At 40.5% G+C, this 63,356-nt stretch overlaps 3 protein-coding genes across 6 annotated transcripts in view; 1 reads left to right on the plus strand and 2 right to left on the minus strand.

Moving 5' to 3' along the window:
* LOC112103824 (collectrin) overlaps nucleotides 1-10,210 on the minus strand; it is a 21,787-nt gene extending 11,577 nt beyond the window's left edge. The window contains exons 1-3 of the mRNA XM_024195775.1: nucleotides 10,144-10,210; nucleotides 9,686-9,744; nucleotides 2,775-2,860 (exon numbers count right to left, since the gene is read on the minus strand). Of these exons, the coding sequence (XP_024051543.1) occupies nucleotides 2,775-2,860; nucleotides 9,686-9,744; nucleotides 10,144-10,210 (212 nt within the window). The remainder of the gene's footprint in view (nucleotides 1-2,774; nucleotides 2,861-9,685; nucleotides 9,745-10,143) is intronic.
* A 20,975-nt stretch (nucleotides 10,211-31,185) lies between these two features.
* Nucleotides 31,186-58,347, plus strand: LOC112103833 (U2 small nuclear ribonucleoprotein auxiliary factor 35 kDa subunit-related protein 2). Its single transcript, XM_024195790.2, has 12 exons — nucleotides 31,186-31,251; nucleotides 33,017-33,096; nucleotides 33,600-33,675; nucleotides 34,399-34,507; nucleotides 37,397-37,483; nucleotides 40,761-40,799; nucleotides 42,599-42,714; nucleotides 44,129-44,342; nucleotides 48,567-48,622; nucleotides 48,904-49,013; nucleotides 49,956-50,427; nucleotides 57,950-58,347. The coding sequence occupies exons 1-12, from the start codon at nucleotides 31,205-31,207 to the stop codon at nucleotides 57,951-57,953; spliced, it is 1,410 nt and encodes a 469-aa protein (XP_024051558.1). The 5' UTR covers nucleotides 31,186-31,204; the 3' UTR covers nucleotides 57,954-58,347.
* A 3,477-nt stretch (nucleotides 58,348-61,824) lies between these two features.
* Nucleotides 61,825-63,356, minus strand: part of LOC113405015 (AP-1 complex subunit sigma-2) — a 40,665-nt gene continuing 39,133 nt past the window's right edge. For all 4 annotated transcript variants that reach the window (XR_003369656.2, XM_026648642.2, XM_026648634.2 and 1 more), the window contains one exon: nucleotides 61,825-62,260. Coding sequence is in view for 2 of the 4 variants with exons in the window: in XM_026648642.2 (XP_026504427.1) it covers nucleotides 62,213-62,260 (48 nt within the window). In the remaining 2 variants the exon portion in view is untranslated. The remainder of the gene's footprint in view (nucleotides 62,261-63,356) is intronic.

Raw genomic sequence — 63,356 nt, forward strand, 5'->3', positions numbered from 1 at the left:
TCTGGGTCCAGTTCTGTTCAATATCTTCATCAATGATTTAGATAATGGCATAGAGGGTACACTTATAATGTTTGCGGATGATACCAAGCTGGGAGGGGTTGCAAGTGCTTTGGAGGATAGGATTAAATTGCACAATGATCTGAACAAACTGGAGAAATGGTCTGAAGTAAATAGGATGAAATCCAATAAGGACAATGCAAAGTACTCCACTTAGGAAGGAACAATCAGTTGCACACATACAAAATGGGAAACAGCTGCCTAGGAAGGAGTACTGTGGAAAGAGATCTGAGGGTCATATTGGATCACAAGCTAAATATGAGTCAACAGTGTAACACTGTTGCAAAAAAAGAAAACATCATTCTGAGATGTATTAGCAGGAACGTTGTATGCAAAATATAAGAAGTAATTCTTCCACTCTGCTATCCGCTGATTAGGCCTCAACTGGAGTACTGTGCTCAGTTCTGGCTGCCATATTTCAGGAAAGATTTGGACAAATTGGAGAAAGTCCAGAGAAGAGCAACAAAAATGATTAAAAGTCTAGAAAATGTGACCTATGAGGGAAGATTGAAAAAATTGGGTTTGCTTAGTCTGGAAGAAGCCTGAGGGGAGACACGGTAACAGTTTTCAAGTACATAAAAGGCTGTTACAAGGAGGAGGGAGAAAAATTGTTCTTCTTAACCTTTGAGGGTAGGACAAGAAGCAGTGGGCTTAAATTGAAGCAAGGGCAGTTTAGGTTGGACATCAGGAAAAACTTCCTAACTGTCAGGGTGGTTAAGCACTGGAATAAATTGCCTAGGGAGGTTCTGGAATCTCCGTCATTGGAGATTTTTAAGAGCAGGTTAAACAAACATCTCTCAGGGATGGTCAAGACTCCAGATAATACTTAGTGCTGCCTTGAGTACAGAGGACTGGACTAGAAGACCCATCAATGTCACTTCCAGTCCTACACATCTATGATTCTATTTGAGCAGTAGGTTCTGTAAATTCCCAAGGCAGATAAAAACTTAAGCCCATTTGGTATCAGCATCATAATTTTTCTGCTTCCAAGTCAACTTACTATTATTTTTATTGCTATTAGCATGGCATGCAACTAGCAGTGATGTCAGCAGGGGGTGGAGCTTAAATGCCTCTCCCTTGTTTTTTCCCCAGGTGGATGAAATTGCCACATTTGAAGAAAAAAATTATGAAAACAGGGTTTGTATCAAAAATAAGTAAGAAGTGAATCTTCATGGACCATAAGTCTCATAAGCTGGAAAAGCGAACAATCCTGAAAAAGCTTTACAGGTCACTTTTAATGATTTGTTTACTTCAACTCATTTGCTCTGAGTAGCATTCATGTTGTTTGCAATGATGTAAAATAACAGAAGCATGCTGTCACCTGACTTGTTCCTGTGGAACCTGAGGAAAGCAATGGTGGTACATACCAGATATGGCTCTCTAGCTTAAAGGACAGCTTCTTACAAATCAGAATGAAATTGTAATGAACCAACATCTCAATTATGGATGGGAGTTGTTCTATTTAAAACCCAGTACTGTAGCTGCAATCAGATATCATATGACTCAGATTAGCTAATCTCTTTGCAAATATGGAAAACGCTTCATCAGACTCAGTGCCAGCCAGGGCCAGCTTTTCTTAAAAGTAAATCTAAAGCCTGGTCTCAGTAATGTACTAGAACTGCAGACATTTCTGTTTATATTCATAAACAAAAAAAATATAGGATACCAAAATATCTTTATATTGTTTTCATCTCTAAGGAGGAGGTGAGCATATTAAAGACATAGGAACTGCCATACTGACACTGACCAAAGACCTATCTAGTCTAATAGCCTGTCTGATGACAGTAGCCAATACCAGAAATTTGAGAGGAAGTTATAATACTCAATAACATGGGGGAGATTTTCTCCTGACTCCAGCTGGTAATCAGCTTATGCCCTGAAGTGTGAAATCTGAAGCTTTTTCCTGATAGAGTGTAAGGTAATTGGGAAGTTGTACTCTTAGGGACAGATAACCCTCCAAATTCTGATAAGTGTGTCATTGTATATCACTCTTGTCTTCTTTTCTCACAAGCATCTCTGTGTCTTCTTGCATGCTGGCCTTTCTGCCATCTTGTCTATGAGATGCAAAGGGGAGTATAGGTAACCAACGACAAAAAAGGGAACTGAGCCTCTATCATCATGCCTACCTGAGAAATAACACTGCATTTCTCATTGCTGTCACCCTTGTTCTTTCTTTCCCCTTCCTCCAACTCTTGGCTGTTCAGAACCTTCACTTATGGTGTCATGTTACATTTAAGGCCAAATTCTCTGCTGGTTTAATAGGTGCAGCTCCACTGAAGCCAACTAACTAATTTACGGCAACAGAGAATTTGGCCCATAGATTGTACACTGCTTGGGGCAGAGATCATAAACCGCCTAGCACATATTAGAATGGCAAAATAATAATAATAATGGCATTGCAGTATGCTGGTTCTACATAGTGTTTATTTCTATAACTTCTCTATGTCAAAATAGGTTCCATCATAAGCAATATTGTAAACATGTATATTATAGACTCACTCATAGACTTTAAGGTCAGAAGGGACCATTATGATCATCTAGTCTGACCTCCCGCATGATGCAGGCCACAAAAGCTGACCCACCCACTCTTGGAATAATTCTCTCCCTTGACTCAGCTGTTGAAGTCCCCAAATCATGATTTAAAGACTTCAAGTCGCAGAGAATCCTCCAGCAAGCGACCCCTGCCCCATGCTGCGGAGGACTAAGTATGCACTTACTGAGTTGTTTCTTTGTTGGAATATCTTCTCATTGCAAAAGCCACCATTGCCTTGAACAGATATTCTTCACTTGCATCCCAGGCATACTGTAAAGAAAGATAGAAAATTAACAGTTCTAGCACTAGTACCGGCAGGGAGGGGGGTTGCATGGAGCACTGACCCTGAAACAGTCTATCATTCAAAAAGAAATAAACCTTCCTGATAATGTTATGAAAATAACTTCTTGAATACTGTTTGTTGTGCATAAAGGATTTTTATAGGGCTTGTCAGAAAGTACAATACACAGAACTTTATAACTTTTCAAAAATCTGAATGGACTGAATGCTTACGAAAGTTGCCAGGCTGACAGCACTAGAGATCTAATTTTACTCTTTATCAAAGACTAGGAATACCAGTAGAAGCTTCCCCAAGCTCCACCAAGGTGCCTGGAACCTATCCTGGTCAGATCACCTCTATGAACAAAAGTGAAGTCTACACTCCATGCCCATTCTGTCCTTGGCCTGAACAGGCAGAGAGAGTAGACTTCACTGTCATTCCTAGAGGTGGTCTGAACAGTACAGGGCACAGGCACCTTGGTTAAGTTTGGGGAAGAAGTGCTAGTTGTGATGCTGGTTTCTGAGATATGGACATCTGTACATCATGAAAACAACTCATTTCACACAGGCTATTGAACAGTAATCAGACAGTAGCAACTTTCAGTGAAAACAGACCAAGGCTGGATAGTGACATAGAAATGAAGGACCATTGTCTATACCTCTTTTACAATGAATACATTACTATCTGTACATACAGTTTTCCAAATATCAGGATAAGTATATATATGCTCTCATAGGTAGGTATAATTCTAAATTAAGTTGAATGGAGTTGCACCTGCTTACGTAAGGGCTGAGTTTAACCCATTGTCTTGACACCTGACAGAAAACTGCACTTAACATCATTAGTGTTCTAAGAGCTAAAAACTGAAAGCTTCTAAAAAATTCCTATCTCTGAGTGCATATTAAGCAATAATTGTAACAACGTTCATTGAAACTATAGAACGAAGAGGCTTAAAGTGCAGTTAAACTTCGCAAAATGACTTTGTAAAAAAAAATTGTGTGGGTCCATGTTTATTATTCCTAAATAACTTCATATTGTATTTATTCAGTTTGCTAGTACAACGATTTTTTCCTCTAACTGCCCATTTCTGCGTATCTATTCTAAGATCTGAAAGTCAAGCTGTGTTATTTTTATTCACAAAGTATCAACAGGTTATAAAGATTCTGCAACTGGAACGTAGGGCCAGATTCTCAGCTTGTGTAAAGCGGCATACCTCCACTGACTTCCATGGAACTATGCCCAACTTACACCGGCTGTGAATCTGAGCCTTCTTTATTAATTATTGATTGTGTGTCAGACAGAAAAGAATTCAGCTAACCCTTCCATGGATGTATTGGCTAAACAGTGGTAAAGGGTAAAAAGTAGTAAAAATTAACTCTGAGTAAGAAGATGTCATTTTACATAGTCAATTTGCTGATCATAACTGCACTTGGAAAGCAGGGCTGCTCAGAGTATTCAGGGGGCCCGGGGCAAAGCAATTTTCAGGGGCCCCTTCCATAAAAAAAATTGCAATACTATAGAATACTATATTCTCGTGGGGGCCCCTGTGGGGCCCGGGGCAAATTGCCCCACTTGCCCCCCCCCCGGGCGGCCCTGTTGGAAAGGATTGCAGAATTAAAGTTAAAGCAAAGAAAATGTTAGGACAGATTAGGATATTCAGCTAAAGGAAAACATATTTTAACCACTGGGCATGTTATTTTACATTTCAATATAGCCACAAAGTAACCACAAGTACATTTCTAGACAGTGGGTGAAATCCTAGCCCCATTACATTCAATGGCATACCTCCCAGCGTTTCCAATGGTGTTGGACAGGTCTTGCCCCAGGAGGGGGTGTCAGGTGCTGCCCTGGGGAGTGGGAGGCCCTGGCTGGAGGGAGTTGAGTGCTGCCCCCAGTGCGGGGGGGAGGCTTGGGGAGTTGCAGAACAAGTCTACCCTGGACTCACCCCACAGCAGCGGCTCCTGTCCCACAGGTCTGGACCTGGCTCCCTGCACTCTAATGGGGTAGTAGCCATGCCAAATTTGAGTGGCACTGTGACAGGTGCCATGCTGCCCCTCACCAGGGAGGCAGGCAAGCTGAACCTGAACAGCAGTGTGACCCTGTGTGCCAGGACTCAGGTCGCAATGCCTGGAGTGGGGAGCTGGGCCCAGGCAGCCCCTTGGGACAGGAGCCACTGTATCCATGACAGGAGGTTTCGGGGTCAAAGTGGGACAATCCCAGGAAACCTAGGACTGTTGGGAGGTATGTAGTGGGAGGTTTGCTATTTACTTCAATGGGGCCAGGATTTCACAAAGGTTTTCTATATGCAGACAGAGAAATATACTAGCATGACACAACACTTCTATATATTTTCATTCACAACTCCATACAGGATAACAGATCTTCGTAGGAGTAATAGCAGACCAATGTGGTGAACGTAACATCCCTGAAAAGCAGCTTTCAGAATCTGCTCTGGAAATACTGCTTTGCCTTCAGTGTATGATCGGTCAGGAGCTTCCATTACTTAGCAGAGGGATAGCTCAGTGGTTTGAGCATTGGCCTACTAAACCCAGGGTTGTGAGTTCAATCCTTGAGGAGGCCATTAGGGATCTGGGGCAAAAATCTACCTGGGGATTGGTCCTGCTTTGAGCAGAGGGTTGGACTAAGATGACCTCCTGAGGTCCCTTCTAACCCTGACATTCTAATAATGCTTCTCACTGGATGTTTTAGTGGTTGAGGCCAGAACACTGACAAACTTGCATGGACTAGTCACTGAAAAGGTGTTTTGGGTCCTATGGGCATTCATGGCATTTTCTAAAAGGGATATAAGCAGCAACTGAGGGCCAGCAATACCTAGTTGAGAATGGTAAACAAAGAGGCAGGGTCGGAACATGGTTAAGGGCATGTCTGCTAGTATTTTCAAAAGGCCTCACTGGGATTCCATACACTTACACAAGTCCTGCTGGTCTAGACATGCCTTGGGAATGACAATCTTAACACTCACCACACACATCCCTTGGAGTAGGCTGATGCAGCGCACTTGAGACTTTCGCACTGACTATAGCCTGGTTACAAAAAGCATCAAATACACTGCAGATTATTACTGCACATGTCTGATTTTGTAAGCAAGTAGTTTTTAAGTGAAGTGAAACGTGGGGGTATGCAAGACAAATCAGACTCCTGAAAGGGGTACAGTAGTCTGGAAAGGTTGAGAGCCGCTGGTCTAGGAAACAAGAATGGTGTTAACATACTGTGGTGATACGTGCCAATATAGGAACATAGAACGACAAAATGGTAGTCTGAACAAAGGACTCTCTCCCGAGACCTAAACTTTCTTCCTACAGAACTGATGAAGATGTGAGACAGCAACAACAAAAAGACTGAGACATAAAAATAAAAGATATAGTATAAAAGAACACTGAATGTAGATGAGGACCATACACCTATTTTTCATCATTTTAAGGACATCCGTATTCAAACAACACAGCACTGTTTACAGTGCTAAAAGAAAAGATCTTCCTCTCATTTGTTCATGGAATTACTGATTGACTCACCACACACTATTGCATTTTTTCAGGACAGCTTCAAGAGGAAAAAAATCCCTGTTATATTCATCATTATACCTATTTGCCCAGCTCTCAAGACATCCACATGAGATGCCTTGAAAATAGATGACTATGTAAGCTCTATTGCATGCTAATATAGGTAATAGACGCAGTGCAGCATTACCAAATACATTTATCTTTAAATAGCTGAGTACAAATTTGGTTTGTTTACATACTATTTATGCACATATTGCACTGCTTTGTACAAGAGATATTCTGAACACTTCACTTGCAATTCAGAAAGCAATAGCAGACTATCAGTGAAACAAAACTGCAATATTTAAAACTACAGGTTCTGTGCTGATCAGAGAGCTATTACACATACCATCTTCTATATTCTCTAAAGTAGCAGAGTTATACAGACAGATCTAGCATTCAGAAGGCAGTGTGATGCTTTAGCAGTCTGATTCTATGGGTCAAACTGAGCCTAGACATAAGAAAGCACAACAATCATTGACTTTAACACATATTATATTTATTTACACCATGGTCAATATGGTCCTATTAATTTAACTCTACCACTCTAAATATCTATGTGACTGACAGTCATCAAAAGGATTCGAGTACTGCCAGAGTTCTCAGATTATTTCATCATGTTAAAACCATTTTAATGGATTATCTTGCAGATCACCTCCCTTTCACTGTGTGATCACATGGATCACATTCCCTCCATTGGTGATGAAATAACATCTGTGTGTGAGTTACAGCAATTGCTTACATGGAAAAGAAATATTAGTAAAGCATTTATTGTATTTTCAGCTCCCCTTTAGTGTGATTTAGTAGCTAGAAATAAAGAGGATATACAGTACCATGTGATCAGAGGCTCTCGGGATCACCAATGGTCTAGACCAGTGTTTTTCAACCAGAGGTACATGTACCCCTGGGGGTAAAGAGACGTTTTCCAAGGGGGTACAGCAACTCATCTAGATATTTGCCTAGTTTTACAACAGGCTACATAAAAAGCACTACTGAAGTCAGTACAAACTAAAATTTCATACGAGTTGTTTATACTGTTCTATATACTATACACTGAAATGTAAGTACAATATTTATATTCCAATTGATTTATTTTTAATTATATGGCAAAAATGAGAAAGTAATCAATTTTTCAGTAATAGTGTGCTGTGACACTTGTATTTTTATGTCTGATTTTGTAAGCAAGTAGTTTTTAAGTGAGGTGAAACTTGGGGTATGCAAGACAAATCAGACTCCTGAAAGGGGTATAGTAGTCTGGAAAGGTTGAGAGCCACTGGTCCAGACAACACAGTTTAGGAAACTCAGTAGTAACCTATAATGATCTGAACTAAAGAAAGTAAAAGTATTAATACTATCATATGTATATTACAGTAGCACCAACAGGCCAGCCAGGTCCAGGCTCCATTGTGTGAGGTGCTGTATAAAAATAGTAAATGACGTTCCCTGCACCAAAGAATTAAGTCTCATTCTTGAACATGATAAAGAATGGTGTCTGTCTTTGCTACCATTACAAAATACGTGAAAATAATTGATTACATTATTCTCTATTATTTGTTAGCTCTACTGACCTATATGCTAACCCCCTGGATGTATACATCTTTATGGGTGATCCTGCCATCCAAGATTTAAAGTGCCAGTACTGCTTATAGTCTTGTATCACTGTATATTGCACATTCATCTGAAAATGAATAAAAGAGATTTAAGTAGCAGAGCATCTAATCAATGATGCAATAGGAGACTATATATTTTCCATCTGAAACTTATGTGATTGTATTCTCTCTCCTCCATGTTAAAACTGGAAAGATAGCATTGTGCCCCAAATTATTAAGACTGAATTAATTTTAGAGTATATTGATATCTATTTGAATTTAATTTATTTGCAGACGGCATTAGAAGTGCTGTAAAAAGGTAACCATTCATTGTGCACCCAGAGAAGCGATTATTGACCATCTGGTGATACTTTTGTGTGTCAACAAACTATTCTCAGCAGGTTGTTGATGTAAAAATTATCCTAAATTAGATTGTTACAGGTCTTAGCTTTATTCAAACCTCTCATACTGTGTGAAATAAACTAGAGTTTATTCTGCGTAAAACAACTAGAGGAATACTTTATTATAACAAAAGCCAGAATAAGGGGTACCTTTGGGCTACTGCTTCAGGTCTTAGGTGCTTTGTGATGCAGAACTTAGTAAAATAGTAAAGAGTAGAGTAACTGAAAAAAATATTTATTTGACTATAGTCAGAGAGATGTTATTGTTAAGGGAGAAAACGTGAACTGTCACTTTCATTCTTTGCTCAGAATGGAAACAGTTGTAATCAAGGTGAGTATCAGGTACAATTTCATCATATTTTCTGCTGCAGGATTATGTTATTTTAAATATATTTTTAAAACAATCCAACTTAATCTGTTTTTATTAAAGTTTCTTAGCCAAGGAAAGCTGACTTAAATATTGATTTTCAAAGACAAATACTTTAACATATATCCTGAGGATCTATTCCCTATTTGTTCTGACTGTTGCACTTTCTATCACAATCAAGTCCCTGCTCACACAGATTTAAATTATTTGACATTTCAGTTTTATTTGGGAATAGCTTCCTGTGTCATAAAAAGAGCTTGAGTATCTGCAACAAATACCTTTTACAACATATTATTGTGGCAGTTTATTTCCTAGGCTTCTAGCATAACTGGGTTCTTGTCTTCCAATAAAGAAAAAGATCAAGACATTTCATATCTAATTCAATGTTGAACCCTGTAACATACAGGAGATATACTGTAAGTATTCGAAACTGGGAATGAATTGATGGGTTCTGTCCATCGATCTGAAAGTCTGAAATAAAATCAAAACTAAGGAAGATCTAAGTCTTTTCCTTCTTATCTGCCACCACTTGCTTGCCTTTACCTTTTAGCATTCTCAAGCAGAGCAGCTTTAGCCAAAGTAGGAGAGAGAGAATTTGTCTTTACATTGCACTTTTCATATTGAAGGTACAATATCTCTAAGTGCTTTCCAAAATAATGTACATGGAACATTCTCGTTATGAAGAGGTATGCTTTATACTTACTGTTTTAAAGGACACTTGTTTTAGACTAATGCTATCCTAACCTCAAGAAACTAATACCTGAATTATGACTTGATGGCCAGTTTATTACAGTGAGGACGTCAGTGCAAATTGTCCCCACAGAGATTTTACCATATATATTAGCTCTACTTAGTCAGTTATTCAGTCAGAAAGAATACATGAAGATACTTTACTTACTGCATTATCTCCCAAAGCTGTTTTGATACTAAGCCGTACTTTGAAAGCATTCTGTGCATCTGACACAAAGAAAAAGAAAGCAATAAACATAAAAATAATCTTGGAAAATTGGTTTTTAAATTATTTACTTTTCCAACTGTATTACAGAGCATAGTCTTAAAAGCTTCTAAATGTATCTTAACTTATTACATGATTAGGAGACCTCGACATTGTTAGTGTGAACAAGCCCGGACACAGTGGATTCTCAATGTGGTTTTAACCATGATCTCTTCAGAATAGAATAAGATTGGCTTTAGCAACCTATTCACAAACTCACAAAAGAGGTGAAGGTTCAGAGCAAACACCCTCAAACTCTATAAGAAGTGTTACAAAAATAAGTCTAAGCGGCCAGCTTTGAAAGTGTCCACCAAGTTGAGACATTTAACTGATAAAGGATGAGGCTCAATTGCAAAACTTACCTGGCCTGCAGACCTCAGAATGAACAATGGTAACCAAGGAGAACGCAAGCAGCAAAACCCCTAACATCCTTTCAGAGTGGAAAACTTGTGGCAAAAAGAAAAAAAGGCACCACAGTAAAGCAGTCTTAAACTTTCTGTGACCCAGGATTAAAGCATCAGCAGAAAAAATGAGCAACTAAGTAAAAGGTTTAATAATTAACCCCATTATTTTAGCTAAAACTGTAATTGGAAAGAACCATTTTCTATTTGCTTTTTTCTCTTTAGCAAAGAAAGAGATAAGACACATTTAATTTTCTTCCTCCAAGCTATTTCCTAAAACAATCAGAAAACTTCATATGCTAGCCATAGCTATACTTTCTGGTCTTTTTGGTCTTGATCTCCAACATATACCAAAAAGGTCTGAGATCATAAGGTACTTAATTCAAAGCCAACCTGCAGTCTAGTAGCTGTGTGATGTGCTGTCACTCATAGGATGTGAAGTTGCATTGTGCTGCCATTGTGCAATGTTGACAAGTTCTGAGGGAAACTGCAACCAAGTTTAGCTAGAAGGTTCGATTTGCCTGACAAATGGCCTTAAGATAAACATAAGAACAGCCATACTGGATCAGACCAATGGGCCATCTAGCCCAATATCCTGTCTTCTGACAGTGGTCAATGCCAAGTGCTTCAGAAGGAATGGACAGAACAGGCAATCATCTAGTGATCAACTCCCAGCTTCTAGCAGTCAGAGGCTAGAGACACCCACAGCATGGGGTTGCATCCCTGACCATCTTGACTAATAGCCATTGAAGGACCTATCCTCCATGAACTTTAGTTCTTTTTTGAACCCCATTATATTTTTGACCTTCACAACATCCTCTGGCAATGAGTTCACTGGGTTGACTCTGTATTGTGTGAAGAAGTACATCTTTTTGTTGTTTTAAACCTGCTGCCTATTAATTTCATTGGGAGACTCATGGTTCTTCTGTTACGTGAAGGGGTGAATAACATTTCCTTATTCACTTTTTCCACACCATTCACAATTTTATGGAACTCTATCATATCCCACCTTAGTATCTCCTTTCCAAGCTGAAAAGTTCCAGCCTTTTGAATCTCTCCTCACATGGAAGCTGTTTCAGACCCTCAATCATTTTTGTTGCCCTTCTCGGTACCTTTTCCAATTCTAATATATCTTTTTTGAGATGAGGCAACCAGAACTGCATGCAGTATTCAAGATATGGGCGTACCATGGATTAATATAGTGATATATTTTCTGTATTATTATCTATTCCTTTCCTAATGGTTCCTCACATCCTGTTAGCTTTTTTGACTGCCACTGCATGTTGAGCAGATGTTTTCAGAGAACTATCCACAATGACTCCAAAATCTCTTTCTTGAGTTGGAACAGCTCGTTTAGCTCTGGATTACATTTTCCAGTGTGCATTACTTTGCATTTATCAATACTGAATTTCATCTGCCATTTTGTTGCCCAGTCACCCAGTTTTGTGAGATCCCTTTGTAACTCTTTGCAGTCTGCTTTGGACTTAACTATCTTGAGTAATTTTTGTATCATCTGCAAATGTTGCCACCTCACTGTTTACCCCTTTTTCTTGATCATTTATGAATATGTTGAACAGCACTGGTCCCAGTACAGATCCCTGGGAGACACCACTATTTACCTCTCACTATTCTGAAAACTGACCATTTATTCCTACCCTTTGTTTCCTGTGATTTAACCAGTTACTGATGAATTAAATGACCTTCCATCTTATCCCATGACTGCTTATTTTGGTTAAGAGCCTTTGGTGAGGGACCTTGTCAAAGGCTGTCTGAAAGTCCAAGTATACTATATCCCCTGGATCATCCTTGTCCACGTTTGTTGACCCCCTCAAATAATTCTAATAGATTGGTGAGGCATGATTTCCCTTTACAAAAGCCGTGTTGACTCTTCCCCAACAATTCATGTTCATCTATGTGTCCGAATAATTCTGTTCTTTACTATAGTTTCAACCAATTTGCCTGGTACAGAAGTTAGGCTTGCCAGCCTGTAATTTCCAGGATTGCCCCTGGAGCCTTTTTTAAGAATTGGTGTCATTTTAGCTATCTGCCTGTCATCTGATGCAGAAGCTGATTTAAATAATAGGTTACATACCACACTTAATAGTTCTGCAATTTCATATGTGAGTTCCTTCAAAATTTTTGGGTGAGTACCGCTTGGTTCTGGTGACTTATCACTGTTTAATTTATCAGTTTGTTGAAGCATGAAGGGACATACAAATATTTACCATATCTGGTACGTAAATATCTTGCAATGCTGGCTACAACAGTGCTATGCAAACACCTGTTCTCACTTTCAGGTGACATTGTAAATACGAAGTGGGCAGCATTAGCTCCCGTAAATATAAACAAACTTGTTTGTCTTAGCGATTGGCTGAACAAGTGGTAGGACTGAGTGGACTTGTAGGCGTTAAAGTTTTACGTTGTTTTGTTTTTCAGTGCAGTTAGGTTAAAAAAATCTATACTTGTAAGTTTCACTTTCATGATAAAGAGATTGCACTATAGTACTTATATGAGGTGAACTGAAAAATAAATACTATTTCTTTTATCTTTTTTATAATGCAAATATTTGTAATTAAAAATAATAATATAAAGTAAGCACAGTACACTTTGTATTCTATGTTGTAATTGAAATCAATGTATTTGAAAATGTAGAAAAACATCCAAAAATATTTATAATATATTTAAATTGGTATTCTACTATTGTTTCACAGTGCAATTAAAATTGCAATTAATCACGACTATTTCTTTTAATCTAGTTAATTTGTTTTGCATTAATCGCATGCATTGACTGTTATTAATTGACAGCCCTACTTAAAATATTTCATGCTGATAAGCAACTAGCCAAAGACTCAAAAATTATCAAATTCTTTTTAGGCCTGCCTAATTATACTTTTACACTTGAACTGCTCCTTTCTATTTTCCTCAGTAGGATTTAATTTCCAATTTTTAAAGGATGCCTTTTTGCCTCTTACCTCTTCTTTTACTCTGTTGTTTAGCCACGGTGGCACTTTTTTGATCTTCTTCCTGTGTTTTTTAATTGGGTTATTCATGTAATTTGAGCCTCTATTATGGTGTATTTTAAAAGTTTCCACTACTTTATTCCATGATAAGGAATAATGTGGCCGAAAGGATGGCCTTGCCCAAAGGACCTCTTTCCACTCTCACAAAAGAAACAAGACCACATACCATAAATTACAGATCATATTCCTTTCACATAGACAAGTTATGAAATGTGAAGCTTCAGTCAGCACAACGGCTTAGTACTAGCGTAGAGCAATCACCATGCAGGAGATCTAGCTGATGAAGTCTTTAGGATTCTTGCTGCTGCCTAGTTCAGGCACCTTGCTGAAGTGACATGCTCAAGGCAGGAATTTGGAGGTGAAATGCAGGATTGCATCTGATACCACCCTGAACTGAAAAAAGCTCAAGGCTGAGAACTGCCTTCCTAACTATTGGAAGACCACTGCAATGGTAACTGAAGTAAGAGAAAAAAAGAAATTGCAGGATTTAAATAGGAGAGTATGTATTCATGTTGAATATGTAAATATTCATATTATATATATATGTATGTATGCACATATGTATGAAAATATTATTGTTATATATTTTCTACACTTTTCCAGGATGTCAAAGAAAGAAATAGGGGATAGATGTGGAATATTTAAATGTGTTACTTCAAGCATTTATGCAATCTTTACAAGCCAGGGAGTAAGAAGGGATTCTTTTATTCCCCCATCCCTTTGCATTCTCCCTGTGGCTGTTCTGATTAATGCTGGGAGCTGGTTCGGCACCCAGTAGGTCCCAGAACTGGGAATGGCAAAAAGATGGCTTAGCGCTGTTTTTGCATTGCTCCCTCAGCACTAAGGATTAAGCCCTGAAACTGTGAGTTCAATGTTTCTCTCAGGAGTTATTAGTAAGGAAAATGTTTACTTCATCACAGTACTGAAATATTGATTATTTTACTGATAGGATACTTGGATTTCCAGATAACTAAGAACTGTCTCATCTATTAATTTAATCTTGTTTTTGGAAATAGCTACCTGCTGCAAAAAAATTGCTTTCCCAATTTCTGAAGCTGTTTACTGTTCCCAGCCAGCTAATTTTGAGTACACACTTATTGATTCTGTTGTCTGCTCAGATGCATATTTGTGCACATGAAAACAAAGGAACTGGTGTATTCATTTTTAATGATGGTTCAAACTAACAGGATTTATGCATGTGCATCAAAAGGAGAGCACACAAAAATTTTCAAAGATTTTCAGTGTCACAGTTCAGGGCAACTGCACCTGTATTTCCCACTCCATGGTCTACCAAAGGCATCCACTCTAGGTTCCTGGCTCCTCAGTCATCACCTCTCTTGGGCAGAGACCAGCATCTCTCTCCCTCTGTGACATTACCCAGGGTACAATCTGGACTGAACAGCTGTGTCCCCTCAATTCTCCAACCTGGGGTGCCTTTTACACTGCTTCTCTGTGAGAGCTACCACGCCTGTTCTACTCACACACAGCCTCCAGCATGTAAGTTACCCCCAGTTATATTGTATGAGTGCTATAGCCAGCCATTCATTAATTATGCTGCAGAGCAACACCAGCAAATTTGCAGTCCCACACTTTCCCCAGAAATGTGTGTCTTGTACTGCCCAGTAGCCTCCTGGACAATACTAGCTCATATAAAGTTTGTCGTTTTATTAATAGAAAATTATATGCGCGAATCCTGTTATCCCAAATGGAGTTTACCCAACACATCAATCCAAACATACTGACTTAGATGAATCAGTAAAACAAGTTTATTAACTACAGAAAGATAGATTTTAAGTGACTACAAGAAATGAGGCATAAAAGTCAGAACCGGTTACAAGAAAATAAAAGTAAAGTGAAACTAATACCTAATTTATTAAGCTAAGTGAATTCAAAGCAAATGTCGCTTTCATTGCATGTTACAGCTGTCTTACTGGCTGAATCTCCTTCAGTCAGGATCCCTCCCCCAGTCCGATGCGGTTTCCTTTGTTCTTCAAGTGTTAAGTGCCGTAGAAAGACAAGGAGGAATCATATGGGATGTCTCCTCTGTCATAGAATCATAGAATAGGGACCTCAGGAGGTCATCTAATCCAACCCCCTGCTCAAAGCAGGACCAATTCCCAACTAAATCATCCCATGTCCTCTTATAATTCTTTCTCTTCTTCAAGAACCATCTCCAGCTGATGATCAGGAGACAGAAAGCCTGTGTGGACAGGAAACCCCATCTGTTTCTTTGCCAAGATGTAGATTTTCACCCACATCCTCTTTCCTGCCAAAGAATAACCACTTAACCAGGTGATGGTCCATTTGATTTTGTTGACACCTGGCTTAGGCGTTGGCTAGCCTTTTGTCTCTGAGGAACTTGTTTATGGCTGCTCCCCTCAGACATGGAACATATATTAATAATACTATATGGAGGACTCTTATAGCTTTACATTTAGTGTTGCCAAACATATTTTACCAGGACAATAATGATCAGAAAATTATGAGTTTTCAAATGATACTTCACAAGGCAAAATTTGTCCAAAATGTATCATAGTCCTGTGAAAGGGGTGAATATGGGGTTACAGACTGTCACCCTCCTGACCAGGTCTTTTGCCCAGGCTGCGCCTACATTGTGATATCTTCAGCAAATCCAGACTGCCTAAATAGGCCAGTGTCTGTGCGTTCCTTTCTTTCCCAAGGCATAAGAGCCGTAACTGCCACACATTATATGTTACTACACAGCCCTTTCTAAGCAAGCACATTTATTTAACAAGCACATTTATTTAACACTGTTTCCCATTACAGAGATGCCCAACATCATTTTCATGAAGTGGTGGCAGCTCCCAGGACCACAAATCAGACTGATTTTTTTTGTTTTGCCTTATCTGTCTGTTTATACATTTGCAAGTCTCCAGTGACTCTGACATCAGGCATTCTTGTTTTCAGTCTTCCGTTGAACAAAATGTCAGCAGGTGACAGCCCATGCTTTATTGGTGCCCATTCTGTAATTAAACAGTGTTAAATATGGGTCAGAATCTGACTCTGCATCCCTTTTCAGTAGGTGCTTTATTATTTTGACACCATTTTCCATCAACCAGTTGGACTGGGAATAATGGGAACTATCAGCTATATGTCCAAGCCTGTACTTCACTGCAAACTGCTTAAACTCATGTCCATGAAACTGTGGCTCCCTGACAGACATTACTATGCCAGGTATACCTTGTCTAGCAAAAACAGATTTGATACGTACAATCACCTGTTTAGTTGCAATATTTTATAGGAAAGCTCTCTCAGGGAAGGGTGAATAAACAGTCCAGAACAAGTACTTTTTGTGTGTGTGTGTTGGCTGGAAAAAACTAACAACCAACCAACAAAACAGCACAACAACACCGGACTACTTTTTTCCAAGGGGTCCATTTTTCCTGTGCCACCAACATGAGCTCTTATTTGACTTGCCATGTATTTTTGACATATGCTGTAAGCCGTAACTGCTTCCTCAGTGTCACTGCTCATTTGAGGCCAGTATAAAATGTCTTTGACGTTCTCTTAGGTTTTTGAATCATGAAATGACCTTCATGTACCCTTTTTAACATATTTTTCTGCAACACCTTAGGAATCACCATCCTGGTGCCTTTAAATAAAATCCCATCGAATACTGACAACTTCCCCTTAAACTGATAAATAGGGGCTGGGAATAAACTGCCCTGGCCACCCTATTAAAACAATGACTTTCTGCAGGGTCTCATCCTGAGCAGTAGCTCTGGCAATCACAATCTACAATTCGTCTGAGTCCAGACAAAGGGGTGTTGTTTTTTTAAAAGAAGGTTGACATGTACTAACTCTAGCTCTGGACTTTGCTTCACTGCGTTTTTGTCAAATGCTCTACAGTGTGTGTCTGCAACCACCTAATCTCTTAGAGGTTTGTATTCAGTTTGAAAATCATACATTTGTGGCTGAAAAATTAATCTCTGTATTCCCAGGGGGATATTTGCAAGTCTTCTTTGGCAACGGCAATAAGTGGGTGTGACATTGACATAACCTGTGCCGTATAGATCATTGTTGCAACCACTGTTATATATTTGCCGCAAATATTGTACAAAGGTTGTCGCGTAAGGTGTCTATGGAAAGGTTATGATTTGCTGGGTATGATTATGCTATCTATATGTGTGTATCATTTTTGTAGTTGAAGTTGTGAATATTGGCTAGGTACTTGTATCTCAATGGGTTTTCATTCTAAGTAGTCTCAGTAAAGCATTTGGTCAGCTTCTTGAGGAGGGACTATTCTCAGTAAGTGCCCAATCAAGAAACACTTAACTGACAATGGACTTTGGGAGACGCCAATCCAAATCTGCGCTTTCCTGGGAACGTTCAAACTAACATGTAATCAAGGCCTGCCAACTGAGTCATGCATAGACATGTGACTTGCCCATGTGACTCCAAGCTCCATCTTGCTGCTGTGATTTTCCACAGTAAGAACAAAGAGGGGTCCTTCCATGGGCAGAGAATATAAAAGGCCCTGAAAACCCCTCCATCTTGTCTTCAGTCCTGCTTCTGACCTCTGGAGAAACCTGGCTACAAACTGAAGCTCTGAACAAAAGGACTGAATGACCCATCCCAGTAGGGGATGTATTCCAGAGACTTGATTTGTGCCTGCAGTTTATTCAATCACTGCTACAAGCCTGAGCCAAGAACTTTGCCATTACTGTATGTAATTGATTCCATTTAACCAATTCTAGCTCTCACCTATATCTTTTTCCTTTTATGAATAAACCTTTAGATTTTAGATTCTAAAGGATTGGCAACAGCGTGATTTGTGGGCAAGATCTGACTTGTATATTGACCTGTGTCTGGGCTTGGTCCTTTGGGAACGGGAGAACCTTTTTTCTTTTACTGAGGTATTGGTTTTCATAACCATTCGTCCCCATAACTGGTGGCACTGGTGGTGATACTGGGAAACTGGAGTGTCTAAGGGAATTGCGTGTATGACTTCTGGATAGCCAGCAGGGAAAAACTGAAGTCTTCTCTGTTTGGCTGGTTTGGTTTGTCTTGGTGTGCAAAGGAACCCCAGCCTCAAGCTGTAACTGCCCTGCTCTAAGCAATTTGTCCTGAATTGATACTCTCAGAAGTGACCCACCAAAGGCAGCATCGTTACAGTGGGTAACGGTCAATTTCAGCTAACGCAAGCCTCCCATAAATAAAGACATGAAACTTTTTAGATCTGTTACCTAAGGCCAAAGCCACCTCCTCTATTTGAGCATACTGACACTTCATTTTTATTAGTGCCTGTGACACAAGCCACTGGTCTCCAGCTTTGACTACACAGTACAATCTCAGAGTTACAAACACCTTGGAAATGGAGGTTGTATGTAACTCTGAAATGTTTGTAACTCTGAACAAAACATTATGGTTTTTTCAAAAGTTTACAACTGAATATTGACTTAATACAGCTTTGAAACTTTAGTATGCAGAAGAAAAAAATGCTACTTTCCCTTTATTTTTTTGTTTAACACGGTACTGTACGGTATTTTCTTTTTTTGTTTCCTCTGCTGCTGCCTGATTGTGTACTTCCGTTTCCAAATGAGGCGTGTGGTTGTCTGGTCAGTTTGTAACTCTGGTGTTCATAACTTTGAGGTTCTACGGTACTACTGTAAGAGGATTGCACCTACTCTCCTTGAAGTCATTTGTGGACAACTTACTTTTGTGCTTACTCTCACTGTACCTCAGATATGGAGCTTCTTTAATTCACTTCTTCACTTTCTCAAAATCCTTAAGATTTGCATCCCATGTTCATTGGACATCTTTGCACAGGAGTATTTTCAGGTTGCTGGTTCAGGCAGCTAGATTAGGTACAAATTTCCCTATATAGTTCTGAACTATTAGTTCACCATTTCAAGAAATTGTTGTACCTTTTCCTGGGCTATTTGGGCAGGCATGTTGGTGATGGCCTCAGCCTTACTGGGGGGAGGAATAGCTCAGTGGTTTGAGCATTGGCCTGCTAAGCCAAGGGTTGTGAGTTTAATCCTTGAGAGGGCCACTTAGGGATCTGGGGCAAAAGCAGTACTTGGTCCTGCTAGTGAAGGCAGGGGGCTGGACTCAATGACCTTTCAAGGTCCCTTCCAGTTCTAGGAGATAGTAAATAAATAAATGGAGATATCCTGTGATCTACCTGTTCACTTTGCTGTTCTCTCTTCTCTCCCAGATACGCTATTTCCATTACATGGCATGTATATTTCAGTTATCTTTATCCCAGCATCTCTGGTTCTTTCCAAGGTTGCTTAGAGCCTCTGGTCATGCTCATCTATTGTTCTCTTCCCCCCCAATCAAAATAATTATCTATGTAAGCCTTAGCACCTTCTATACCATGAAAAATTTGCTGTCTTTTCCAGTGAAACACCTTGGGTGTCGAACACAACCCAAATGGCAGTCTGTGGAAACAGTGTCTCCTAATAGGGATGTTGAATGTGCATAAATGTGTCCTGTTTTTGTAAGGGCACCTACCAGAATCCTGCTGATGCATCAAACTGAAAAATATCTGGCATCAGCCATCTCCCCAAAAATTTCTTCTATTGCATGTAGTGGAAAATGTTCCCTTTTACATATTTAAATCTTTTACGTCTATACCAAAGTGAAGGGCTCAGTCTTTTTTCAGAATGACCAACAAGTGTACCTGCTCTGTTCATTTTCTATTCATATTATGATTCCTAGAGTAATGAGCCTATCTGATGCATCTTTTAGTTTCTGCCTGAGGCTGAATGTGGGGTGCATGGGCTCTTTCAGCTCTATTCTGTACTCTGGTGAGAGCTTCTCTATCCCATGGAAGACATCCTCAAACTCTTCTTCAACTGCTTTGGTGTCCAATGAACGCACCATCTTGATGAGACCAAGGGCTTGACACACTTTTAACCCAACAATGGGTGCTGTTTTCCCTGGTACTGCTACAAATTATATCTTTTCCAATTTGTTATTTACCCATACGTTTAGTTCACATATACCTCTAGTGGTAATATACTCACCACCGTAAGCCTGGAGTTTCACCCATTTACACGCCACAATCTGTGGCTTTTCTTTTAGAGCTTTTATCACTGTTTCTGGCAACACATTGTCTTGTGCACCAGTGGCCAACTTAAAAGTAATAAATGTCCCATTTTCTTTCAGAGTGACAGCTCAATTGTTTTCTACTGCAACAATGTCCACTACTCCTAAAAAGAAGCTAGTGGTGCGGTCACTGTCCTCTTTGTGCATACTGTGCTGGTGCTTGAAAACTCTTGCAAAGTGATGTAATCAATTTCATGTCTTGCGCCTTTTCCCATATGCTGGGCATTGTCTTGACTGTCACAGATTGTACAGTTTAAGGTAATGTTTTTGCTGGACTCTGAGCTCCACATGCCTTTCTGCCTCAGGTTTCTTTTCTTGTTATATTTTGGATACTCTATCATGTCTACAGTATCAGAGCACTGTCCATGCTCCATAAGCTTCATTCTGGACTGAGGGATTTCTGCTTCTTGGCAAATTCTAATTGCTTTGTCAAGTGTTAATTCTGGTCTTTTAGTAGTCTCTCTCTGAGACGTTTGTTCCAGATCCCAATCACAATCTGGTCTCTTAATAAGGACTCAATGCCCTGTGGTGGGATAGGTTCTCACCCTGGTCAGGAAAGGATTAAAGAGCTCTCTGGGAACGATCAGCCTCAACCTGTTGTATCTACGGGGCCTGTTGCAGCAGGATGGGGAGGCTCCTTAAAAGGGAGGATCCCAGCCCAGTGCAGGTGGCGCTTAGAAGCAGGGGCATGTGCAGGAATTTAAATTTGACTGCTTGGGGAGGGGCACGTTAAACACCCACATATCATATACATTAAACCCTATTGACACATGCACATACATCATATGCATAGAAATACACAGCAGTACACTCACCATTTCAATGAAAATCCATGTGCTGTGGAGCCATCTAAATAAATGTATCCACAAGTACTTGGCTGCGGCAGGGTCAGACAGCTCCTCTGGCCCCGAAGCCGCAGCACACAGAGAGAGAGAGAGAGAGAGAGTGCGCGTGCGCTCCTCTGGCCCTGGGGCCATGGTGAGGAGAGAGAGAGAGAGAGAGAGAGAGCGCGCTCCTCTGGCCATGGGGCCAGAGCTGTGCCCCCACAGAACTCCAGGGCTGGAGGAGCTGTCAGCTCCCATCATGGCCCCGGGGCTGGAGAAGCTCCCTCTCCCTGCTGTGGCCCTGGTGCCAGAGGAACTCTGTGGCCCTGCCACAGCTAGGGTTACCACCTGGCCGGTATTTGACCGGACTGGATGTTTTTTTATGGATTTGTCAGTTGCCAGAAAAATAATTTAATCTGCTGGGGTTTTTTTTTTTTTAAACGTGGATCTAAAGATTTGCATTACTATCACAATATACTGGGATATCTAATGTTAAAAGTTTCTGCATACAGCTAAAGATGCTGCTGTGTTCCCAGTTCTGCAGTTTAAGCGATAACAGATCAAAACTGTTGAAAATACAGCAGCTATCTACCCACCAACACACAAGTGCACTGCACATGTGTGAGAGAGGGGTCTGAGTCATGTGAGGGAGGAGAATGGATGGTTGCGGAGTTGCCTTGTGATTGGGGGAGGGGTTAGGGTTGTGGCAGGCTTGCCTTGTGGTGGGGAGGGATGCCAGGTTTTTTGCATTTCAAATGTGGTAACCCTAGCTGAAGCCCGTAAGTCGGAAGAGTTCTGTGCCCCCGCAGATTAATGGGGGGCCGTGCTCCTGCTTGCCCCCCTTTGTGCACACCCCTGCGTGGAGGGAAGCAGAGCTAGAGCTCCCTAGCCCCACAGAGCACAGCTGCTTACTCAAAAAGCTGCTGAAGAGCCTCTGTCACCCAAGCCCTCTGGAGAGGTGTTGAGGGACCATCTTCACTTTACTTTTCATTTGAGCCCAGAGTGCTCGAACTGGGGCTCTCAGACTGCAGGGGTTAGGAACCCAGCCACCTTCACAGCACATGCAGAGAAAAGTGAGGTGAGCCCAACTGTTTTGTGGCTGCAGAATTACTTTGTTTGCCTTTTTATTTGTCTGGACTGTGGTCATGCTCGGAAGTGGGGCAGCCGGCTCCCTAAGACGTACAGCCAGGAAACTGTATCCTGCACACCAAACAGGCACAACAGCACCCCCTTCAGCCAGAAAGGATGGGAGAGGTGTCCACCCTCATCCCATGAAGGTGCCCCAGAGTTACAATCCAAGGTATCCCCCAAAATTGCATGACTGGCTCTTTCAGCCTTAGATGAGTCACAAACTCTTCTATGGTTTCACCTTCTTTTTGTACTCTTTGTTTTTAAAAAAAAAAATCTCGTATGTTTCAATTTTACATGAAGTGTATTACTCCTCAAATTTCTGTAATACATTTTCTAGTCAGCCTCCTCTACCTGAAGTAACTGAAAACTGTTAAATACATCAAATACCTCAGGATCAGACATTGTCAAAAATAAGGCTACCTTCTGATTGTCTTCCTTGTTTCTGGAACCCATTACGTATGTACGTACGTACGCACGCACACAGACTGAAGCGCTGTTTAAACCAGTTGTTTTCCAGCCCAGAAAGACATATAACGCTTATGAAGTTGATACAATAGTCTCTATAAACGTTCTATTTTGATATTGTTAGAACAAAATGCTTTGATTTTTCATTTCAAATTACTTTTTTCAAATTTATTATAATTGTTTTAGAAAGCAGAAATCAAAATGAAACATTTTGATTTTGTTGAAACAAAACATTTTGATCAATCCAAGACAAAAAAAAAATTCCTCCGATTTGAAATGAAGCCAAATTTTGAAATCCTTCTAAATGGAACAGTCGTCATCCAGCCAGCTCTAAGACAGACCAGTAAAAATGCTAGAGAAGGAGATTTAGGGTATCACAAGTTCATGCCTTTTTATGTTACAAGCTGAGCATATCAGCACCCACCGTTTTGTAATTCTCCTTCATATGTTCTCAATGAGAAATTCAAATGCATGTACAAGTCTTTTTCAAACCCACTCTTCTTCCCTTCTGGTTTGATGTGTAAATCTGCTTGCACATGTGTGTACTCATATGTTTACATATCGTTCATTTGTCAGAACATTCACATAACATTTTTAGATGCACATATGGTGCATCTAAAAACCATTTTGAAAATTCAACATACAAAGTTTTGAAACTGTTCATCTTTTGTAATGACTTTATGAGAGAAAATCCTTTTTAGCCATCTTTGAATTACAAGAGACAGCAACGCAGAATCTGATATTTGATGAACTTCTTAGAAATATCATTGAACTGGTGCAAATAATTTAGTATGAATCATAGAACTGGAAGGGACCTCGAGAGGTCATCTAGTCCAGTCCCCTGCACTCGTGGCAGGACTAAGTATTATCTGGACCATTCCTGACAGGTGTTTGTCTAACCTGCTCTTAAAAATCTCCAATGCTGGAGATTCCACAACCTCCCTAAAAATGAATACGACTGACTGGTTCAAAATACAAGATAACTGATATTTCTAAATAGTAGAATCCTCAAAAATATCTATATAATCTATAAGTATGTACATAAAAGTATAGCTTAAAAATCAAAATGAAGGATGTCGAGGCAAGGCTGAGATATTCATTCAAGTAGGTACATGACTCTGATTTGCAGTTATCTCCTGTGACAATTAAAGTAGATTTAGCAAGGTACTATTCTGCTTCCTCCCCACATTTAAATGTCTTTGAAATGGAAAGTTCCAAGAAACAAGTATTTATTGATATCTGTGTGTAGTGTTGTTGTAGCCATGTTCTTTCTCTAATATCCGGAGACCAAAGTGGGTGAGGTAGTATCTTTGAATGGACCAGCTTCTGTTGGTGAGAGAGACTAAAAGCTCGTCTCTCTCACCAACAGAATTCGGTCCAATAAAAGATATTACCTCACCCCACCTTCTCTCTTTATTGATAGCGGTCATATAAGTTAATTAACAGCCATAGCTGTGCTTAATCCTGTTTTTTCTGTTTGACCAACTAACAGTTTTAAATTCTGAGAAAGTTAATCACTACCACTCAGGACTAAAAATTAACTCTTACGTGCAAAGTATCAATGTGCTACTATCAGCATTTAATCACTCACGGAAATGTAACTACAGGCAGTATGGACCTAACCCTGTAAGGTGCCTAGCAGTTCCCACAGAGTTCAGTGGGATCATAGGGCACTCAGCACCTCTTGAAGTACTCAGAAATGTGCAGGATCAGATTCCAAGTGAACATGGGGTCCCCAAGTGATAGGTCAATGTTGGATGATATAGGGCCCAATCCAGCTCCTATTAAATTCAATGAAAAACTCCCATTATTCAGACAGAAGTTGGATTGGACCCATAGTGACTATCATATTAAAATAATGGAAATGTAATTAAACATACCACGTCTCTTTTCTTTGTGCTCGTAGAAGTGTGCAGTTTGAGTGATATCGGTCATTCACATCTGCATCTATTTAAGCAGCTCTATATCCATTGTATCTGCAAATGAAGGAAGGAGTGACCCATTTTCAATTATATTAAAAATAAATCATAAATTATTTTTCAACAAATAAATTCTGTAGTGAGAAATTACCACGTGTTCCCTTGAAATCTGCACTCTGCTGTGAAAAAGAGCAGCATTAAGGACCGGCCTCAATGGGACAAACACGAAGGATGAAAAAGAAGTGGGGTAGTGACTTCTCATACATTTGCTGAAGCTGCTCTTCTTCTTTTCCCTGTCACACTTAGTTTTTATAATTTAGCTAAAAAGGCTGATCTGTTACCTCTAATCTGAAATCCATGTTTCAGGAATATTCATATGACCCACCAAAGCAAATCAAAAGGGGTACAAACATGGCAAATCAAAATTTATTTTCTAAGTCAACAAAAGTCACACTATTTACCCAGATTTCATTTCTCATCTATCCTCCCCATCCCACTTCCCCCAACTAAAAAAATGACAAGTCTCATGGCTACAGCAGGAGTGAGATCCTGGCTTTACTGAAGTTAATGGCAAAACTTCCATTGACTTTAGTAGAACCAGGTTTTCATCCTACATGTTCCCAAATATGCCTATGAGGCCTATTTCAAAATGTATTTGTACAAATAAAATGTAGAGACACAGGGCTTTGGGCACGTGAACACAAAAGTGCAATTCTGTATATACCAGTTCACGTGGGCCAAATAATAAATGTGTGCCCCAACAGGTGATTTCTCTACTACATTGTTCATAGGTAGTATATGACACTATCTGTATTGTTATTCACACACAAATTTATAAGAGAACATGTTGTTTTAGTCAAAATCATATTTCATTTGCACATTTCCCTACTCTGTTATTTTGCACAGTACAGTATAATCAATGCCTGCTGAAATCTACGTTGTATGTTACTGTTTTGTATATACCATACATAGATACAACAAGACCTTATAGCATGTTAGCTTGAATTTTAATCAACATTTCTGTAGTGCATAATCATTGGATGAACAGAACAGTAATCTCTGAAGGGCCATTGTTTAGCACTAGTATATAAAGCAGTATTAATATCAACATTATCTCATTTGTCATGGGAGAAAATCTTAACCACATTCAAAATCAGTTCTGTGAAGGCACATATTAAAATGTTGTATCATAAATATCAGATACCACAGTGATTACTATGGAAAAAGAACCAAAACAGAATTGAAGCAGACTAGAATGTTTGTTACAATACACTTATATTGCAGAGGAATATTTTGCTATATTTAACAAATACCTGAGTAAATATAGGCTTGCGCATAGAAGGCAATATAATTTGAAATACAGTAACAACCCTGTATCAACCAGCTACATCAAGCTGTTACTTACAAATAAGGATAAACCTTTAAATATTTGTCTCTATTATCCTTTTTTTTTTTGCCATGGATGCTCGTTTTACCATCTAGCTACAAGGAACAATGTCATATGCTTATGTATACAATGGATCTGGAATGCATTACAGCATGACAAAAATATGTTCATGTGCATTTACTGTTGCAACTTTGGAGCTGTGGAGTGTTGGTAGAGGAAGAAAGGGTAGAGTTACTTTTTATGGAAGTCGATGTAAAAGAATTACCTCTAGAAATATACTTTTGAATCTGAATCGTGAAGCAAGCTGGAGAGGTGACTTCTGCAGACCACTGGAAGCTTGCTGCTAAAATGAACTATGTATAGTGGAACTTACGCTCTGTAAAATATGGATGATGAATTCTTAGTGATTGGAAACTTGATTATTTTAGCTACATGAATGGAACATGCTGACCTAGAAGTTATATTTGTCCATTTTTGCACCAATAAATACTTCAACATCACCATATTATTTGGGTTGTATGGAATGAGTTTTGGGGAGTATTTAACACAAAGGATAGAGAATATATATATATAAAATAAAACATAAAAGGGGGTAAATTAAATGGTGAAATGAGACTAAACTATAAATGTAATTATTGTACAGACATTGCAAGGATGGATGACTGCTTTTTCACTGGGCGATTGTCCTTACTGCTAGCTACTGAGACTAATCAGTTACTTGTTTTTTGTGGGCAAAAATTACACTATTATATTTTTCCCAATAAAATAATATACATTCACAGAGAGCACTGTGCAGAATATCATCTTTTTAACAACTAAGTATGTTATGAAGTGTTAGGAGTGATTCTTTCCCAAGATTATAGTGGGTGATCATAATAAACTAATGGATGCTGAAATTCATCACTGAAAGGAATGGAGGAGGAAATTTGCCATATTGCCTTGTGAACAGTGCAAAGGAGGATGGTTCGCAACTATGCCTGATAGTCTATTGTTGAAGGATTTCAGTTAAGAGATTTATCATACTGACTACTATTGTAGCTAGGGTGACCAGATGTCCCGATTTTATAGGAACAGTCCTGATTTTGGGGTCTTTTTCTTATATAGGCTCCTATTGCCCCCACCCCCGTCCCGATTTTTCACACTTGCTCTCTGGTCACCCTAATTGCAACTCAATAACTAAACAGGAGATACCAGAATTGAGAAATACACTGCATTAGGTCTTTTACAACTTTTCTGAGAGTCTATGGAGTTGATTAGTTCTCAAAAGCACATTACTGCCATCTGCTGCATCTAATGAGCAACAAACTCATTATTTAGATTTAGCTGTTTAGATTCTGTTTGGGAGAACAGAATAACAAAGACGCTGGATGCTGTTGGTTGCTTGCTTTTTTGAAAGACACACTAAAATCTAAAATGTGGTTTGCTAACAAAAGGTACACAATGAGTATTCACTCATCAAATGTGTAGCAAAATACCTCATTGTTGTATGTGGCAGGTGGCTACTTTGCATAATTTTAGAAATTTAGATTATAATTCAGTCCTGATGAGAGGATCATTGTCTGCTGATTACCTATTCCTGGTAGCCAAGATCAAAGACTCAGGCTATACAAAGGAAAGGCTGAACTATTCATGGTAGTTCTAGTTCTGAGACAGTTAAGAACTTGTAACCATAGGGAAAACCCAGTTGTGGGTTTTGAAAGACTGACACCTACCAGAGCCTGAGGCTGGAGTTGGGGCAATCTCTGGCAAGCTTTTTGGCATGTGTGTAGGTTCTTTTATTGTTTTCAATAGGTTTTCTCTGTAATTATTTCACTGTAAGAATAAATGTGGTTTACAGATAGTTGTACGGTAACTTGTAACTGCTTGCAATTACAACTGTTGATAGCCTTCAAAGAGAAAGCAAAGCACAGATGGTAGTCTGTTTAGGCAGTGTCTTGCTGGGAATATCAGTGTAGGTAGGGAACTGTGCAGCCTGGAAAAACCCATGGTCAGGAGGGAGAGACACGGGTCTCCACTCAAGAAAGTTGACAGCTGAGGAGCCAGGAGCCTAAAGTGAGTGCTTTTGCTGGACTGGGGGTGGAGTGGGAAGAGGGAGAAATACAAGTGCAGTTGCCCTGAACTATGACAAAGAAAATAGTGGATAGCATAGCCATTTAGAATGAATTTATAAAACCTATCACTGGATGCTTCATTGCTAGCAGCTGAGGAACGTAATTTTGCGCTATAGCTATGGGAATATCAGGAGCACGCATCCACATGTTGATGTATCACAATAGTTGATACCTGAATATTAATCTACACTTTGCAGTGTTAATGGATATTCCAAACACAGGCAAATGAAATTGATTCATTACTACAGAAGGGGATTTGAATTAGGAGCTTTTCCAAATGCATCTGATCTCCAACATGTGCAACTACAGATCTGATAACTTGCATATTTAGCACGTGTATATCTGTGTGATAGGTTCTACATGGAACCTCCAATTTCTGCCATCAGGTGAGATGCTGCACAGATAACAACCAGAATATACAGATTGCTTAGTTGTTGGTGGATTTGATGATGTACCAGTTTGTTTTTGTCTCAACTGAAATAGATCATAGAATATCAGGGTTGGAAGGGACCTCAGGAGGTCATCTAGTCCAACCCCCTGCTCAAAGCAGGGCCAATCCCCAGACAGATTTTTGCCCCAGATCCCTAAATGGCCCCTTCAAGGATTGAACTCACAACCCTGGGTTTAGCAGGCCAATGCTCAAACCACTGAGCTATGAAAAAAGTGACAAACAGTTAAGAATTGGGATCTGGTTTTGATACCATTTTATTAAACCATAATGACTCCATTACGAGGTACCCCAATCCTATATAATCGGAAGTTTCAGCAACTGCTGAAATACAGACACAAAGAAAGGTCTGGCTTTTTTTTTTAAACATGCTTTGACTTTAGAGTGGCTGCTTCCCAAGAGGCCAGATACATGTTTTTATTGTGTATTGTGATCCTAGAGGCACCAAGAAGGATTGCATTGTGTGTAGACCCTGTATACACACGAGTAACTATGACTACTAGTACCAGTATCAATTGCAAGGATGATAAGTATGCTTAACTTCTAAGATGGTATGTTAGAGCAGGGGTGGCCAACCTGTGGCTCCGGAGCCACATGCAGCTCTTCAGAAGTTAATATGCGGCTCCTTGTATAGGCACCAACTCCGGGGCTGGAGCTACAGGTGCCAACTATCCAATGTGCTAGGGGATGCTCACTGCTCAACCCCTGGCTCTGCCACAGGCCCTGACCCCACTCCATCCCTTCCCACCCCCTCCCTGCCATGCCCTTGCTCCTGCCCAGAGCCTCCTGCATGCCACGAAACAGCTGACCGGGGAGGGTGGGGGAGGTGCTGATCGGTGGGGCTGTTGACATATTACTGTGGCTCTTTGGCAATGTACACTGGTAAATTCTGGCTCCTTCTCAGGCTCAGGTTGGCCACCCCCCTTTGTTACTCTAACACAGATCACAGACAGTTTGCCTCACCCCTGTGGATGAGGATATTGAATCAGGCCAATGGTTAGAATTTATTGAGACCAGATGGGCCTAACTGCTCAAAAATGGAGCAGCTGTCATGGATATGTCCTGCTGGATGTTCCTGCTGACTGGGAGAACAAAAAAAGTTTAAACAATGTGCAAAGAGAACCAGACTGAGAGACCCTCAGACAAGCAAGGGGTGAAGAACAGTAGGGTGGGGATCAGGTGGGTCACCAGAAGATCTGGACTTGCCAGAATGTAAATTGGTTCTATTCTGTTCCTGTAACTTAACAGGATAGCTTATTTAACGTAACTTGTAGCAAAGCATAAGGTTAGATAAAACTAAATACACCAGGAGACTGTTGTTTTAAAATACCTTTTTCCCTTCTAATGCCTTATTCCAACTACTATTTTTTTTTAAAGAATGCTGCGGGTCTACATTACTAGTCAAAGGTTCCTGAAGGGAGGAAATGCAGGTGCCCAAAACCCAGTCAGACCTGCAGAGCAATATGTGATTGGTGTACACAGAGTAGTCTGTATCTCGGTCCCGGTCCAACAGTTTAAGAAGATTCCACCCCAAAAGAGGTAAGGACGAGAGACTCAAGACTTGACGTGGGTGCTCTCGGCAATGCAAAAAGGGACAAAGGTGTAGCTAGTGCCATAATTATAACAAAACACACACACAGGCTTTTGCCTCCTTTCTTTCAATGCTATTTAGCTAATATTTAGAAAACCACCACCTCAGTATAAACGTTCAATTCCAAGGAGGAAAAATGTAGCAGCCGTAGAAGCTTCCAACCATCCTGACCAGGCTCCATTCCAAGTTTTGGATTTCCTGCACATGCCCAGATCCTGCACTCAGACTTGTGTAGAAGAATGTAGTTCCAGACCGTCTTAACAATAGATATCACCTCTTCCTCCTCCCCCCCGAGAGACACTTCAAAGCTAGTGTCTACCACCCTGTACAGAGCACATCTGTCCAGGGCTATAGAATTGCTCTGGGATATCTGGACAGAGAGGATGCCCTGCTGGAAATGTTCTGGGTGTGGAAACCCTCCTCTTGTGTGTGAGAGAGAGAGAATATGGGGTAAGAGTTGTTAGCACCGGTATAGCCCCCCGGTATAGCCAGGCATTGAAACAGGAAGTACACACGGAGCAGTTGATGACCAGAATTCAGTCATGCACACGTGCAAGGCAGTAACTTGGAACGAGGCCCCAGGGCCCCCAGCAAATGCACGGAGTTTTGAGATCCATTCTGTGCAAAATATGCGGCCACAGGCGCTGGGCACAGACAATTCACCTTCTGTAGGTGTGACAATGGCCCCAGCGCACCGCACTTTGCTCGGCCTGTTTTCCGCAGCTCGGCCCCAGCCCGCAAGTCACGGCGGCGAGGCGCGCGCACGAGCACACCACACCCGGTCTGGGATCAAATCACTGCACCAACCCCGCCTGCCCCCCCGTCCCTTCGCTCCGCCCCAGCACGCCGCCCACGCGCACCGCAGCCCGCGAGCCAGCGTGCGTGTGTAGCCGACACTGCCCCTCCGCATGCGCACGTTTGTCCCTGTGCGTGCGTGAGTCGTTTTACTCACCAGTCCCTGCTTCCGCCCGACCCAGGGAAACGGAAGGAAGGCGCCGCTTTATCCTCTTCCGGTTTCGTATCATGTGACGTCCCGTTCCCTACACAACATGGCGGCCCCCATGTTGCTGCCCGCGGCGGCTCCGGAAAAGCTGGGGTGAGTCTGGGGGCGTTGCCGTGACGCCCCCTCGCCCTGCCTGACGCTGGCGCCACAGGGGGGCCGCTCCCCGGTGCCGGGCCCGCCTGGGCCGCTGTGCCGGCGGGAGATCCCACCCCCCGTGCTGCCATTAGCAACCGTGAGCCTGGGTAGTCCCGTCCCCCCCCGCCAGGGTCGGCAGCGACATAAACACGATCCCTGCCTCGCGCTGCGCCTGTCTCGTCTGTGTGTGTCGTGCAGTTAATCAGCGCCCCTCTCTCCCCCGTAGATGTGTTATGGAGGATGAAGCAGCAACGTTTTTGGATCCTGCCTGAATATTTGGGGCAAGAAAGAGAGAAGTCAGAGATGATTCTTTTCTCTCTCTCTCCCTCTCTCCAAAAGGCCCCATTACAGGCCTGAATGAGAGGAAGGCTGGAGATGGTGGTAACAGTGGCAGGAAATTGGAGAAGGGGAAAGGCTTTCAGAAGGAAATTATCATGAGTTCAGTTTTGGCTGCAGTAAATTTATCTTGATGGAGAGCCACATTGACAAGAGCTGTCAGATGCAGGCTGAGATGTACTATTGGCTAAAAATTAGAATTGGAAAGGTCGATCTGAGAATTATCTGTAGTATTTATACATCGAGACAATATTTAGAGGCGGAAGAGGGCAAGTACAGAGTTTTAAGGGCCCCACAGATAACAGAAGAGAGGAGGAAGAGGACCTACCAAAAGAGATGCCAGAGGAATAATTGGGGAGATGTGAAAATAATTGAAAGAAGGTGGAATCAAAAACTGTCAGTGCCAGACTCATCTCCCCCGTGTCATAAGCCAAAGAAGAATGTGATAAGGCGTGTGTGATCAGCATTATCATGTCAAAAGCAGCAGAGAGCTCGAGGATGAGGTTCTCATTTTTTTTAGCCCAACTATGATTATTATTAAGGCTGTGAGTTTGTCTCGGAGGTCACAGAAGTTACGGATTCTGTGACCTCTGTGACTTCTGCAGCGGCAGGCCGCTGCTGGGGCAATCTTAGGCCACTGCCCTCGCCGCACTACCACCAGCAGCAGAAGTTTGGGTTGGGAAATGGGATTTGGGGTGCAGGAGGGGGTGAGGGCTCTGGGTAGCGCTTACCTCGGGGGGGGGGTCCCTCAGAAGCGGTGACATCCCTCTGCTCCTAGGAGGAGGCACAGCCAGGGGATTCTGTGCACTGCCTCCATCTGCAGGCACCGCCCCCACAACTCCCATTGACTATGGTTCCCGGCCAATGGGAGCTGCGGAGCCGGTACTTGGGGAGGAGGCAGCATGCAGAACTGTGTGGCCACACTGCTGCCTAGCAGCTGAGGGATGTCGCCACTTCCGGTGCGGCGCAGAGCCCGGTAGGGAGCCTGCCAGCCCCGCCAACCCCCCTTTTCCCCCAGCACCAGCGCGGGTCCCGGCCGTCCCCCTCCCTAATATTTAGTCAGGGATATATAGTACAAGTCACAGGCTGTGAATTTTTGTTTATTGCCTGTGACCTGTCCATGACTTTACTAAAAATACCCATGACTAAAATGTAGCCTTAATTATTACTACTGTCCAGACAGAGTTCTAAAGACAAGTTTTGGTGCTTTTTTTAAACTGATGTCTGAAACTTTTATAGAAATACTGCTTCTGTGAATATTTGGTGTTATTTAGCATATTTGATTTTATGACTTTTGTGTTGATGGCAAACTTGAAATTTTTAACTATACAACAAAAATGTTCTGATGACCTTTCATAATACAAGTGATGTACTTTACCATCTTTAGCCATAAAAAATACAAAGCTATTCTGAAGAAAGAAAAACGAAAGAAAAAGAGACAAGCACTTGCCAGATTAAGAGATTCAGGTAATAGATAAGTCTTTTTTGTTGTTACTTTGTAAGGATGTACCAGTTATTTTTTCTTGTCATAAAGAAAAGGAAAGGAACATTAAAATGTGAGCCACATTATCTGAAGGACCAGAAGACACAATTTTAATGATGCTCCAGAAGACTGAGATTTATAAAATAGAAATTTCCTTTAGGCGATTCGAGCATGTAGTGCATTATTACTCACATACAGTGTCAGATGACTTAAAACAATATGTAGTAAATATTTTTGAAGGTTCTTAAAGGGTTTTTTAAATGAATATTAAGTTTAAGTCTACAAAAGTAAAGGAAAGCATGTACACTAACACAAGAATATCTCTGAAGAAATGGCATTTTTGAAGTTTAATAAAAAAAAAAAAAAAAAAGAGTGTAGCTCTAATTTGAACGTTTATATTATAGCATTTCTGTTATATATAGTGGTGAAGCCCAGGAGAAAAATTATATTTAGCTGCATGTACAGGGACATGTTACTTTTTCCTCAGAAATCACAGAAAAAAGTGAACCATTGCCTGAAGAGGAGGAACTAGAAGAAGAGGAAAAACAACTTGAGGCTGAAAGGTAAATAATCTAGAGTTTAAAATAATATCTGCAGTTGAAAAATTGTTGTTTAGTCTTTTATTTAATTTCATGTTGAAATCTCTGACAATTATATATTTTGTAAATCAAAATCTATTTTTATCCATATTATGTAGTGTACAGTCAAATTTCTCTGAAAAATTAACTTTGAATCCAACTGAGTTTCCTGTGCTCAGCAATTTCAGATAAACTGGATTTCCTTGTATCCATAACATATGCAACAATTTATCCAAAATCACTAAATTGGAAAATTTAAATCAGTGTATTTTGCCTAGTTTTAGCTCCTAGGATAAGCAACAAACATATGGCTGACTATTATAGCCCGCAAACATATGGCTGAACATATTATATTATGTTCTAGTCCTGCCCAGAATTAATGTTGATCTATTTGGAAGCATATCCCAAGAAACTCGTAATCTGGCAACAGAATAAAAACGGAAGTATAACTCTCTAAAATTCTGTTCAATTCCCCTACATTTTTCCAGAATCAAAACGGCACTTTGGTATCAAAAGAACGTGACTAAGCACCTTTTGGGGGAAATGTAATGTTAAGAAAAAAAATTGTAATCTTGCTGTGTTAAATAATTATAACTATGTTTAATAAGCCTGCAACCATGGCTCCTGAAATATAAACAAAAGTATGTCTACAAATCACTGATGAACACTGGACTTCTCTTGCTAATTAGCATCTGATTTTATTGGTAGGCAAAAACTACATGAGGAATGGTTGCTGAGAGAAGAAAAGGCTCAAGAGGACTTCAGGCTCAAGAAGGAAAAGGAAGAGGCCATGAGAAGACTTCAGGAGGAAGAGGAGGTGAAGTATAAATTGAGAACAGTGTTTCACTGTACTATACTGCTCATCATTTGGGGAAAATATTAATGTCTTTCTGTTGCATAGCAGCTACACAATGCTTAGAAGTCTAGTATGTTTATTTTTTTCAGTTTTGATCTTAAAAAACATACAAATCATTCCTCACCAAAGGATATCTATCCAATGCTCTGACCACCCTTGACATAAATCTAAAAACTCAGTTCTGGAAAGGTTACAACATATAGCATGGTTGATGGCAGGATGGATAAAATTCAATTATTATTTAAAAAAAAAATCAGATTTAAAAAATAAATAAATACAGGTTTATTGTTAAAAATTGTGCTGAATTAAAATTAAAATTTGAAATGAGAATATCAAATATGTTAAGGCCTATTTGTGACAGGTTGGACTCCCTGAGATGTCACCTGGTGTGCTGGGACATCACTGAGTCAGACTATTCTGCCAGCTTGGGCCCCTTTTTACCTGGTCTTGCTGGGCTAGGCTCCCCAGCCTTTTCCAGCCCAGCACATCTGCAGGGCCACACCCAGCTGCACAGAGAGACAGAGATCTGCTCTGGGAAGGCTCAGCTTAAGGGGCTTGCCACAGTACCCAGATGTTCACCCCTCCCCTCCCCCTTGAAGTACAAACCCAAAATTATATGAAATTCGCTTCTTCTCTCAATGTGGAGAAGGGTCTGCACAACTTCTCTCCCCCCCATTTAGAAATCACATAAACTGGATTATATTGTAAACCAGAAATAAATGTATTAACTATAACAGGTGTATTTTAAGTAGTTAAGGAGGTAGCAGATAAAACAAGGCAGATTACTAAGAAAATAAAACAGAGCACACAGACTAAGCTTAATACACTAAAGAAACTGGTTACATGTAAGTTCTCACCCAAATATGGTTCTAATAATCTTCTTCACAGGTCAGACGCCCTTCCAGCCTGGGTCCAGTTCTTTCCCTCATTTCAGTCTTAGTTGTTTCCAGTAGTCATCTTGGGTTGGGAGCAGGGGAGAACTGATGACCTGGCTTACCTCACTCCCCACCCTTAAATAGGATTTCATAAGGCAGGAGTCCTTTGTTTCCTAGTTTGACCCCTGTCTCCAGCTTCTCCTGAAAAAGTACAGAATTCAAGATGGATTCCAGTATCAGGTGACATGGTCACACGCCTCTGTAGGGCCCCTGTAGCCATTCTTCACAGGCTGACCCACATGTTCACAGGAAGACTAAGCTCTTTTACAGTCCATTGTCTCTTGCTGATGGGCCATCAGCCCTGTCTGGCTTTTTCATTGTTGTACCTGAAGTGTTAGCTGGGGCATCATCCAAAGTAGCATAGTTGAAATACAGATACATAGTCAATATTCCTAACTTCAGATACAGAACTGATACAGGCATACAGATTGGATAATCACATTCAGTAAATGATAACCTTTCCAATAATATCTCACATGAGCCATCGTGCATAAAGTATATTTCAGTTATGTCACATTCATATCATAAGCATATTTTCATAAAGGATATGGAATGACCCGTCACACTAGTTTTATTGTAATCTATTAAAATTTAAATTAAATAAAAATATTTAAGCAATACATGCTTGCTGCCAAGTTTTGAAGAAAGTCAACCAGTGGAAGTCACTGGCTGAGCACCTGGAATCAGAGTTTGCTGAAGTACTGAGCCAGCTTTTGATAGCAGTAGCTCTTCTGCAGATGCATAGACAATATTGTCTTCATCTCAGTTTATTCAGCAAATTCAGTTACATTATTGTAGTTCATTCAGAGTTAAGAAACCAATGGGGAGTTGAAAAAGCATGAAAGCTTATTTTCTTCTATCAGTCTCGGTGTGAAAGGATAAGATCGACTACTTCTAAAATCTTGAAGGACTTGGTGATCAGTTCAATTCACTCTTTTCCTCCTTTGGTATAACCCCTTCTTGTCGACTGTTGAGAATAGGCCAATTCCACCTTAATTGAATTGGCCTCCTTAGCACTGACCCCCCCACTTGGTAAGGCAACTCCCATGTTTTCATGTACTGTAATATTTATACTGCTCACTGTATTTTTCACTCCATGAATCTGATGAAGTGGGTTTTAGCCCACAAAAGCTTATGCCCAAATAAATTTGTTAGTCTCTAAGGTGCCACAAGGACTCCTCGTTGTTTTTGCTGATACAGACTAACACGGCTACCACTCTGAAATCTTTACAGATTGTTTCCTTTGTTTAATAAATCAATTTAAATGCAAAATATGTTTTAATTAACCTTTTCCTTATGTATCCAGTACATTGTAGGTAGTTTTATTTAATAACAAAAATTTTAAAATGCTGTCTTTGTGCATATTTAATTGAATTTAAATATCCATCCAAATAAAGCCTGACACAGATTGCAGGTACAAAATTATCTAGTAAATAAGAAATGCATCACTTACCATTTTTTACCATATAAAAAATGTAAACATTAAGAATCTGAATAAATGTAAGTTAAGCTGTATAATTGCTTAAATGTATATAGATATATATCGTGTATCCTGGTTTGCAAAAAGTACCAAATTTTGTGGAAAGGCTACATTTAGTTGCAAACCAACAAATTATAATGGTTACCAAATAATGAGAATCAACACTTCTTTAGGAAAATAATTAAGATGTATAAATGCAAAACAGGATTAAAATTAAAGATTTAAATCAGGGTTTATTGCTTGGTGATTTAAAACATAATTAAAATTGACAATTTAAGTTGCTTTGATATAAATCAGTCCACCCTGGGTGATGGTTTTGGATTTACCTATAGTTTTCTCATTCACGTACGTATGTGTATGTATTGTATTTTTGAAAGAATATTCTTTTAATCACTTACCAAGAAAAATGAACAGTTTATCTTTCTTCTCATAAAGAGAAAGATAAAAGAAGAATGGGAAGAACAGCAAAGGAAGGAGAGAGAAGAGGAGGAGCAGAAGCAACAGGAGAAGAGAGAAAGAGAGGTGATGCCTGCACTAGGAGGATAAACACACTGCATATCCTCTTACAGTACCAGATGTAACAGTCTTGTCTTTATGCATCTGTTTATTGGAGTTAGAAAATGGGGAGTGGAAATAATTGACGGGTGTTTTTCTGAGACCTGGAAGTAGACCCTCTGTATTTTATTTTAATGAAGCCTTATATTGGGGATAAAAATTAAACAAAAATAGCCTTAGTCCTTCAGTTTGTGTAGCAACATATGGCTTCTTGTATTACACTTCCCCTGTAATTATTTGCATTGGGGAAATATGAAGGTATATTGCTGGCACCCGTTCTCTCAGGTGCACTTAACATGTGACACGTTAAAGATAACTCTCAACATAGTATTGTATGTTTTCCCTATCAGACATCTAAGCAATCTTAATGTAATCATTTTTAAAAAGTTCCTTACATTGATCTGGAATTATATTGCTGCTGTTCCTTAACAGTGTTCTTACTCAAAAGATGTTACAGGTCTTCTTTACCTGACTCATTCATCAGGATGTATCTTTTTCATAACTTGTTGGGTGGGGAAGAACACAATATTGAAAAGTGTTAACAGTTGTATAATTAATTTAACCAAAAAAAGTTATTTGGTAGAGTATCTGCTTAGAATTTAGAGAGATTGTAGCTGCCCCCTGGGATTTCCTCCTACAAAGATCCAAAGTGAGGTTGACCCACTGCTGTCATCGGGGAAGGATGATCACAACTTTCTGGAGTTCATCCATCTCATTTCAACTTCTCCAGAGCAGCAAGAGATGAAAACTGATCTGATCCTACTCAGTTTCATTCAGAGCTGCTTCACCAGAAACAAAGATGTGATTCAGCCCACCGCCATCTTCAAGTAGCTGCAGCAGGAGAGGAGAGAGAACAAGTAGTTTTCCCTCCTGCTTTTAATAATGGAAGATAGCACTGAGGCTACTGTACATAATACATTAACTCCTCGCTTAACGTTGTAGTTATGTTCCTGAAAAAGGCTACTTTAAGCTAATCCAATTTCCCCATAAGAATTATTGTACATGGGGGCGGGGGTGAGAGGAAGGGGAGAGGTTAGGTTCCAGGGAAATTTTTTTCGCCAGACAAAAGACATTATATAAATATACAGTATAAGTTTTAAATAATTTTAAACAAACAATTTAATACCGTACTCAACAATGATTGTGAAGCTTGGTTGAGGCAGGGGCCTAGCGGGTGTGGGGGCTTGCTCCGCCCACCTGGCGCTCCTGCTGGGGGTCGGGGCATGGGGGCTTGCCCACTCCCTGGGTGGAGCGGGGCAAGCCTCCGTGCCTTGACCCTGCTCCCCAGCAAGAGTGCTGGGCAGGCAGACTGGGGCAAGCCCCCACGCCCCAAACCCGTTCCCCGCAGGAGCGCCGGGCGGGTAGGCGGAGCGGAGTGAGCCAAACAACCTTATAACGGAACATTGCGCAAATTTAAATGAGTATGTTCTCTAATAGATCAGCAACCTAATAACAAAACGTTAACCGGGATGACTTTAAGTGAGGAGTTACTGTACTTCTCCAGTAGAAGCAAAAGAGTAACACTGACAGGAATTGTCAGTCTCTCTTTGGAACTACTGAGGAAGTGATATGGGTGGCGGCAGCTACCAAGACACAGATATGATCATCTAGATCAGGGATTCTCAAACTGGGGGTTAGGATCCCTCATGGGGTCGTGAAGTTATTACATGGGGGGTCGCGAGCTATCAGCCCCCACCCCAGACCCCGTTTTGCATCCACCATTTATAATGGTGTTAAATATATTTAAAAGTGTTTTTAATTTATAAGGGGGGGGTCACACTCGGAGGCTTGCTATGTGAAAGGGGTCACCAGTACAAAAGTTTGAGAATCACTGATCTAGAGAAAGTGAAATGGGGGTTAGTGGTAGAAGTGGACAGTAGACTAGGAGGATAGAAGACTGATCCAAATGGAATGAAAGGGTGGAGACTGTAAAAGAAGGAAATGATGGTTGGGCTTGGTTCAGCAGTCAGTACTTGCCCAGCGGGGGCAGAATGATGTCCCTCATTCCCTGGGTAAACAGGTGCTGGGAATATTGTGCTGTCTGGCTGCAAAAGCAGTTCTATCCACCACTCCCCCTCTCCCTCCACTTAACAGAAAGTAGCTATGATGCATGTCTTCTGTGTATGATTCTAGATGTCCAAACCAAGATGAAGGTATAAGGAGAACCTCAAACATGGTGGGATAGACTGAAATGGAGAGAAGAGAAAACAATAGAAAGATTAAAATGAGAACTAAAGGGGAAGAGAGTGGTAGAAATAAGGTGTTAGTTGTGAATTCCTGGGATCCAGTAGACAGTGTAGAAGAGCACTACCGAGCTGACAGAATAAATGTCATGCTTAACTAAATGGAGTGCATATTTGTTGCTTCTGGCCAGCGGAAATTTGTGAATTGTTAGCTAAAACTGGTTCCAGAATTCTTCGTGGTCACCTGATGGTGGTCCACAGACAATTACGTGGTCAAATGGTGCTGACACTGCACCTTATTTCAGCTGCTAAATTGCATTAAGATCAATATAAATATATTACATTCCTAAAATTGCTCTTCGATGTAAACGATTGCTGTAATTGCCCAGGAACTATATCTAATCAACACTTGGAAGGGAAGTGGTCCACATGATTGTGACTGGGAAGGGAGTTGGGTCCATGAGCCATTCGTTATTAATACGTGGTTCAGTCCATAAAAAAGCTTGAGAACACCAGAGCTAAAATAAAATCCAAAACTTTTGCTATATATGTTACTGAGTGGGCAGTGTGTATGCAAAGAGACCTATGACTAGGAAAATCCAAAGCTAACTTATTAATATTAAAAATGCATTTTAAACTTAAGTGGTCACTTCTCTTGGCTTGTCCTGAATTCCATTTTATATTTATGCCCACTTATCAAGCAGAGTGTTAGTGCCACAGATATGTTTAGGTGTGCAAAGTAACATATAGTTCAGTGACAGCAAAAGTAGAGAAAGAAAACTACTAGTTTCAAAAGTAACTTTGTGAAGTGCTCTAGCATTTAGATATTAGAAAACACTCATCTACATTGAAGTCTTCTCAGATGTATCCTTTAACAACATTATAGGGGTCTGACTTATTGCAAAGCAAAAAATCATTTTTCAATGTTTTTAAAACAAACCACCACACTTCTTTAGCGTGTATAGTCATTAAATATTACAAATTAGGTTCTTAACTAAAGAAACCAGATGAGTTACCTCCCTTCAGGGTTTTCACTAGTCCTGTGTTTGCACCATTTATAGGAAGCTGTGCAGAAGATGCTGGATCAAGCTGAAAGTCAGGTATGTTCAGTCTCTTTTCAATAAAGAACTGAAAGATGACTATTGTCTACCATCTGACTCTTGTCTTCTGGAATGATATTCATCTCTTTTGAAGAGAAGCTAATGGCCTTGTATAATTTAATATGTAATGGTTTCCATTAGCCATAAACAATGTATTTACTAGCTGGAACATATAATTAAGCACATTTGTGGCTACTTGGTAGCAGTGCAGCTATGCAGGAGAGCCAGGTCTAGAATGATTTTGGGATTCTGCTTTCTGGGCCACTGAAGACTTGATATGATGGCATGTTTTCTTTGAATAAAAGCACTGCAGCAGGAGAGAGTACTGATTCTGAAATAAAGAGGGAACCACTTGGGTACCTGGAAGAGTGCAGATCTCAAATTGGTAAAAAGTATTAAGGAAATCTGCAGAATGTTCTTAAATTAGATCTCAGTGTCTGAATTCAGTCTCTCCATTTCTTTAAAAGAAAACAACTCATTTTATCTCACCCAGGCAGTAAAGGTTTGTAAAGGTTCTTGCACTGAATAGACTCTTGCACCTATCTGAAAAGTAAACTTAATTATAGTTAGCCATTTCAGAGTTGATTGCTCTTAGCCACGTTGGAATAGTGTTGGATTCTCAGTTATATTTAGACTGAGCAAAGGAACTAAACTTCTAATTGACAAAATCTGGATGGAATACTGCTTTGACTGTTTTTACTGTCTAAGGCTCTAAATGCACTTCTGAGAGAGAAACAAAGGGGAAATGTAGTATATTGGAGTTTGAAATTGAAAGATATAAGGTTTCAGTTGGTGAGTTCTACCACTGCGGAAGCCACAAATGGCATTCTGCTCCTGCCCCCCCCCCAAATGGTGCTATCACCAGTAGAAGTGCCAACTGTACATAATCATAGCTTTCAGTTTATTTGATGTGAGAAGCGCTACTTCAACACTTTTCCAAACTGCTTTGCTTATTAAAATGGGTAAAATTCACCTTTTTAAGGGTGCTTCCAACTTTGCTTCTAGTCAACAAACATTTGCAATTTGGTAATCTCATACTGCATTTTAGAAGTCCCAGGCCAGTGGCTTGAGTACAAAACTAGAAATGGGGAATTCCTGAGTTTTAATCATAGCTCTGGTAGATTTTTTTGTTTTGTTTTTTGTGTGGCCCTGAGCCAAGTTACTTTAAGTTTAGTACTTCATTTTTCCTAACTGCATTAAAAATTGATACTTGTTTACCTACTTCACTGGGCTGTTGTAAGGATAAATTAATGGACCCAACCCTCAGTTCCTGCCAGAAAGCATTCAGCCCAATTCAGGAAAGGGGGTGCAAAGGTGTCTTTAGCCACTGTTACACTCTCCCGGTCCTGGGGTTGCTTTGCTCTCAGGTGGGTCTCTTCCCTGAGGATCCCCCTATGCTAGGATGGTGGGCTACCCTAATGCAAGAAAGAATATTTGTAATTCTCTTTGAGGGCGTAAGTCCAGTGTAAGGACTGAATACTGTCATTGTTTGTAAAAACTTAATGTATCCTGGACTCTGGCAAATGGAAAATTTCCATTTGTGATCTTAAGTTCATTTTGTGTAGAGTTTCCAAGGAAGAGCTGTCCATCTTTGGATAGATTAGAGGCACTTGGATGACCATACAGAGCTGTATTTAAAATACTTGGTTCAAAGTCACCTGGGTGTCAAAGGAGATAACATTGAATTACATAAGTATTGAATTTGACTCCTTGCTGTCACATTTATTTATTTATTTATTTATTTTTATTTTATTGTGTTCTGCTTGTTAAGGTAATATGTTAATGGTGTTTTTAAACAGCTGGAAAATGGCGCTACCTGGCATAACCCAGAACCCCCAGAGAACATAGGAACGGAGAAAGATCGAGCTAATTGCCCATTTTATATCAAAACAGGATCCTGCAGATTTGGAGACAGGTAACTGGTCAAATGTTGGGAATATAACATGGTTTAAAGGGGTTAGCTCCTTTGGGATTTCTTACAGGTTTGTGATCAGATTATCTTCTCACTATTGCTTGGTGGGTTTCCTGTAGACTTATTGGATAGGATTCTGTTCTCAGTTATACAGCTGTGAATTGAGAGTAAAAGCAGTGCACAGTCAGAATTGGGTTATCTTTTTTTTATTAGAACATTAAACTGCTAATAGTGTGGTCCCAGTTTTGATCTGACTGACTGATTCAGCAGAAGCGTTTGCAGTGGTAGATCATTATGCCATCAGAGTATATCAGTTTCCTATTTTTATTGGTGCAGCTCCAAAAGAATATATCCAGTCAGATGTCTTAATTAATTTGCATACACTGCACCTAAAACAGCTACAAAAGCAAGGTAGTGTACATCTGCATGACTGGATGTGTCATGTGACTTTCCAGTATCTCATTTTTACAGTACACATGATCATTGCACATGGTCCATCTAATTTAGTATCCTTTCTCAAAAAGTGCTCTAATTTCTTACTGATTGCCTCTGAAAACTTAATAAGCCCTAATGTGTTCCCATGACTTGAATCACATGTGTTGCCTTTCTTTGGCATTCTTCTGTTATGAAATATATAAAATGAATGGTACAGAAGGTCAGTAGGGTGCTCTTACCATCTTGCAATACCAGAAGGGGCCGTACCATCAAATTGAAAGGAAACAAAATTAAACCTGAAATTAAGCATTTCTGTATAATTCATAAATAAGCAGTGGAAGTCTACATGTTGAAGTTGAGCTTAGTAGATTTCAAAGTTAGACTCGTGTCAAAAATGAAAACATATTTATAGTAGATAGGATCTGAGTATATGTCAATCAGTAATTGCTTGGAGATAGGAAGAAACTCTCTTCCTATGGACAGCCTATTCCATAGTTGTCTGTTACAGGGCTTGTACCTTTCTCTATAGTATTTGCTCTTTACTGCTGTCAGACTTGATACTGAGGTAGATTGACCATTGGTCTGATTCAGTATAACAGAATTCCATTTAACTGATCTAATTGGGACCGGGGCCAGATCGGATAATCAGAAAGTGGGATAATCTGGAGAATGAGAGAGTGCAATGCTGCAGCACTAGCTAGCAACACTTCTGGCCCTGGAGTCTTGGTTGTTTGGTTAATGCGACGAGCGGGAAAATGGAGGGTTGGATAAACGGGGTTCTACGTTACTATATCATGAACAAACCTACTAGCTTTATAGTAACATGGTTTCTGTATTTTCCAATTTTAGTTTCCTATCATATAAGGTTTGTTTGTATAGCGTTTTAATAAATGTGGTAGTTTGACTGCACAATGTTTGCAGCTTTAGCAGTGTAGCCTTTGCTGAAAGTGGAGTGTTTTTTTCTTTACCATAAATTATATAGGTGTTCCCGCAAACATAACTACCCAACATCTAGTCAGACGCTTCTGATCAGAGGTATGTTTGTTACGTTTGGGATGGAGCAGTGTAGAAGAGATGACTATGATACAGATGCGAGTCTTGAATACAGTGAGGAGGAAACGTACCAGCAGTTCTTAGACTTCTATGAAGATGTACTGCCTGAGTTCAAGAATGTGGGAAAGGTTATTCAATTCAAGGTATGCATATGAGCCCAATGATAATCATCACCTCTCATTGTTCCTTTGCCAGTTTTGACTAGTGTAAATCTCAATTGTGGAATATGCCATAGCTAAGTTTAATGTACAGTTTCTCAATTCAAACTGCATATTCCTGATGGTACCTGTAAACTAATCTCTGTGTCATCACAGAGGATTGTATTTCTTCAAGTTACAGGTGAAATCCCTCCCAAAACTTATTTTGGGACAAACTCACAACATAGCTATAAAATTACCTTTTGAAACAATCTGCTTATTTCTCAGCCCCCATCTTACTAAGCTTTCGAGCAGTCCAGCAGATTCTCAGATCATTTTCAGGGCTGAAAAATTTTACCAACCACCTACTAGCCCAAGGACTAAGCCTTTTAGCCAAAGTAAAGGTAGCTGTGCTGCCATGGCAGTGCGTCCCTCACCTTCCCCCTTTCCCCTTACAAGCTATGCCCATGGCAATTTAATGGAGTAAAATGGTTATATGCTTGATTTATTTAGAACACAGTCAACTTTCTGTTTAATTCACTTTTAAAAAATGTAACTTGCTACTAGGGCTTGGTGAAGAGCAGAAAAATATTTGTTTGACAAATTGAACTAGTATGAAAGTAAAATGTTTGAATAGTACCTGACCAGTTAGAAATGGTAGAATTTATTGCAGAAACTGCAGCTTTGACCAAACACCAGCTTTTTATAGTTGCTGCAAGTTTGAGTGGTGGTAGACCACCTGCACCAGGTTGCAGTGCCACTCAATCAAATTTGGCCCGGCTGCCCCTTTGTCATGAGCAGGTGGGGGCGGAGGCCAATGAGGAGAAGGATGGGGCCATGGATCCATGTGGGTTGAGGCCAGGCTTCCCAGGAGGCTTGTCCTGCTCACCGCCCAAGCTCTGTGGTGAGTGCTGCTGCCTGCATTTGGCCCTGCTGGTGCTGGCCTTGCACGTTGTCTTGATGCAGTTTTGCCTCCACCAAGTGATGTGAGCTGGGTCTGCCAAGAAGGAGCTTCTGTGTGATCTTGAGGACTTCGCTTTCTGTGGCTGCCCAGCTGCATCAGAGGATGGGCTTGGGGAGGCCTAAGTGAATGGGGCCGGGCTGAGACTTGTGCCTCCCACAGGCACAGGGCTTGGGACAGCGGAGCCCCAGCAGTTGTAGCCCCCCACAGGCCTTCAGAGGTCTCTGTGCCTGAGGCCAACTCTAGAGCACAGGGCCCTCCACACCAAAACTGCAACTTTAATCAACTCTGGCTACAACCTTTGAACCAAAAAAAACACAGTTTTCTTTTCTGACAGCCTTAATTCTGATCTATTCCAAGAAAGAGAAATATCTTCTCGTGACCAGTCCTGATTGTTTTCCATTTTTATCCCTCCACCCTCTTTCCTTTGTTGGACTCTCTACCTTTCCCTCCCCAAAAATATTTTTTCTCCTGTTGTACAATACACCTGTCCATTGTTGGGAATTGTATTACAAAACAAAATTCCCACCTGAACGCTGTGAATTGCATTGTTGATAATGAGGCTTGGGGGATCAGAAAGCAAGGCAATACACTGACTTTTTATGGGATTTCATTACACAGTAGTATATACAGGAGTTGAGTTAGCTGATGATCTGGCCAAAGTTGGAAGATCCGAAACTCACGTTGGAATGACAATGGTTGAGGATATTGATGCCTTATCAAGGAAAATATTAGCTGAAATAAATGGTTGAAAGACAAGATCTTCTGATACCAAAGGATTTCAGAAAATAACATCCACTATTGTGAGAGTAAGGACACTGTAGGAATGAACATCAGCAGACACAGGACTAAGATATATGCACTCTGCAAGATGTTTCAGGAGCAGGCTTTCACAACCACCTATGCCTTTGAATGTAGTATTGTATGGATTTGACACCTTGCATCAAGCCCTTACAAAGAACCTTGTAGGAATTCAGTGTTTCTCAAACTGGGGTTGCCGCTTGTGTAGGGAAAGCCCCTGGCGGGCCGGGCCTGGCCGGTTTGTTTACCTGCCCCGTCCGCAGGTCCAGCCGATCACGGCACCCACTGGCTACGGTTCGCTGCCCCAGGCCAATGGGAGCTGCTGGAAGCGGCGCGGGCCGAGGGACTAACTGGCCACCGCTTCCAGCAGCCCCCGTTGCCCTGCAGCAGCGAACCGTGGCCAGTGGGAGCCGCGATCAGCCGGACCTGCGGACGGGGCAGGTAAACAAACCGGCCTGGCCCGCCAGGGGCTTTACCTACACAAGCGACGACCCTAGTTTAAGAAACACTGACCTAATTCATTCGCAGATTCCATGCCTGACATAATTATTGTGGGACAAGACAACAACAAATTCCCACCAGTCCAGGTATAGACAGTGTTCCCAAGGCCAGTCCCAGTTGTACTGCCATGGCAATTAAACCTGCTTTTCATCAGGTTTAACATGGTGATAAACACTTGAAGCTGAAGAGCCTTGTCAACACTAAAGCTACAATTGGTTAACTTGCACTGGTCGGTATTTTTATAAAATTCCCTAGTGTGCACACGGCTTATTTCTTGCATGTCAATGGTGTGATCTGTGGTACACTATTGGTAAAAGCTTGTCTGTATTATGCTGCTCTGGGGCCATTCTATATCTAATGCGGGGTCGGCAACCTTTCAGAAGTGGTGTGCCAAGTCTTCATTTAGTCACTCTAATTTAAGGTTTCGCGTGCCAGTAATACATCTTAACATTTTTAGAAGGTCTCTTTCTATATGTCTATAATATATAACTAAACTATTGTTGTATGTAAAGCAAATAAGGGTTTTCAAATGTTTAAGAAGCTTCATTTAAAATTAAATTAAAATGCAGAGTCCCCCGAACCAGTGGCCAGGACCCAGGCAGTGTGAGTGCCACTGAAAATCCGCTCGCGTGCCGCCTTCGGCATGTGTGCCATAGGTTGCCTACCCCGGATCTAATGGCTTTGAGTTATTTTACAGTGTCTGAGCCAGAAATGTTGACTGTATCACTACTTACTAATAAGCTAATACCACATTCTCTTTATTCAAGTATTTCACCTATATTTGTCTGAAAATTCCTATTCTAAGCATTTTCAACCTGGGTAACTTAGTCTGATCAGTAAGTTAAATCTGAAATAATGTGCCTTTATGTAAAATTTCACAAAGATTAGAGAAATCTGTTTGTGCAACAAAACCATGCCAGCAAAAGAGCTTTTAAATCACTTTCAATGGAATGAAACCAACTTTTTGATACAGTACAGGAAAGAAAACAACAGTAGGGGCTAAATATTTAAGAGCTATTTGCATAATAGCCTTCTTTCTCCTGTCCTTCTCTTTATTCCTAGTCAGATTGAGATGGTTTTATGTGAATTTAGGAATTAGTGCTTAGTGCCCACTTCAGAGCTGGAATATCTCATATTTAAAAGGGTGGCGACCCCAACATTTTTTTACACTTCTGGTGATTTCATTCTTGCTGTTGCTCCCACAACCTCCCAAAATATCAAACTTTTCCAGTGTCAGCATTGCTTGTCTGATGAAATACGTGTTGTGGCTATTTTTTCATATCTGATTTTTCACTTCTGTTGTTTTTCTCCGTCTCCTTGTTCATTCTCCTCCGTGTCTTGTCAGTTTTTCCTCTCCTATAAGTGCTATTTGTGTCTAATGATGCGCATTAGCAGCTCCAGCACTTCTAGCATTTATTACTACTATCTTTAGCTATTAAAAGTCCAGCTGGTGTGGACTGCCTTTGTAATGTTGGTGATGCCTTCGTACAGTCCAGCTGGCCAGAACACCATGTAATCAGGAGGATTAATCATGTGGTGACACATCAGTGTTGCCTACCCAGGGTGCCCTTCTAGAGAATAAAACAGAACCTGATTAACAGAGCATGAGGTGTAGTATGAGGAGATGCGTGTGTGTGTCTATGTGTTCAACTAAAAGCTGTCAGCTACAGGGGAAAAGAAAACTCCTATGTTTAACATCAAAGCAAACCATTTTAAATGTTGTTCAAACATACCACAAATACTTTTTTTTTTTTAAAACAAATTTCTATTTAATTAAAATTAAGTGTTCAGTTTTATTAAACCTGTATGTGAAAACCAGGCCAGAAGACTTGATAAATAAAATACTTTTACATTCTTGTCACCGTAGATATGAGCTAAATTGGGGTGAGTATAGTTCAGTCATGAATGAGCTATGCGGATCTCTCAGTTTTTCAGAAGCCTTAATCTAACATTTCATCTCCTCTTAGGTCAGCTGCAACTTTGAGCCTCACCTGCGGGGAAATGTATATGTTCAGTACCAGTCGTAAGTGCCTTGCAGTTAACTCTTTATGACGCTTGAAAGTTAAATACTCCTACATCATAAGCAGTACCCAAGTAATAAAATTTTACTTTTTCCTGTTGGGTTCTAAAAGGTTTAATTCCATATTTCCATTTTACTTAAATTTGAATGTCACTTAAACCCTATTTTATCTAAGTGATTCATCCCCACACTGCAGTAAGAGTCCAAATTTGGTAGAGAACAGAATTTAAAGGATTGTATGATATCCCACTAATGCTACATGCTGCCTTATCTTTAAATTAAAGGGAGCGAGACTGTCAAGAAGCCCTTACTCTATTCAATGGACGATGGTATGCAGGACGACAGCTTCAGTGTGAATTTTGCCCAGTGACAAGGTGGAAAACTGCTATATGTGGTATGTCAGGGATAAACCTTTATAAAAGGGAAAGTCTCTCATTACTGAAAGGCTTATTAGAGAACTGAAAGATTAAGAAGTGATATCTTACAGGCTTTCAAATCAGAGAGATCCACATAAAATTACAGTACAGAAACCTTTTGTGGTGCAAGACGACAAACTGAAAACATGCATTAACTCAACTACACAAGCTTTGGGCAGGAAGTGTATATGGTGTCCAACTGACACTGCCGGGGGGATTTAGGAAACTGACTGTAGTTAGGATGCAGTAACACCCTCAACCTTTAGGAAGAGTGCTTTGGGATAACAGATGATTGTAAAATAGGCAGGATATCTGTTTTTATATCTCATTCAAAACCAGCAACCTAATTGATTCTGAAACGTTAAAACATAGCTTCTTCATTATGATCAGTGTTAACTATATTTAGCTGTTACCTCAGTCTTGCTACAATCCGAAATGTATTTATCTTGAACAGAAAATTCTTAACTCCAGGATAGCATTTAGGCTATAAGGGGCCAGTCCATGCAGATTAATGGCTGGTTTACTCATGCCTTACCTAAAATCCCTGAGATTTAACTAACACCTATCCTGCCCAATTTACATAACTAGGAAAGTTAAGTTATAAAATTACTAGCTCACTTTAGCATAAGACATACTAGAATGTTTGAAAGCTAAAACTAATATCAGGATGGATATGTCTCATGAGTAAGATTGAAGTATAATATTTGAAAAGAACTGAAGTGTGTTTTTCCTTTGTAGATGAGGCTGATAGGCGTGGTATGAATATCTATAGTGGAAAAAGCCAAAAGATTAAGTGCAACAAATCTTTTAAAATACATATTTAACTAAAATGGCCGACATTACATTAAAAAAAATAGAATTGTTGCCTTTATATAATATTACCAGTAACCTTTTTTTAAAAATAAAAATATCTGTTGCAGGTTTATTTGAAAGACAGAAATGCCCGAGAGGGAAACACTGCAACTTTCTTCACGTATTCAGAAATCCACACAACGAGTTTTGGGAGGCCAATAGAGACATACATATTTCTCCTGAACGGACCAATCAGTCAGCCAAAAACTCTGAAAGGAGAAACAGAACAGGCTATCACGAGGACTATTACAGCAAGTCAAGAAGACGGAGCAGCCCCAGCCCAGATCATTCTTACAAAAGAAATGGAGAATCAGAGAGGAAAAAAAGTAGCTACAAGAGCAAGAAAAGACGGCGGTCTAGCAGGTCAAGAAGTTGGGAGCGAAGGCGGTCACATAGTAGAGGGAAGAAGAGGAGAGGTCGTAGTCGCAGCAGAAGCCGTAGTTGTACACGTGGTCGTAGTAGAAGCTCCTCTCGGTCCAGGAGTCGGGGCAAAAAGAGGTCAAATAGCAGAGGAAGAAGTAATGAACCCCTCCCCAAAAAGTGAGAATTCTTTGAGGAGTTGCCACTTGAGCAACTGTAGTGTTACCAAAGATACCATGTGTGCAGTAGATGGCTATGTACCAAGATTAATGTTGTACTACATTAGGGTATATCTTGTATTAAAATGAGTATGATCCAAGCAGGAATTAAGAGTTTAAGAAAGATGGTACAGATTTAATTATTTAAATTTACCACAGGGTCATGAATTCAATATTTTGTGTAAATCCTTCCTGTTGGACTAGACAACTGAATGTATCCTACTATCAGCTGGAGATCAGGGATCAAATTCTCCCCACCGTGGAAGAAAGCTCCCTGTGTTGCTGCTTGCACACAGTGCTTGCGCAGCAGGAATATGGGGGTGAAATTAAGATTGTGAATGTCACTTTGCCTCACCTGCGAGTGACACTGAGCCAGTACTGCATGTATGAACAGCACGGAGGTGGTCCTGCTGAGGGAAGAAGGAGAGCTGCAAGCCAGGAGAACAAAAATACCAAGAGGGAGTGCACACATGGTTGGTTCAGTGGTAGCCTACTTGATATTCAATACTGTGCTCCTTGAGCTAGCTGTAGAGATTGTGAACTTGGTTCAGCCAGTTAGCTGGGGCATAAATCAAGGCAGTAATGTTGAGGCATGGTAATCTAAAGTGGGTTGTTATTATTTTAAGTGAAGTAAGGACTAAAGATTACTACAGGGATACTATAAACCAGGGGTCGGCAACCTTTCAGAAGTGGTGTGCCGAGTCTTCATTTAGTCACTCTAATTTAAGGTTTCGCGTGCAGGTAACACAGTTTAACGTTTTTAGAAGGTCTCTTTCTATAAGTCTATAATATATAACTAAACTATTGTTGTATGTAAAGTAAATAAGGTATTTAAAATGTTTAAGAAGCTTCATTTAAAATTAAATTAAAATGCAGAGCCCCCCGGACCGGTGGCCAGGACCCGGGCAGTGTGAGTGCCACTGAAAATCAGTTCGCATGCCGCCTTTGGCACGCGTGCCATAGATTGCCTACCCCTGCTATAAACCAAAACACAGGAGCTGTTAATTAAGGAACAGAGTGGCTGAAGAAATGAATAAAGTATGTATAGGAGAGTAATTAATACTTATAGTGCTGTCAGGACTTACATAAGAACGGCCATACTGGGTCAGACCAACGGTCCATCCAGCCCAATATCCTGTCTACTGACAGTGGCCAATGCCAGGTGCCCCAGAGTGAGTGAACCTAACAGGTAATCATCAAATGATCTCTCTCCTGCCATCCATCTCCACCCTCTGACAAACAGAGGCTATGGACACCATTCCTTACCCATCCTGGCTAATAGCCATTAATGGACTTAACCTCCATGAATTTATCTAGTTCTTTTTTAACCCCTGTTATAGTCCTAGCCTTCACAACCTCCTCAGGCAAAGAATTCCACAGGTTGACTGTGTGCTGTGTGAAGAACTTCCTTTTATTTGTTTTAACCCTGCCCATTAATTTCATTTGGTGGCCCCTAGTTCTTATATTATGGGAACAAGTAAATAACTTTTCCTTACTCACTTTCTCCACACCACTCATGATTTTATATACCTCTATCATATCCCCCCTTAGTCTCCTCTTTTCCAATCTGAAAAGTCCTAGCCTCTTTAATCTCTCCTCATATGGGACCCATTCCAAACCTCTAATCATTTTAGTTGCCCTTTTCCAAACTGAATAATGCCAGTATACCTTTTTTGAGATGAGGAAATCACATCTGTACACAGTAGTCAAGATGTGGGCGTACCATGGATTTATATAAGGGTAATAAGATATTTTCCATCTTATTCTCTATCCCTGTTTGAATAATTCCTAACATCCTGTTTGCTTTTTTGACTGCCGCTGCACACTGCGTGGACATCTTCAGAGAACTATCCACGATGACTCTAAGATCTATTTCCTGATTAGTTGTAGCTAAATTAGCCCCCATCATATTGTATATATAGTTGGGGTTATTTTTTCCAATGTGCATTACTTTACATTTATCCACATTAAATTTCATTTGCCATTTTGTTGCCCAATCACTTAGTTTTGTGAGATCTTTTTGAAGTTCTTCACAGTCTGCTTTGGTCTTAACTATCTTTAACAGTTTAGTATCATCTGCAAACTTTGCCACCTCACTGTTTACCCCTTTCTCCAGATCATTTATGAATAAGTTGAATAGGATTGGTCCTAGGACTGATCCTTGGGGAACACCACTAGTTACCCCTCTCCATTCTGAGAATTTACCATTTATTCCTACCCTTTGTTCCCTGTCTTTTAACCATTCTCAATCCATGAAAGGATCTTCCCTCTTATCCCATGACAACTTAATTTACGTAAGAGCCTTTTGGTGAGGGACCTTGTCAAAGGCTTTCTGGAAATCTAAGTACACTATGTCCACTGGATCCCCCTTGTCCACATGTTTGTTGACCCCTTCAAAGAACTCTAATAGATTAGTAAGACATGATTTCCCTTTACAGAAACCATGTTGACTTTTGCCCAACAAGTTATGTTCTTCTATGTGTCTGACAATTTTATTCTTTATTATTGTTTCAACTAATTTGCCTGGAACTGACGTTAGACTTACCGGTCTGTAATTGCCGGGATCACCTCTAGAGCCCTTTTTAAATATTGACATTACATTCAGAACTCTTGGGTGAATGCCATCTGGTCCCGGTGACTTGTTACTGTTAAGTTTTTCAATTAATTCCAAAACTTCCTCTAGTGACACTTCAATCTGTGACAATTCCTCAGATTTGTCACCTACAAAGGACGGCTCAGGTTTAGGAATCTCCCTAACATCCTCAACCGTGAAGACTGAAGCAAAGAATTCATTTAGTTTCTCCGCAATGACTTTATCGTCTTTAAGTGCTCCTTTTGTATCTTGATCGTCCAGGGGCCCCACTGGTTGATTAGCAGGCTTCCTGCTTCTGATGTACCTAAAAAAACATTTTATTACCTTTTGAGTTTTTGGCTAGCTGTTCTTCAAACTCCTTTTTGGCACTTATTACATTCTTACACTTAATTTGGCACTGTTTATGCTCCTTTCTATTTACCTCACTAGGATTTGACTTCCACTTTTTAAAAAATGCCTTTTTATCTCTCGCTGCTTCTTTTACGTGGTTGTTAAGCCACGGTGGCTCTTTTTTAGTTCTTTTACTATGTTTTTTCATTTGGGGTATACATTTAAGTTGGGTCTCTATTATGGTGTCTTTGAAAAGTGTCCATGCAGCTTTCAGGGGTTTCACTCTAGTCACTGTACCTTTTAATTTATGTTTAACCTCCTCATTTTTGTATAGTTCCCCTTTCTGAAATTAAATGCCACAGTGTTGGGCTGTTGAGGTGTTCTTCCCACCACAGGAATGTTAAATGTTGTTATATTATGGTCACTATTTCCAAGTGGTCCTATTATAGTTACCTCTTGGACCAGATCCTGCGCTCCACTCAGGACTAAATCAAGAATTGCCTCTCCCCTTGTGGGTCCCTCTACCAGCTGCTCCAAGAAGCAGTCATTTAAATTATTGAAAAACGCTGTCTCTGCATTTCGTCCTGAGGTGACATATACCTAGTCAATATGGGGATAATTGAAATCCCCCACTATTATCGAGTTGTTTATTTTGATAGCCTCTCTAATCTCCCTTAGCATTTCATCGACACTATCACTGTCCTGGTCAGATGGTCAATAGATCCCTACTGTTATATTCTTATTAGAGCATGGAGTTACTATCCATATAGATTCTATGGAACATGTGGATTCATTTAAGATTTTTACTTCATTTACTTCATTTTTACTACATTTTCTTTCACATAGTGCCACCCTCAATGCACAAGGAATGACTTCCTCATTCCAATTCCTTATACGCTTTCCTACGTGGAGCATGCGAAGCGGTAATAAAATAACTTCTAGAAATCAAGGTTAATTTTGATAGATGGGGTGCTATTAGTGTTTAAAATCTTCGTTTGCATTCCAAATGGATGTTTGAAACCAGTACAATCTTGGGGTATAAATTAGATACAATACTTAAGGAGAGATTTTCAAAGGGCAATTAGGCGCCTAACTCCCACTGATTTTTTCAAGACGAGCTGGGAGCCTATCTGGTTCTTGAAACTATCCCCCATAATGCAGATACTTACTTATAGCCACACTATTAAATAGAAAAGGAAATATTTATTCCAGCCTTGACTTGAGGGTGCAGCTTCTTCTAAAGCTTTGACCATGCATCAGTGGTTAATAGCAATAGTGCATTCAGCAGGTGCTAACTGTTGTATTTTTCCTCCACATTTAAGCTATTTGGGTATGCATTCAGCACCAAAAACTAGACTGCCACAAGTCTGCTGCTACAGCTTTGAGGTGTTAGCATTCATTTTCCAACTGCTTTCATACCTCATGTTTCAGTACTACTGTTTCCCATAACACCTAAGTGAGGTCTGAGTGATTCTGAAGCCTTCTCACAAACGGTCATGTGCATGGCTTTTTGTAATTACACTACAGGTTAGTGATTATTTTTATTTGAAATCGAAACCAAAGGTGGGTTTTTTTTTTAATGTAAGCTTAAATTTTGCAAGGGAAATAGCAAAAGGGCTCAACAAGGAACTAAATTCAGAGGATGGATTTTCTGTGATGTGTATATCTACTGCCATTACAGCTCATGAAGATTTTTTACAAAATGCAGTAGTACTGACACAGCTCCTATCATGTGGTATCCTAAAGGAGTATGACAGTAGCACTGAGGGGCCCCAGTGTGCTAGGTACTGTACAAATACAGAGACAGTCCTTGCTCCATGGAGCTTACAATCTAAGACAGACCCCCCCAGAATAAGGGCATTTCAAGCAGTCTATTATGAGTGTAGGCTATTGACAAGATCCCACCCCAAAGTGAGACGTAATCCTGGTGGAGTGTACTTTAAACAGGGCTCCTGTACTGCTGCTGCATTTCTTCAGAGCATGTCACTAATTTCATGGTTATACTTCAGAGCAAAGCTGAAAGTTACTGAGCCAGATGCAGGGTAGTGAAAAATCAGGCCCTTCATCTCTTCTGGCCCTCTTGGTTCTCCAGTTCATAGCAGTAGGAGGACAGGTTTAAAACATTTTTGGTAATCTTTCAGGTCTAACTTTTGCCTTTCATGCTTAAAGGCAAGAGTCATTTTCTCAGCACAGATGACCATCTTGTGCATTACCACAATTATTGCATTAAAGGCTACACAGTTGTTCAACAGTGAGAGACACCGGTCTCAGTTCTATGTCATTCACTGTACTCTGCCTCAAAAAATAAAAACTGCAGCTATACTGCATGTCAGCAGCTCTCAGAAGCAAAGCTCTCAGGACTATTTCTTGTTCAGCCAATCACTCAAACAAGTTTGTTTACATTTGCAGGAGATAATGCTGCCCACTTCTTGTTCATGTCATCTTAAAGTGAGAACAGGTGTTCGCATGGCATTCTTGTAGCCGGTGTTGCAAGATATTTACATGCCAGATGCGCTAAGATTCATATGTCCCTTCATGTTTCAACCACCATTCCTGACAAAATGTCTCTTAAGTCTTCTGAAAAGCATGCTCCACACCTCGTCCCAGATTTTGGAAGGCATTTCAGATTCTTAAACTTTGGGTCAAGTGCTGTAGCTATCTTTAGAAATCTCACATTGGTACCTTCTTTGTGTTTTGTCAAATCTGCTGTGAAAGTGTTCTTAAAATGAACATGTGCCGAGTCATCATCTGAGACTACTATAACATGAAATATATGGCAGAATGCAGGTAAAACAGAACTGGAGACATACAATTCTCCCCCAAGAAGTAAAGTCACAAATTTAATTAGCGCATTTTTTTTTAATGAATGCCATCAGCATGTTCTCTGGAATGGTGGCTGAAGCATAAAGGGGCATATGAATGTTTAGCATATCTGGCATGTAAATACCTTGTAATGCCAACTACAAGAGTCCCATGCGAATGCCTGTTCTCACTTTCTGGTGACATTGTAAATAAGAAGTGGGCAGCATTATCTCCAATAAGTGTAAACAAACTTGTCTGTCTTAGAGATTGGCTGAACAAGGAGGAGGCCTGAGTGGACTTGTAGGCTCTAAAGTTTTGCATTGTTTTGTTTTTTAATGCAGTTATGTAACAAACAAACAAAAAAACCCTACATTTGTAAGCTGCACTTTCACAATAAAGAGATTGCACTACAGTACTTGTATGAGATTAACTGAAAAATACTGTATCAGTTTTACAGTGCAAATATTTGTAATCAAAAATAATAAAGTGAACAGTGTACACTTTGTATTCTATGTTGTAATTGAAATCAATATGTTTGAAAATGTAGAAAACCATCCAAAATATTTAATAATTTCAATTGGTATTCTATTGTTTACCAGTGCAATTAAAACTGTGATTAATCAGGATTAATTTGAGTTAATTGCATGAGTTAACTGTGATTAATCAACAGCCCTAGAAATAAAGATGCAATTTTTAACAAGGAGGGTAATTAACCATTGCATAAGTTAGCAAGGCTGTGGTAGATCATCACTAGCATTTTTAATCAATACTCGATTCTTCTGACATATGCTCTAGTTCAAGCAGGAATTAATGCAGGAAAGTGGCATGTCTTGTGTTGTACAGGTCAGGCTAGATACTAATGGTCTCAAGGCCTTATCTATGAACCTCTTTAAAGAAAAAAGCCTTTGTGGGGTAGATTATTAGCAAGCTACAGCACTCCACTTTAGCATGCTGCAAAAATCAGCATCCCTTCTTATAAGCTATGGAGTCCATATGCCCCTCACCCTTGTTCCAGCTTCACAGGATATGAATGGAAGGGAAAGCAAGTAGAGAACACATTGGTAGAGGAGAGGGACAAGTGGCTAAAGCAACATTTTTGGGGGGAGAGGGTTGCTTTGAGGGAAGAAGAGAAGGAAGGTAGGGTGCAAGGGTGTATGTTCAAGTTCTCTTGTTAATCACAGATAAGTGGCAGCACTAGTTTACCATACCCTGGACAGAGAAATCTGACACAACTGTGTAAAGATTCTGGTTTATCATTTCACTGAAATATGAATACAAAACAGAACATCCTTCTGCTTTATAAGGCAAGTAAAGTCAAGCAGGCAGAACAAAACTTTTACCGTCCTGGTACCAAATGAGATCAAAAGATGGAGTCCAAACTGCCAGGAAAACTAGATTTCCATGGCAGCTGGCCCATAGAGGAAAATTTTGCAGCATGGCAGAATAAGCAGAACCCTGCTTATAAATTAGAGAAGTGATGTTAGCTTGAGGTTGATTTATACCCCTAAATGCTGTTTCGCAGTCTATCCTTCAACACTTGGAAAAATATTCTGCGAGGCGTTCAGCTTGAAAATTCTTTAAGAGTCCAATGCTCAGTATTCCAAGCACAGCACAGACTGTATGGCAATAGCTGGAGTAGAAAAGGACAATTAAGTAGAGAAACTTACTCTTGCACTTAAGCTTGCTTTCATCTTATCCTTGGCAGAAACCCTTTAAAGTGAGGGTACTAATGATTTTCCATACTTCTTTCTTCCTTCAGGTAAAGCCAAGTGGAATTCAGACAAGAATCTTAGTGCTCCCTTTTTGAAAAATGAGTGGCGGCTTCTCCCAGTTAAGAGAAACACTTTCACTGAAATTAGGACTGTGTATGCTGTACTGAACTGCCCTTTATTATAGTCAAGAAATTGAATGCTAAGTTTGTATTATCCAAAACACCTTCAGTTAGTGTGTTTTTGGCTTTAATTCTTAAATGAAATAGCACTATAGCCTAACCTGAATATTCATTTAGATGAAGTTTCTTTACAGTAAAGTGTTTAATGTGATTAAGCTTTCAATTACCTGCTAACTTATTGTTTTCTGTAAAGTTGTTAATAGCTGTAAATAAATGGAATCTTGAGTACACATTACACTTTATTAAAAAAGTTTGATGCAAATCAAGTGATGTAATGTTTAATTGTGCATTATTTTTACCTATCACTAAAAGATTTACCTATCCTCTCCTTCCCCCTGCAAAAATATGAAACCTTTGATCATATATAAGCACACAGCAATGGTGTAAAAATGAACATTTATTACAATTAAATTAATGTGATACTAAGACAGTGGTCACAGGTTTTGACACAATCACAACAAAGCTTAATCCAGCCTAGCACATACAAGTGACAGCGTAAACCTTAGAAACATGTTTGTTTAAACACATATAAAACTGCTTTCCGATTGAAATTCCTTCATTTAAAATGTCAATCACTTCAACAGCACAAACAGCAGGCCATTCCATACCAGTTGTATATCCTCTTTTTTTGCATATTCTACATGAGTCAAATGCAGAACAGGGCTCTTGTGTACCTTATACAAACATGATATTCTAGTGATTTGAGAGGCCTGTGTTCTGTACATGACATGAGTGGATATGAATACTGTAAATGTGTGGTACTGCTTACGCCAAGTGAGCAAACTGAAATGTTATGGAGCCTATGGTCAGTTCCAATAGAACAGCAAGCTTAGAAAAACACTCACCTTGTGATCACTGCAGATACACACAGTAGAACTTTGCTACTCCACATATAATTTGCAGAAAAAATGGCACTAACTTCTCAGGAACAGAACAGAGTTCTGTACAGAGATCTCATAAGACTAAATACTTTAAAGTGTAGACTATATTGCAAAACACCTATAACTGTCAAAATAAATGAACAAAGTACATTTTGTGGTGTATTACCCTTGATTATTTGTTCATTTACATGCTGAAACTCACTCAGTAATTTTCAATAGGACCTCAGTGTAAATTAGGTTGGTGGTACTGTATACAAACACTTGTTTGCTTAAGCTTAGTAATTTCACAATGGATGTCACCTGCATGTACGGTGACAGGACATTAATGTATGTCAATAAAGCAGGTTAATAAAATATTTTTAAAATAGATGCTTATGCCCCCATTGAGCATACCATAATATACCAGTAAATGCAAAGCCATTAGTCTTGTTTCTAGGGTTCAAAATAAAAACTTCTAAATTGTTATATGCAGTGTTATAGCCATGTCTGTCACAGAATATTAGAGACACAAGGTGGATGAGGTGATATCTTTTATTGGACAAACTGTGTTGGTGAGAGAGAGAGAAGCTTTTGATCTTACAGGGAGCTCTTCTTCAGATCTGAGAAATGTACTTAAAAGTCACAGCTAAATGCAATGTGGAACAGATAGCATAAGCAATTAATACATATTTCAATGGACCATTCAAGGTGAAGTGGCCCGTTAACACCCTTCCAGTTCTAGGGGAGGAAGAAATACAGGGAGAGGCAGCTTTGGTAGGGGGGTTGTTAGTGAATATAGATTGTTGTTATAAACAGGGCTGGCTTTAGCAGGTGCGGGGCCCCATGCCGAGACGTGAATTGCCCCGCACCCCCCGCCCCAACTCTGCCCCGGCCCCGCCCCGACTCCGCCCCCTCCCTGCCCCATTGGATCCCTCCCCAAATCCCCACCCCCTCACTGCCCCATTGGATCCCTCCCCAAATCCCTGTCCCGGCCCCACCCCCTCACTGCCCCCATTGGATCCCTCCCCAAAGCCCCGCCCTGGCCCCGCCTCTTCCCCAAGCACGCCTCATTCCTCCTCCTCATCCCTCCCTCCCAGGCTTGCGCTGATCAGCTGTATGGCGGCGCAAGCGCTGGAGGGAGGGAGGGAGGAGACGCAGGACGCGGCTTTTTTTTTCCCCCTCCTCCGCCGGCAGCCCTGGACGTTGCGGGGCCCTCTTAGGCGCGGGGCCCCATTCCGGGGAATCGGCCGAATCGGCTTAAAGCCGGCCCTGGTTATAAACCATAAATTCAATGTGTCTGTTCAGTCCATGATTTTTAGTGTCTAGCAAAGTTATGAATTTAAGCTCCCAGGCTCATCTTTTGAAAGTGTTGTGCAGGTTTCCTTTGAGGATGAGGACTGATAGGTCAGATATAGAGTGATCGCTTTGAGAAAAGTTTTCACCCACATTGTCACTGGATTTATGATTTATTACAACAATCTATAACCCACTAACATCATCAGTGCTGGAATTGGGGGGGGGAGAGGGGCTATGGCCCTCCCACTTTTTGAAAGCAGATGGGCCTGTCCTGTCTACTTTTTTGCCACAGCCCCTGCCCCTCCTCTTGTGCCCAAGGCCCCCCTAGCCAGGGCCAGCAGCTGGAGCCCAACTGGGGAGCCTGCGCAGCAGGGGGTGCTGCACCATTGACTATCCACCCTCCACCTGCCCGGGGTGGGGGGCCAAAGAGAAGCCCTGGGCCCCCCATCCAGGGCAGGTGAAAGGTCCGCAGCTCCTCAGAGCTGACTGGCTGTGTGGCTCTTCCCACAGCCGGGCTGCAGCTCTGAGGCCCTATCCCTTGGCTGGAGCTGGGTTGGGGTAAAAGCCACATGGGCAGTGTGGGGGGCCACAAGCCCTCCACCTATCCTGGGCAGGGGGCCCGCTGGGCAGGGACACAGCCCATGGGCTGCTCTAGGGCCCCCCCTCCCCAAGCCCCAGGCAGGTGGAGAGTCCACGGCTCCCAACCTGCTCCAGCTTCCGGCTTGGCAGGGGGCAGGGCTTTGGGCAGAGCCACAGAAGGAACAGGAGCCCTGGCCCCCTGACTTTTGGGAAGGCTCCACCAGGGCTGATTAACAACCCTCCCATAGCTGCCTTCTCCCCCTTCCATTTCCCCCTATGACTGGAGGGGTGTTAATGGGCCACTTTGCCTTCAATGGTCCCTTGAAATATGTGTTAACTGCTTAGCTAAACAATCTGTTCCTCCTGGTATTTAGCTGCGACCCTCAGAGTACATTTCTCAGACCCGACATGTAGTAAGCTCAAAAGCTTCTCTCTCTCACCAACAGAAGTTGGTCCAATAAAAGATATTACCTTACCCACCTTCTCTCTCTAACTTTTAAATTGCACATTTTAAACTTTCCCTTTAGGTTATCCCCTCCTCTCCATGATGTCAAGTGCTACCCCAGCATATTTTACATTATCTATCTACTCATCTGAATAGTCAGAAGGGCAAAGTACATAATCTAGGTATAAATCCACAGTGGTTAAGCAATAATACTGATGTTAAAAACAGGATGGTTCCAATATGCAGGTTGTAAGAAATAATTTGTATTCCCTTTATAATACCTTAACTCATGTACTTGTGTAAAATCTTTGTATTGAATACTTCCATTTCTATCAAATGGTCTGGTTGCAGCTCTGTTGCTAAAAAATGAAGCCACCTTAACAGCTCATACCAGTTTGATATACAGATCATAATAGGGTTCTTTGGTATAATGAAAAAAATTCCATAGTAAACAGTTAATTCCCAATCTTTCTGTATTAACTGAAAAAGGCAGATTTTTCACAAATGTTGACATAAAATGTAGGTGAACAAATAAGTCTTTGGTTGCATAAAACCAAGTTCCACCTTGTTACATTTCACATTTAAAGTTGTCACATGTACTTTCCTTTCTGTTAAACATGACAATGTACTGAAGCTGATTCATTTGTTTCCTTAATTCACGGTTGCTTATAAAACAGTATAATTACTGAAGTCATCACCTATGATTTTCTCAAATGCACCAAAGAGAGAGGTCTTGAATTGAAATCCCTTTCTTTTATCCTTTTTGGAGGTTTTAAATTTTTGTTTCCTTTTTTAAAAACTTTAAATGGGATATTTTCTTGTAGGCCTGAATGAAGCAACTTAGCAAAACAGTAATACTGACAAACAGCATCTTACACCATTAGCTAAACATTAAAATGATGGCAGTGTACATTTACAGTATGTGAAACACCAGGAGACTTCAGAGGAGATTTATGTGAGTCCAATTTCTTCAAGTACACTACGTGGGGTCTCTGCTTCCTGTGGAGGGAAAATTTGAGACAGTGGTAAACAGATCCTGTGCTCCTAGCAAACAAGCTCATATGTGGAAAGTTAATATGGAAAGTGCATAATTAAAAAAAAATTGTAAGAGAAAATGTGAGAGTTTATATGTCTGACATCAGATGCATTTCTAAAAGGATTATTTTAATAAGTTTGCCATGGTTTATAGGGATGGCTTGTAAGCTTTGTGACCCCTGAACACTAAAAAGAAAATAAATTAACACACCTTCCATCATGGAACAAGTCACAACTTAGTAAAACAACATGAATTTTTTTAAAATCTGTAATGGATTCAATATTATTTCATTTTGTGATATTTTATGGAGAGCACCAAAAAACCCACAAGTAAAAATGAAATGGCTGATACTGTACAGATACAATATCCTTTAAATCCTTTAAAATTCCTAAGTTTTGGAAACAACAGGTCCTAGTCATGCAAAATCAAGAGTATTAATTTGCAAAATAGCCCTCCCAGCTAGAGACACTATTGTATACTGGACAAAAACTACTTGAGAAGGATGAAATGGCCAATCTTGAAGTGAAGGGAAGCCCAAGATTTGGAGCTGTAGTATTCTAGGCCAGGTATAAACTTCTGGAACCAGTTCTTTCCTAAAGGTACTGCACTAAATTTTCAATGAAGACCTTTTCCCTGTACCAAATAAAGCAAATAAGTGTTTAATATATTTATATATACAGTAGCTCCTCACTTAACATTGTAGTTATGTAGGGTTACCATTCGTCCGGATTCCCCCGGACATGTCCGGCTTTTTAAGCTAAAAATAGCGTCCGGGGGGAATTTGTAAATGTCCGGACTTCCCCCTGATGCAGAGCAGTGATGCCGGCCGGCCGGTGTCACTTACATGGGGCTCCGACACTCAGCCAGAGAGGGCTCCTCCTCCCTCCCTCGCTCCCTCCCTGCATGGCAGATCGGCTCCGGCAGTCTGGAGCTCCTCCCCCACTGTTGCCCAGCATGCCGGACGAGCGGCTCATGCAGTTCCTGAGCAAGCTCAGGGAGACATTAGGTGAAGAAAGGCCAACAACAAGGGGGCCGGGGGTCGGAGAAGGGGCAGGGAGG

Source organism: Terrapene carolina, unplaced genomic scaffold, assembly GCF_002925995.2.
Source record: "Terrapene carolina triunguis isolate 2854851 unplaced genomic scaffold, T_m_triunguis-2.0 Scaffold22, whole genome shotgun sequence".
NCBI lineage: Eukaryota > Metazoa > Chordata > Testudines > Emydidae > Terrapene > Terrapene triunguis.

Excerpts from the sequence above, each read along its gene's own strand:
- LOC112103833 (XM_024195790.2), top strand. The coding sequence starts at position 31,205 with ATGGCGGCCCCCATGTTGCTGCCCGCGGCGGCTCCGGAAAAGCTGGG. Across the intron at positions 37,484-40,760 it reads AGGAGAAGAGAGAAAGAGAG|GAAGCTGTGCAGAAGATGCT; the intron begins GTGATGCCTGCA and ends CACCATTTATAG. Across the intron at positions 42,715-44,128 it reads TCCTGCAGATTTGGAGACAG|GTGTTCCCGCAAACATAACT; the intron begins GTAACTGGTCAA and ends TAAATTATATAG.